This window comes from Nannobrachium achirus, assembly GCF_963921795.1.
Source record: "Nannobrachium achirus genome assembly, chromosome: 15".
Taxonomy (NCBI): Eukaryota; Metazoa; Chordata; class Actinopteri; order Myctophiformes; family Myctophidae; genus Nannobrachium; species Nannobrachium achirus.
The window spans coordinates 32,499,003-32,571,091 of NC_137822.1; the positions used below are offsets into that span (position 1 = coordinate 32,499,003).

General features: G+C 43.5%; 3 protein-coding genes across 3 annotated transcripts; all 3 read left to right on the plus strand.

Moving 5' to 3' along the window:
- Positions 1-7,931: 7,931 nt before the first annotated feature.
- Positions 7,932-8,612, plus strand: LOC308298781 (calcyclin-binding protein-like; the record flags this gene model as incomplete). The annotated part of the gene is made up of 1 exon (XM_080742454.1): positions 7,932-8,612. The coding sequence occupies one exon, from the start codon at positions 7,932-7,934 to the stop codon at positions 8,610-8,612; it is 681 nt and encodes a 226-aa protein (XP_080598580.1).
- A 6,215-nt stretch (positions 8,613-14,827) lies between these two features.
- Positions 14,828-15,700, plus strand: LOC308298780 (cilia- and flagella-associated protein 298-like; the record flags this gene model as incomplete). The annotated part of the gene is made up of 1 exon (XM_080742453.1): positions 14,828-15,700. One exon carries the CDS (start codon positions 14,828-14,830, stop codon positions 15,698-15,700), a length of 873 nt encoding a protein of 290 aa, XP_080598579.1.
- Positions 15,701-24,197: 8,497 nt separating this feature from the next.
- On the plus strand, positions 24,198-43,356 carry man1b1a (mannosidase, alpha, class 1B, member 1a). The gene is made up of 14 exons (XM_080743268.1): positions 24,198-24,535; positions 26,853-26,996; positions 29,769-29,877; positions 31,418-31,623; positions 32,279-32,430; positions 33,127-33,248; positions 34,018-34,209; positions 34,996-35,144; positions 35,405-35,593; positions 37,145-37,335; positions 37,846-37,966; positions 38,560-38,754; positions 39,695-39,826; positions 41,698-43,356. The coding sequence occupies exons 2-14, from the start codon at positions 26,895-26,897 to the stop codon at positions 41,905-41,907; spliced, it is 2,070 nt and encodes a 689-aa protein (XP_080599394.1). The 5' UTR covers positions 24,198-24,535; positions 26,853-26,894; the 3' UTR covers positions 41,908-43,356.
- The last annotated feature ends 28,733 nt before the right edge of the window (positions 43,357-72,089 follow it).

The following is a 72,089-nucleotide window of genomic DNA, read 5'->3' on the forward strand; positions in this document are numbered from 1 at the left end:
CATAATGTGTTGTGAGCTTGTAGATCTGCTGTTTTTGGTGAATGTTCCCCCAAAATAGGGACACTGGGGGTGGCTAAGTGGTTAAAGGCAATGCACTGCATATCATTGATGTGGCTAGCAGTCAGATCCTCTGTTTTAAGGTTCTGAATAAGAGAGAGAGAGCGGAAGATACTACTACTTTTTAAGATTGATATCTTATAAAGGTGGACATGCATAATATTCTTAGAGTGTGTTCCACCATGCAGTATATTTTAATCATAATGTATCTTGTGCAGGGCATTCAGGGGTCTGTTGGAATGCCAGGAGTGATTGGCCTTAAAGGAGAACAGGTACTCTTGACATTTCAAGTCTCAATCATAATTTGTGGGTTTTCAGTGAGCAGCTTGGATATGGGCAGTATTTGAATAGGTTTGCTAATAGGCCTTTTTCTTATAAGAGGTTTTGATATTGAGCTTGTGGTCTCTGTTTCATAACTGAACATTGTCTTTGTTTTATTTAGGGCCATATTGGTCCTTCTGGACCAAGGGGTTCAGCAGGAATGCCAGGCCTGCCTGTAAGTCTTGTTTTATTTCAAACATTTTCTATATCCTTTGGAGTTCAATAGCCATTCTGTTGCCACATTTTCAACTTAGCGATGGATTATGACTGTATTCAGTCCATCCTCTCTTTGGAGACAGCAGTTCCTTGGGCTCTTCAGACTCTGACACCGTGGCTAATGGGTACTTAGTTCAGTATATGGGAGTGCTAAAGGGCTGCCTTTGCTGTCGGAGTAGATCAACACATTTCAGAGTGTAGGCTACCGTTGTGGATATCGTTTCTGTCTGTTGGAAGCCTCATACTGTATGTCCAAAACCATTCCTTTTTTATTAGTTTAAAAACATTTTAAAATAGTGAAAATAGACAATCTACAAGCTTACAACATGTCGCATTGTGGTGTGTTGTGAGCTTGTAGATATGCTATTTTCACTACTTTAGTGCAACACTCTTGGTTGATGAAATAGGCCAGTAGGGCAATGGGCATTCATTTATTTAAAAAAATTAAATATGGAGATTTCTGCACGACAAGAACGATACGTACAGTGTATATATACAGTACTGTAGTGAGAATGTATTTTTATTCATCTGTTCTCTCATCTCTTGCAGGGTTTATTTGGATTAAAGGTATGTACTGTAATAAAGCTTGTTCCCTATGCTTAGTTCAGAGTGACTCACTGATGCTTATGTTCATCTTACTGTATGTCATAAGAAAATGCTACGGAGAGAGTGTGTGTTAGTATTACTCTGGGTTATGACTCCAAAAGTCATTTTAAACTGGATGCACTTTGGTGGTCCTGTAAGAGGATAATTGGCTTTTGTAAAATTGTATATTGACATATTTACACATGAGTGAATTGCTTAAATAATTCATACTATATAAGCTACTGTAGCACAGTGGTGGGCTGGGCAGCACTGGCTCAGGAGGTAGAGTAGCCGTCTTGGAATCGGAAGGTTCCCGGTCCAACACATTCTCCTCCTGGCTTCATGTTGAAGTGTCCTTGAAGTGTCCTTGAGCTCATGACGAGCGTATCTTGCATGGTTGCCTCTACCGGCGTCTGTGAGTGAATATGTTTGTGTGAATGTAATTCACATTTAGAACGGGTACACATATTGAGTATCATTATTTTATGCTTTAACTATTGAAAAATAGCAGATATACAAGCTCACAGCACGGCACTGAGTGCCGCGCTGCGAGCTTGTAGATCTGCTATTTTTGAAAAAACGCGAAAATTAGAATTTTGACACGATTCTATAAGTGTCTTTTGAATCCTTCTAATGTTTCTATGTCAGCAATCTGGCCAGCCATCGTCAAAGAAAAGGTCCTTTTCACTCAACTGGAGCTCGGTTTGTCTGTTCTTGAGAGACTACTATGTCTGTGGTTCTCAAACCTTTTCATGTGAAGGACCCCCAAACTGATATGTATTTGGCCACAGACCCCCGCATCTCAAAATATTTAGTTCCAGGGACCCCCCCAGAAGCAAAATTTGAGTTACAAACGTTCGCTTTGAAAATACATATATTCAAAGATTTGCACACATTTTCACGACTTTTCCAAAAATAACAAATCTACAAGCTCGCAGCGCGGCACGTATATCTGCTATTTTTCCACTGGTTAAAGCATTCAATAATTATAGGCCTAAAGCACTTTGGTTAAAGAGGCAACATAACATTTCTAACATAGAATACTGTACTGTCTTCCCTTTCTTAGGGTCTGAAAGGCTTCCCGGGTTTACCTGGTCAACAAGGGTTGAGGGGCTTACCGGTGAGTTGGACTGTGTGTGTGCGCGTGCGTGCGTGCATTAAGAGTTAAAGTGGTTACATACGTAGGACATTTTTGCAGAGTTGCAATTTTACCGAACTTCCTGGGTTTTAGGGACCACCAGGGACGGCCGGGCTCCCAGGGCCATCGTTGAACATCACGCTGACTCAGCTCAAGGTAACGTGATGTATTGTGTGAGCTTGTAGATTGGGTATTTGTTGAAAACGTTTGAATGGGGTGTTGTGGGGAATTACGAGTGATAACAACAAGCTAGACACGTTCAAATAACACTACACATTAGATTACATCGGACCGCAGCAAGATTGCATAATAATGAGTCATGTATTCGTGCCTTATAAGATTCCCTCATTGAGAGAAGCATGTGACTCTATTAACTAAGTGTGCCTTTTGGATTAGGTTGTGACTTAGGAAAGTAAGTACGGTACATTTCAGCCATTTGAAAATAGCCGATCTACATCGCGACGCATTGTGAGCTTGTACTGTAGATCTGCTATTTTCAAAAGATTTGTATAGACCTACATTAAATTAAATATTGAATGACTCAGTCAGCTCCCAGCCCCAGACGGTCTTTTATATTTTTCATTAAAGTCCCCCACCCTTCCCCCGCGCTTGTCCTATGACAAACCGTTTTTAATCAAGATTGACACAATAGGTCAAGAAAAGTAAAGAACATCCAGATTATGTAGTTGTAAATTGTCAATTGTGGTGAATTAAATGTCAGAAATGATGTATTAAACAGATGTTCATTTTAGAACAAACCGTATATTTAACAGGCAGACTAGTAGGTGTGAGACAGCTCTCTTGCAGTCTTCTGCCGCGTGTTATCATCTGTTCAAACTCTTAACCTGTTAACAATCCTGTATAATTAGCAAAAAAACGCCTATCAACAGCATACACAAAGTAAATTGATTGTTGTTTCTGAACCATTTGGAATAAAATGCATGGGCATGGTCTCAAGGTAACATTTTGAAGTTTTTCCCCAGCAAAAAGAATAAATGCTATGCCCTAATGGGTTTTCTGTTGTTTTGTTTTTTTTGTTATTTTTTATTATTTTTATTACATTTTAAACATTTCTTTCATACATGTTACAAAGTCTTGCTCTAAAATAATTACAACACATTTACAAACGTTTGGTTCTGTTGGTTTCTTGATGGAAAAACTAGAGTTAGGACTTTATATATCACCTAAGCACTCTCCCCCGAAGGAAGAACATCATTTTTGTGGAAATATTTCATATTGGTGGAGTCGAATTCAACTTTCAACAAGTCGCTGCAGAATGTTTGTTTGTGTATGTGTATGACGGACTTCGGCGTTGATTGTAGCGTGAGTTTTGATGCTATCTTGGAATAGTTTGCATCATTTTAACCAAGAGACCTGTACCTTTAAAATGGCATATACTGTAGCTACCCTAGGTACTGTACAGTAGGTGACACACACAATTGTGTACACTTGTTTGTTTGTCGGTAAAATGCTAAAACGCCGGCGGGGCCACGGAACAATCGAAGTCGAGTCTTCTGTATTCAACTGGTTCTCAGCCTAAGTGTACCCAGAGGCCCACCTCCCACCACAAGGGAGGAAGTGGTTAATTGGCGTGCTAATTGTAACTCTACCGCAGGGGTCGGCAACCTTTTTGACATGAAGTGCCATGTTTTCGTTTGCTTGATAGTCAGTGTGTTTAGTTATGACACCACATCGAAACAAAATATGTCATTCAGCTTTTGATTGTCCATATACATACCGATAACAACCTTTATTGTTTTTTCTTTTAAAATATTCTCTTTCACATCAGGATTAGAATAACCCTATCTATCTCCCAGACTCCCTTCCCGGGAAGAGTTCAGAGTTTTACGTAATAAATAAATCATTAAACAGGATGTAATTTGCATACAGATGTGAGGGAATTAAATGTAATTGACTAGACTAAATATTAATATTGTATTTTAAAATATAGTCCTCTCTCTCACACTTATGCCAGTGTGCCAGTGATCACCCTCGATCCCCTGTGCCAATTAGCCCTATTCACGACCCGCCCACCTACTTCCGTTTCTCAGTTTTCCCCGGGTGCTGACTTCAATTTAGAAGGGGAAACTATACTGGACTTAAAGCCAACAAATCGTTATTTCTAACGGTAAAGTAAATTATAATGCTTTGTGCCGTTTACTATCTTGTGTTCTTGATCATGCTAGCCGTATTTTATACTTTACTATTCGGAAATTGCATTAAATTTGCGATTTCTGTGCTAACTCTATAGGCTTATAGTAGGATTTACCCCTTCAAAACGGGACTTCAGCACCCGGGGGATGCTGAGTGGGCGGGTCGTGAATAGGGCTAATGCTGGCATCCGTGCCTAAGGTTGCCTACCCCTGATCTATCGTATGATGATTAAAAGGGTGTGTGTGTGTGTGTGTGTGTGTGTGTGTGTGTGTGTGTGTGTGTGTGTGTGTGTGTGTGTGTGTGTGTGTGTGTGTGTGTGTGTGTGTGTGTGTGTGTGTGTGTGTGTGTGTGTGTGTGTGTGTGTGTGTGTGTGTGTGTGTGTGTGTGTGTTGCTCTAGGACCTGATGTACGTGTCAGATAAGCCCAACTACCCGCTGATCCAGAGTCTGCTGGAGTCTCTGGAGCAGGACCTGAGGCTGCTGATCGACCCTCCCGATGGCACCAAGGAGCACCCTGCCGCCTCCTGCCTGGAGCTGTGGTTCTGCCACCCCAACTATTCCAGCGGTCAGTCTAAACTAAAGCAAGACTCTTCAACAGGGGGTCCGGGACCCCTAGGGGGTCCGCAGAGTTACTACTCTGACATCACGCTCTGGCCTTTTATGCCCATATATGTTATGCCCATATATAGTCGACAATGTGATGTCAGAACATGCCCATATATGGGCATTCCCAGATCACACTTGCAAATGAATTACGTCCTTGTCCGTTTTATGCCCATATATGGAGATCCCTGTCCAGATGTCATCAATATCAAAGACATCCATATATGGGCATGTTTGGACATAACATTGTTGACTATCATGCAGGCGTCTCCATATATGGGTAACTGGTCCGATATACATCACTGGCCAGATGGACAAGAATTGGCACAACCTTGCCCTTTAGGACGAAGTCGCATGTCCCCATGAGGCGTCTTACTAGTATTAACCACTTGAACCCTAGCGTCTGTATTCGGAGAACTTTAGCCAAAAATAGCAAATCTACAAGCTCACAAAGCCTGCAGCGTGAGGCTTGCCTGGCGTTGCCAGCCTCTATACCGCCAGGGGGTGGTGTTGTGTTCGGTCTGGTTTATTAACCAGGCAAGCGTGAGGCATTGTGAGCTGGTAAAACCGCTATTTTCGGCAAAGAGGTTTGGTGGAGAAAAAGAGCAGACTATGTACAGAGTGAAATGTCAAGTTTATTAAGTATTGACGGTTCAAGTGGTTAAATATCTGAAAACACAAATTGACATGATTCCAAAATACACTGATGATTGTGCCGTCAAACGATGAAACTATAGGGTATCTATGGGTTGTGGGGGTCCCTGCTTCATCTCTCCCTCAACTAAGGGGTCCTTCACTTAATTTAGGAGAGAATATCTCAACTGTTCTTAGCCAATATGACCCCAAGGAACAACCTAAGAACTGTGAGAAATTCTCCATCTGGGGCAAAATAGCCGAAAATGTCTCTATCTTCTAAACCAGAGATTTTTACAGTATTTTTACAGGGCAAGGTTGGAGGCAGAAAATGACATGAGACTCTGTCCCTGACCACACTATAGCCAAGAAAAGACAGGGATGGACAACCTGTAATCATGCCATGGACCATTAGTGGTCGATGAACCACTACTTGAGAAGTAGTGCATTAAATGACCCGGTGACCTAAAAAGATGAGTCAATGTGGTCAGTTACTGGAAGGTCTGAGGTCAAGCTATTTCACAGAAAAGGGAGTCAGAACCTCAAAAAGGGAGAAGGTGTCATCATTATTAGGACATGTGGCTGTTTAATGGCAGGTGTTTGCTCACTCATAAATTATGTTACACATTAGTATAGTATCAGTTAACATGAGTTTAATATGGAAGGTGGGATAAAGTAAGAGAAAATAGATCAGTGGTTGGTTCTCAACCTTTTGGGAGCTCTGGACCACTAACATATACTGGATAATAATAACTTGACCGTTTTTAGTGTTTCTTACTTGTTTTGTCATAGCATATCAAAATAGAAATGTTACACAATACAAGACAAAAAAAAACTAAGGGGTCCTTGGCCTGAAAACGTTGAAGACCCCTGGTCTAAAGCACTGCTTCCCCAGATGATTAACTTAATGTGCAACGTTGTTTTCTCTCTCAACACTAAACAAACCAACATAAAGTTTAAGTGTATATAGAGGGTGTCTAGTCTACACATTTCTAAAGTGACAATTTAAGGACTTTTTAATGCCTCTAAAATGACAAATTAAACTTTGGCCAAATTGTCAAATATTCAGAGGCATAAATTGTGAAAATTGCCGATCTACATGCTCACAAGCAGTGAGCATGTAGATCTGCTATTTTCACTTTAGAACCGTGTTATACAAGATGTAATGCCTCAACTCTTAGTGCTTGTCAGGGTGGGGGGTCTCCAGTTCAAATATGATTATTTTTGGTGGTCACGGCCTGAAAAGGTTGAGGACCACTGGTCTAAAGCACTGATCTCAGCCTTCTTCCTGTCAAGGACCCTCCATATAAGAATTGTGTTGTTAGAGTTTCAAAAATGATTGCAAATATTTAATTTTTCATTTTTTTTCTTTTTGTTGAAAATAGCCGATCTACAAGCTCTCAACACGTCATGCGTTAAGAGCTTGTAGATTGGCTATTTTCAATAGTTAAAATATTGAGAATGTTGAGAACCACAGAACAGGTAATGCATTTCACCTCTGGGGAATAGCTATGGATTTAAGGCCTTGGTCCCTGAATATCACAGTTGGTATTGTACTCTCTGCAGGCCTGTATTACATCTGAATATCACAGTTGACATTGTGCTTCCTCTCTGCAGGCCTGTATTACATCTGAATATCACAGTTGGTATTGTACTCTCTGCAGGCATGTATTACATGTGAATATCACAGTTGACATTGTGCTTCCTCTCTGCAGGCATGTATTACATCGACCCCAATCAGGGAAGTCCAGCTGATGCTCTACTGGCCTATTGCAGTTTTTCTGAAGCTTCAAAACAAACCTGCCTTCATCCTCGAGAGTCGCAGGTAAGCATGAACCACTGTCTGAAGTTTATATTCAAACATGTTTGGCCTACTGATCCAGGCGCATACCACGTAGGCATGGATGCCTGGCGGCGGCGCCGGTTCGATTCCTGATCCGGAAGACCTTTGCCGAGTGTCAAAGGAAATAATTGTGATATTGATTTGAAGTCATTCTCAGACAGGTCTAATAACGGTGTGATTTCCCTATGCAATGCCAGCCTGGAGACGGAGGAACTCCATATTTGGGCCACAGTGACGACATATCGACGTCATTTGGGCAAACATTTGTTCTTAAAACAGCGTGGTTCGACTATAGCCCGACACTGCTGTTAAACCTACCGTACCGTGTCCCGTTGACTAATTTAGCAAGTAAAGCCATTAACAATATACTGTATTTCACGCGATGGACCTAGCGGAACAGATCAAGCAGCTGGAGGAAGACCTGCAGGAGCTGGGCTCCCTGCTAGAGAAGGCAGAGAGGAGGAGAGCGCAGGAGCTGCTGAGATACGAGCAGAGTGCGGTGGAGAAGGAGATTGTTGCCAAAAGGCAGCAACAGGCCAGAAGAGAGGCCGACCAAACGACAAGAGCCGCATACACAGTAAAGATCACCAACTACGCCTGGAGCCAGACGGACAAATACGTTGAGATTTACGTCACGCTGAAGGGTGTGCACGAGATTCCCTCTGAAGACGTGGAGGTCAGCTTTACAGAGAGCTCCTTCTCTGTGCTGGTGAAGGGTCTGGAGGGGAAGAACCACCAGATGACGATAATGAATCTGCTGTGCCCCATCGAGCCAAAGGACAGCTTTAAAAAGATAAAGGCAGACAAGGTCATGGTCCTGTGCAAGAAGCTGGCGGTCAAGAAGAACTGGGACTGTCTCACGCAGCTTGAAAGGCAATCTAAAGAGAAGAAAGACGCTAAGCCTGCTATGGATGAGAACAACGCAGACCCGGGGTCTTCTATCATGAATATCATACAGAAAATGTACCATGAGGGAGATGACGAGATGAAGAGGACCATCAACAAGGCCATGGCAGAGTCCCAGGAGAAGAAACGCAGAGGAGAGAACATGATGGATTTCTGAGCTGCGCGATGACGAATTCTCTGGACGCGTGTCAAGTTACGATGAGGACAGAAAGAAATGGCCTGGACCGCTACGCCAGCGGTCTGGGCACTTGAGCTCAATGTATCCTGACAGTGTGCCGCAGGTTTGAGTCCCGATCCCGACGGCCTTTGCTCAAGGCTCTGACATCACGTATAATGGGGTTTGCATTAAAGGGTGGGGCATTCATTCCCTATTTATTTACATTGTTCCTGAGTAGCCCGGTCCCCGACTAGACGCTCGGCCACCCAACAGACAGATACAGAGATCTCCATATATGGGCATAAAATGGACGCAGACAAACAGATACGGATATCTCCATATATGGGCATAAATGGACACAGGACAAACAGATGGTCAAAACAGGTCCTATGACAACAGGTATAATGGGGTTTGCATTAAAGGGCGGGGCATTCATTCCCTATTTACATCGTTCCCGAGTTGGCCAGGTCGCCGACTAGACACTCGGCCGCGAGCTTCTAGCATTTGTAATGACACAAAAAGACAATAATATGGCCACTTTTACCGGATTCTCTCCTGTTTTCACTCCAATGGTTGCATAGGGTGAAGGGCGTGAATATGCGGATAACCGGGTGGTACCTCGCCTTGCAGCAAGCCAGGGAAGTCCAACCTGGTAGCTGACTTTGTTGTCCGGCTTCATGCATCCCCTTTTTTTTTTACACCTAGTATGATAAAAAAACATGATTCTTATCATAATAAAAGAGTAGTAGAGCTCTGTAGTGCTTGATTTATGTCCCGCATTGACAATAGCAGATCTACAAGCACAAAATACCTCAGGTGCAAGGTGTTGAGCTATTGGTTGGTGTGTGACCTTAATCTATTTATAAAGCAGGAGGTTATGTAGAACGTTGAGATGTTTCTCATACGACACGATTAAATGCAAAGTCAAAGCAAAGACGCAAATCGAGCGGCGCCAATGTCACGTCAAAACGTCAAAAAGAATCGTCACGTTGGACCTCCGCTGACTGTGCCATGTACCTGAAAAAATGTAATGTTGCAAATGCCTTCATAAAATGTTGCGTACTGTGATTGGCTGGGATGATGCTCGAGACTACATTAACTTCCTTGTTTACATTCTGTGGCAGCATTGTCGTGTGGGCGAGTCACAGACTCCAAAAGACATGTTGAGCAACATGCCGTTCGACACACGTCGCTCAAAGCATAGATTGGCCTTTACGTCGACAGGGCCTCCAAAGAACATATCGTCTCTGTTGGGTGGAAACCTCCGATGTCCAAAGCGGTTTTCTGTTTTCCCCCCCAAAAAAATCACTCCCGTGTGAACAGTGGTGGTGTGCTGTATGTAGATTTTTTAACTAGTGGAGTGGTCATGTGCGAGCGTGAGCGATCGCCCATTGAAATAAACTCTTTAACTCATTTACTGCCAGATTGATTGATTTATTTATCTCTCTTTCTGGCAGTCTATGCCGGGTTTTTCATTACCTTTTGAAAAATTATAGAATATAAAAAACTTCGATCCAATTTGGCCATCAACGTTGCAGGTGCACATTGATCAGGACAAAAAGTATGTCCAGTTTTGATAATTCCATGTAATGTTTGATCATGTTGAATGCAGACTGCTCCAGACAGTGTTTACAAAATGAGTCAATGAGAGCCAATGGTGTGTGTGTGTGTGTGTGTGTGTGTGTGTGTGTGTGTGTGTGTGTGTGTGTGTGTGTGTGTGTGTGTGTGTGTGTGTGTGTGTCACACACACACACACACACACACACACACACATGATAATGTCAATTTTGTGTGACGCTGTGGTTAATTTACAAAAAAGAACATACAAAAGGAGATAAGACAGCAAAATATTCAGATCCAGGGGTCTTCAACGGGGGGGGTCCGAGACCCCTAGGAGGTCCTCAGAGTTACTACAGGGGGTCCTTCAAGTCTTTGAGTGATTTTTCTCCTTTTTTATATTAATCACTTGAACCCTAACGTCCATATTCTGAGAACTTTAGCCAAAAACAGCCGATCTACAAGCTCACAACGCCTCACAGCGTTTTTGGTGTAGAGGTAGAGGGGAAAAAAGAGCAGAGTATGTACAGAGTGAAAGGTCAAGTTTAAGTATTGACGGTTCAAGTGGTCAAATATCTGAAAACAAATTGACATGAATCCAAAATACACTGATGATCGATGAAACTATAAGGAATCTATGAAAAGCTTGTGGGGGTCCCTGCTTCATCTCTCGCTCAACTAAGGGGTCCTTGGCCTGAAATCGTTGAAGACCCCTGTTCTGGTCAGTAACTCTTGGAGCCTTCTCTTGCTGTCTGGTGGGTTGACCTCTCTACCTACCATGACTCTGTAGCATTGTTCTTGCCTGAAGGAGAGCTCATTTTATCACAGTGATTCCCAACCTGTGGGGCGGGACCCACAGGTGGGCCGTGACTGAGCGTATTAAGAAATGATGACATGGTATATTTTGCCTTTTAATATTGATAAATAGGAACTTAAAGGGATATTTCACATTCAATGTTTGGCGTCATTTTAAAATCTCTGGCTTTTTGTGTTTCAAGTTGCTTGATTCAGTATTTAGATATTAATTGCCAGACCCATGAAATGGGTAGGCCTACATAAGCAAATGTCGGTCTGTCCGGGTTTTCTATATAAAGGGTATATATGATGATGACATGATGATGACATGCCTACAAAAGGCATGATGTCATAAATGATGATGACAGACAGGGGGTCTGGCACAACCAGGTTGACCTGGTCTAGTTTTTATCAGACATGCTCCATTCCTATAATAATAACCTAATGCATGAGGGAGCCGTGTTTTTCTTTTTAGCTTTTAGCTTTTCTTTACTTAAAAAAATTAAATGAATAAATACATAAATAAATAGATAAATCCATAAATAAATTAAAACGGAAATTGCAAAAACATGTCCCCCCCCCTCATTTATTAGATTAGAAGGATAATATCAGTCACCAGTCCAGAACCAGGGACGTGTGTTTTAAAGGAGTCTAACATGGTTAGAAGTTTGAAGTTACAAGGGTTTATAGGAAGGGGGCAGTGTTAGTACTCAATTGTTAATACTCTATAAAAGTAAAATTCCAGTATCCAAAATGTACCTGAGTAAATGTATAAAATATCAAAATATATTAAAATACCAAAAGTAAAATTGTGCAGAATGTCCACAGAATGCAGAATGTCCACAATTTCACACGTTTTTAAAATGTATAAAAATTGTTAGAAAATAGCAGATCTACAAGCGCACAACATGTCTTTGCTTTTACTTTATATACAGTAATCGCATCGAATGAAAACATATCTTAACCTCACATACAGTATAACCTCTTGATTTATGAGATAGTTAACGGCCGGTGTCACATACCAACAGCAACATGAGGTGTTGTGAGCTTGTAGATTAGCTACTCAAAAAGACAACGTTTTGTAATAATAATCAAAATCTGAAAAGTAACTATTAATTAACTGAAGCTTTCTAAATAATTAAGTGGAGTAAAATCAAAAGTACAATATTGTATTATGTCCTCTGAGAAGTAAAAGTACCGAAAACAATATTTTCCAAGTACAATATTACTTGTGGTTGTCTGATTAAATGAATATCAAATATCTAAATAGTGAATCAAGCTAAGCAACTTTAATTTAAAAACTGTCTGGGGTGAAACACAAAAGCCAGAGTAGACGTTAAAATGACCCCAAACATGTTTGAAAGTGAAGTATCCCTTTAATCACCAGCATCTGTAGTGTGGGGAAATCCTTTGCAGAAAATGGCAGATCGACAAGCTTACAACGTGTTGTGAGCTTGTCGGCCTGCACATTTTCAGCTAAAGCTTTCCCCACAATAACAGACACTAGTCTAGTATAGAGCCTTGAGGGACTCCGCTCGACCATGTGGGGGTTTAAGTGTTTAAAGTGTGTACTACGTTGGTTCCTTCGATCCAAGCCGGAACACGACTTGGCCGGTGGTGCGCATTTGGTGCGCAAGTGAGCCCGTGTCCACTGAAGGTCGGGAAGCGCTGCTCTGTCAGGCTGCCTCGTCCACCTCGTACACCTCCTCCTCGTCCTCCTCCTCATCGGGTAGGAAGGACTTTTGCCAGTTGAGCAGATCGGTGGTCTTCTTCTCCACCAGCTGCAGGTAAGTCATGAGGTTGTCGTCCATGATCCCTCCGGGGTTGGATTCGTCCAACGTCAACTTCTCCGAATCTGCGATGTTCATCAATATGCTGTTCACCAGTGTTTTGATCTGCTCCATGAGGCCATTGGTGCTGCCCAGCTTGAGCACAGCCTTTTTAATGAGAGCGTCCAAGTCCTTCTGGCTGGCCGCCGTCTCCCTCATCTTGGACAGGTGTAGGCGCTCCTCTCTTATATCTTCTTGTCTCATCCGCGCCATCTCGTCCTCCACCTCCTTTATGTGCTTCCTCAGTCTCTCAGTCTGGTCGATTTGATTCTTTATGACGGTATTGAGGTTCTCGTTTTTCTTCTTGCCTTGCACGTACCTGTTGACCACCATGTCCAGTTTCATGTCGAACTCTCCCGTCACCGCCTTGATTCTCAGAAACACTGCATGTAGCGTTTCCACGGATTCCCCCCCATCCTTGATCCACTGTTTCTCCTCCTCATCCGGGCTGATCCCCTGGAGGCACTTGGTGGTCGTGAACTCCTTGAGGCACTGCCGGCGTGCAAGAACCAGTCCCAGTTCCCTCTTCTCTACGTTGTGCTGGGCTAGCTCCCCGGCGTCCTTCTCCCTCATCGTGGCCATCTTCCGCTGAGCCTCCACCCTGCCGTCGTACGCCGTGTTGGTCACGTTGATCATGTCCATTACCTCCTTGCGGATCTCCCGCAGCTCCTGTTCTAGCCTGTGGTAAAATTCCTGGAAATGGAGGCGCTCCTTTTGCAAGAGTTCCAGCTCATTTCTCAGATGGCTGTTTTGGTGCATCTGCTCGTTGAAGTATGACAGGGCTACGTCCAGCCTGTCGTCTAGGGTCCGTATGCCTTTCTCAGTCTCCCAGGCTTGGGACTTCTGTTTCTCACTTGTGTGGGCTTTCTTTTTTAGAATCTTCGACATGTTGGCGATCTCCTTCTCCAGCGCTGTCTGGCACTGCTTCTCTCTCTCAAAATCGCTGTCTATTGCGGCCATCTCCAGTATGAGAGTGAGCCTCTGGGAGTGCTCCACGTCCTGCTCATTCTGAGCATCTAAAAGACATTGTTGAACATCATTCTGCTGTCTGTGCAGCTTGTCTATCTCCTGTCGTTGTTTGCGAATGGCCTCCTGGCCATGGGTGTTGTGCACTTGTCGCTTTCGCCGTTCTCTCGTCAGGTTCCTGAAATCCGTGTAGAGTTCATCCAGGATTCGTTCACTGTCGTCAGGCTGTGGCTGAGCTGTCACCTCAGCTGAGCTGTCACCATTCATGGTCTCATACATCTTCAGAATGTAAATAAATGTTTATATGTGTTTTAAATGTTTTTAAATGTGTGTTTAAATGTTTATATGTGTGTTTAAATGTTTATATGTGTGTTAATATTGTTGACTAAGACTAAAAGACTAAGATGTATTCCTAAGACTAAGACTAAAAAACTTCAGAAGACTAAGACTAAGACTAAAACTAAATGTCTGTTTTTCAAAAGACTAAGACTACATCAGATCAGTTATCAAAATTAACACTGGTCACAATATCCAATGAGCCTTTATATAAATATAAAATGTGGCATGGGGTGACGTCACCAGCCATGCTGACAATCCTGGCTGGGAGCATGTTGCCATGGCAATAGTTATTTTTTTGAGGAATTGTAACATTTACTATGTGCTCAATAAAGGAAAAGGGTTAGGGTTGGAATGGCAAGGATGCGGTGCCTAGCTCAAATGTAAATCATGCTGTTAAGATCAGCTCCAAAATACTATTTAACAAATTTAGTGGGCAAAGGGCCAATGGGAGATCTTAGGGCCCTAAAGTATGACCGCATGTTTTGTATGTATGGAACATATACCAGTTGGCGCTCTTTGCTGTGACACAATGGTACCTGAGTTGTGTATTTCTGTTGACAATGCCTCAGCCAATGACAATGCGAGGTTGGAACTAACTCTGACGTCACTGCTGCAAAAATAAGTTGAATATAAATGTAGGATTTATATTGTGTTAAACATATTTATTCTGTCATTCACTGGGAGAGGACCAGGGGGTTAAAGCGCTGTGTTCCTTCTGTTGACTGCAAAATGGTGCAATTGCATCTGAAACGGGAGGATGAAAGCCAATTTCTGTTCAACACCACGGTGGATGTCCCGCTGGAGACCCTGATCCAGCAGATCACATCCGTTTACAACGAGAGACTCAGAGTGGACAGGATATGCTCAGAGATCCCGGAGCTGGCGGCCCACGGCGTCACACTCCCTCCCAACATGCAGGGCTTGACCCACGACCAGATCGTGGACCTGAGACTGAAGGACGAATGGCAGGACAGGTGCGTCCCCAGTGGAGGTCCAGCGCTGAGCAGGGACAAGACGGGGCGGAGGAATGGACGCGGTCCAAACGAGAAGATGCAAGAGGTGCTGCTGAAAACGGTGGAGGCGGCGAAGGCGCTGGTCTCGAAGAACCACGCGCTGGCCAACGTTTGTGTCACCATGGAGATGGTGAAGGAAGCCTTGGACCAGCTGAGGGGCGCGGTCACCATCGTTTACCCCACGGGGCTGCCTCCCCACGACCCGATCAGGATGGAGCTCGAGAACCGGGAAGACCTTTCGGGGACCCAGGCCTCCCTGCAGGTGATCACGGAGGACGAGTGTGAGCTGTGGTGGGCCGGCAAGGAGATGCAGAGGGGGAAGAAGCTACGGGATTACATTGGCCAAAATGAGAAGTCCAAGATTGTCGTGAAAATCCAAAGGAGTGGCCGAGGAGCGCCGGCGAGAGAGCCCGTGATCACGGAAGAGCAGAAGAAAGAGTTAATCCTTCACAGCTACAGGAGACGGCAGGAGCTGACTAAACTGGAGGAGGCAGACGATGACAGCCATCTGGAGTCTGAGTGGTCCGACGTACAGGCTCTGAAAAGACAGTGCCAGGCTCTCACCAACATCAAATGGGGGCGTAGATAGAAGACATGTGCGTGCACATACACACACACAGACCACTGGAGAAGGACGTCTGACCTCAAAATTGGCAGAATCTTTTCTATCAAGTGTCGCACACAGCTTTGTCGGCTTCAGCCTCTATTATAGCCAATGCCAAACTTGAAATGTGCGTCTCTGGGGTGCCCGCTTTGCTGCGTGTCACTCCCCATCTCTCCCCCCATTTCCTGTCAGTCTACTGTCCTATCCAATAAAGGCATAAAAGCCCCCAAAAAATAATCTTTAAAGAAATGTGCGTCTCTACTTTCAGTTCCCAACAAGGAAATCGACACAAATTGCACCTCTCTCTCTCACTACTCAACTGTCTCACACAACAGATGAACATTCAAACATTTAAATTAAACCTGTCTGATTCTGTTCCCCCTACACACTGCATAATAATGGTCTCGGGCACCTGAGAGAGAATGCATTTCTAAGCAGGGAATCAAATGTATCTGGTTCAGGTTTGGGCTGCATGCTAATCAGAAGTTCCTATACTGCTTTCACTGTATCAGTGTCCTTTGGGATACAAAGGTCTCATAGCCCTAATTGGCATGTCTGACTTCCTTTCTGTCTCCAGATGCCAATGAGAAACTGGATGGAGGATTCCTTTACAGAGGGTTCTTTCGAGTGGCTCAGCAAGCTAGACCAGGGATTCCAGGTATGTGAACTTGCACATCCATGTTTGTAGACTCAATATGTAGGCCTACCTAAAAAAAAAGGCACACTGAAGTAGGCACTGAAGTGGAAGGGATGATTGGGATTGGAGCTGTCAACTCTATCGTCATTTCATAATGATTGAAATGTCTTGAAAATGTCAAATGAAAACAGAAAATATGACAAGCACTTGCTTTCTTTTGTCTGTCAAGGACATCTGTGTTTGCTACCTGTTTTGTCTGATGATGATGATGATGATGATGATGATGATGATGATGATGATGATGAATAGTAGTAGCATTTGAGATGTCATGCTGTAGATAATAATATATTATTATTAATGGGCCAAATCCCACTGCTTGTCAGTTTCACTACCCAGCTGCCACCGTGGTTCAGATGCGCTTCCTGAGGCTTCACAGTCACACGGCCATCCAGAAGATTACCTACTCCTGCCACCCAGGGCACAAACTAGGCCAGATGGACAGAGATGTCAAATTCCTGGCAGATACAAGGACGCAAAGCTACTTGGGAGCGCTTAAAGACTGTGTGGTACGTTTTGTTTTTGCACCATAGGCACCCCATTTTAGCTTAGTAACTCTAGGGGTCCTCAGAGTTACTACAGGGGGTCCTCCAAATCTTTCAATGCTTTTTATATTAACAGCTATTTTTGGCGCAGAGGTTTGGTGTATAGGGGGAAAAGAGCAGACTAAGTACAGAGCAAAAGGTCAAGTTTATTAGGTAATGACGGCTCAAGTGGTTAAATATCTGAAAACTCAAATTGACATGAATCGAAAATACACTGACGATTGTGCTGTCAAACAATGAAACTATATAGAATCTATGAAAAGGTTGTGGGGGTCCCTTCTTCGTCTCTCTCTCAGCTAAGGGGTCCTTGGCCTGAAAACGTTGAAGACCCCTGGCTTAATTGTTTTTCAAGTGGGCCATGGTCCAGAAAAGGCTGAAAACAACTGTACTGTATAGGGTGTGACGTCATTATATATCTACAAGAATATGGGCGTTGGGTTCAAGTGGTTAACTCCTTTTTGAGCGGTGCTCCTGGAAGGAGCTAAGCTCCAATATCTGGCTTTGTCTGTTCGTACACCCAGGGTCACATTAGTCTACATCTGGCCTACATCTTTGCACAAAGTGCTCAAAGATTGGGGAGGCTCTCTCCATTCCGACATGTCGCCACTCCGAAATTGACTTCTTATTGTCGGAGTGGCGACACTCCCATGGGGGTTCGGTTTAGGGTTAGGGTTAGAGATAGGGTTAGTGTCGGAATGGAGACATGTCGGAAAGGAGACATGTCGGAAAGGAGACATGTCGGAGTGGAGACATGTCGGAAAGGAGACATGTCGGAATGGAGACATGTCGGAAAGGAGACATGTCGGAAAGGAGACATGTCGGAGTGGAGAGATGCACTCCAAAGATTGTACACCCAGGGTCACATTGGCCAAGCTTCGCGGGACACTTAATGAAATTAACTATTATGTAGTGTGCTGTACTATTATGTAGTAATAATAACTGTTAATGATTATGATGAACTTAAAATCTAAACACAACACTCTGAATCATTGTGTTTCCTATGTGCCAGCCTGGAGAAGATACACTTCCTGGTCCCCGGGAGTCCGTGTTTGAGTTTGAGGATCTCTACCTGCTCCCTGTGAGAGACGTGGCGGTAATGGGAGGTGGAAACTTCACACACCAGTTTGGCTTCACCATCGGCCCAGTCTGTTTCAGCTAAGGAGCGGAGACAGTGCTGCCATGCTTAGATGCAGAATGTTGTTGCTGTCGGGCAGAAACCTCTTAGAAAACTTTTAATATTTTTTTGTAAATGAACGTCCTACTTGATCATACTACAGCGTCACACACAGCATCAAAAGTAGCAGATCCATAAGTTCAAAAGTTCCGCTACTTTTGCTATTTTTTTATTTGAATCCTGAAAAGTAATAGTTTTGGACTTATGAGGTCTCCACCCGACAGAGACGATATGAGCCTAGTATGTTCAGGAGACGCCTCCTAAAAAACAAAACTGGAGACTTGAGCCCGATTTATACTTAAATACCGAGAATATCCGATCTATATGCTCACAATCCGTTGAATCCATGACGGGTCATGAGCTTACGGATCGGTTATTTTCGGGCCCGCAGAGCATAAATTAGGCATGAGATAAAAGGAATCTGTCCTCATTTTGTGAGGGCATTGCTATTAATTTCCTCCTATTGTGGAGATCATATCTCTCCACTCGACTGACTAGACGCCAAACGATTCTTTCAGAATCACCAGTCTCCCACGAGTTCCCTTTTTTTTATGGACAATTGGTTTTGTTTACAGAGACCTTTAAATTGTACTGAATAATTTAAAAAAACAAATGTATGTTTTTTTCTTATCTTTTTGCCAGACCCATGAAATGGGTAGGCCTACATAAGCAAATGTCGGTCCGGGTTTTCTATATAAAGGGTATATATGATGATGACATGATGATGACATGCCTACAAAAGGCATGATGTCATAAATGATGATGACAGACAGGGGGTCTGGCACAACCAGGTTGACCTGGTCTAGTTATATAACAGTTTCTTTTCCATTTGTTTTTCATACCACAGTGGTTTATAACGCTATTTAGGCTACTGTTAATAGCCATGTAGGTTATAAAAGTCAAGTCGTACATTTTAAATCAAGTCTAAATGACCGTTTTGGCCTCTCAACAATGTGTTCCCTTTTAGGGTCACAGCTACAGTACAGAGTAAAATCATTAGTGTCCATTTTACTCTGTGAATGTAACGATTGACCCTTTTGGACGGATCCATTTATTATTCTCGCCGTAAAATCCTCAGGGTTAAAGGAGCTATAGTCAACTTTTTCTTGAAAAACGGATGCTAAAATAAAAATAATGTTTCGAAAATATTTTATAAAAAAATAAGCTTCATATATGTGTTTCTATTCAAAAATGACCACAAAAAGCATAAAATAATGATCAAATAATCATTTTGGCCATTGTCAGACCGACACTTTGTTTACATTCTAGTCTATAGACTAGGATGTAAACAAAGTGTCGGCCCTACAATGAAAAAGTTGACTATAGCTCCTTTAACTAACTGTAGGTTTTACTGTGTATTTCCCAATGGCCACCAGTAAACATCCTCTGAGGGGTTTATTTTAAGACCACTGCTTACTGTAAGTGAACCATGTTGGGTTTCTCTTTTGGTGCTGATTGAGTTTCACTGCAATCCTGAATCAATTCCACATTAAAGCAGTGAACGATGACAGCCATTTCATCTCATGCATACTTGAAGGCTGTTATTCTCACCATGTCTTCTGTTGTAGGCTAAAATTTGAGGCAAAAGTCACATTCGTTCAAATACATTTTTTCTTTTTTTTACAGTTTCTTGTATGTCCTTCATGTCTCAGGTATGGTATAATATACACATGGGCACTGATGCTGTTGTCTACACAGCGTGTTTTTTTTCATGTTTTTAGTTTTATTTAGAAGCATTTAAACAACCGCTTCTGGCATTTTATCAGTCAGGTTTCCACTTCAGGAATGAAAAAGGGCTTTTTTTCTTCCCTCACAAAAGAAATACATTTTTTATTTTGTATTACGTTGCGTTTTATGTTTTGTTAAAAGAAATAACTTGAATGTAACAGTACTGAGAAACAAAAACTAAATCTAAACCAAACAAAGGAGTGCTGAATCAACTTTCTATTACCACATTGAATATTTCTTACTTTTAATGTTTTAGTTAAAGTTTCCTAGTAAAACAGAGGCTGGTTCAGTCTCAGCCGACCATCCCGTTCTGTTTATGTTGCCCATTTCTCACTTCAAATGTTTTCAGATACATATTTAAGTTTAAAACAAAAATGTTTGTAATGCACCAGCTGGCCATCATCTTCAATTAGATTCTGAACAGAGTAGCAGCCCAACAGTGTCTCCATAATGATAATCAGCTGCATGCGGAGGAACATTGGGCTATTGTTGTAATCATGCAGGTGAATTAATTCATGATTCGTGATTATTCAACAGGGTTTGCGGATGTAATCACGCATTATACATTTTTCTTTGACGGGGAATAATAAAGATTGGACTTTTGGGGACTTTTGACAAAAATACACAAATTTAATTTATTTTTGGTATCTAGGCCTGCGGTATATCTCCATTATGACCACGGATATGCTCTAAAAACAGTGAAATAACATCAGACCTGAGACCCATTATACAAATGCCTTCTAAATCAGTTCTCACACTTTCAGGATTCTTCCAAAATATTCACAGATAGCAGATGTATAAGCTTGCAGCTTGCATATCTGCTATTTTTCAATAGCCAAAGCAAAAATCTAAAATGATGCAGACAGATGGTTTCCGGATTTTAATGGGTTAAGATCTCAGGGAGCCTTTTATCCATTGATAAAAAGTTACCCTGGTGTCGGGAAGGACACCTACTAGTTGACAACGTCAATAAAGTTATTTTGAAGCAGACGGCACACCGGACATCTTTATTGTAGCCTAGTTCGGACAACAGAGAGACAATGGACTTAAAACCAAGGGCTTGGAATCAAAATGATCTGATCCCTGGATGAATTGCCCCTTGTAAATAGTCAGCATGATGTTGATTTTGATCAGAACCCCTGGGGTCCCTGGACCCACTTTGAGAACCAATAGTGTAAAGGCACTTGCCCAGAGAGTCTGATTTCTTTCACAGGAAAAAAAAAGCTTCTCTTGCAGCAAAGAAGTGGCTGCAACAGACCGTGCAGTTCATCATATTTTCAGTTGAACAGTTAGATTCCTGCATTTTGTGTGTGTGTGTGTGTGTGTGTGTGTGTGTGTGTGTGTGTGTGTGTGTGTGTGTGTGTGTGTGTGTGTGTGTGTGTGTGTGTGTGTGTGTGTGTGTGTGTGTGTGTGTGTGTGTGTGTGTGTGTGTGTGTGTGTGGTGGGTCTATTAAGACACAGACTGTGAGGGATTGTATGCATGTGGCTGTCTCGCCTTTTCTTGTAATATGATGCCAGAATTGTTATGTATTACATTCTGACATGTCACACTAGGACTGTCTTTGATCGAAGTCGAGGTATCTCAAATCAACCATGGTAAATGCTGCAATTAATGATTCATTTTGGGTGCTATGTTTTAGAATTTTAATTTCTGATTATCATCATTCAATATGATTGCCTTAGCTGGCTGAGACTGATCATTGGTATTTAGTATTTTTTTTATAGGCCTACTGATGGTTTTCTTGTTTTGTACAAATAGCTTTTTGTGAAAATATGAAATATGCTGGCCATTTGCCCTGTATGTGATCAATCCATCAGCCCATTCAGAAACCATTATCAGTTGAATAAAAAAAATTAAAATGCACATATCAGAATGCTGAGTATTCATTTATTTGGTGGTCTTCAACCTATACAGTACAATATTAAAACATATAATATATATATAAGTTCAATTGTCAGTCTAAAAGCTCACAACTGCTATTTTGAACATGTTTGAAAAAATATTTTGAGGTGGAAGTAACTAAGTACTCAAGTAGCCTACTGTAGCCTACTTGAGTAAGCACTTTATATTGTGTGTGCGTGTGCGTGTGTGTGTGTGTGACCCCAGGGTCACATTGTCCAAGCTTTACAGCACCGCTCACTTTCACACTAGGTGTGATTCTTTTTGTGTATATTCTTGTTTCCCCCAGGTTTCTTTTTCCGCTGTTTATCCTTGCTAATTCCTCTCTTTTGTCGTCCGAGAAGGTCCTCCATGTTGCGAGTTGTAGCCGCCAGTTCCCACCTGATGTTGTGTGGGAGTCCAGACTGCTCCAGACCGTACTGAATAACTGATATCCTGCACAACGTCTTCAGACTAGGACTCAAGTCTAAGATAAACAGGTCATCAGGTGTGTTTTCTCCCCCGAAGAGGATGACACGATCTCCCAACATGCAACAGGACATGCTATACATTAGACCCGGTCCTCTCCCTTTGGGCTCAACCTTCTTCCAGCGGAAGGTCTCTGGACTGAATTTCCACAGATCATTGAAGTCCTGGTGTTCATCGTTCAGTCCACCAAATATGTACAGCGCTCCGTTGTAGGTAAAGGCTGAATGCTCACAAAGTTCTCCTTGATCATGTACAGAACGTCTTTTCATCCAGCGGTTGGTCTCTGTGTCAAACACACTAATGGTTTCGCCTCCTTCGCTTCCAAATACAAACATCTTTGTCCCGATGATGGTGGCACAGATATCGATTTCGATATCATATGGTGGAGTTCCTCTCTTAATTAAAGACCAGACCATTGTGGTGGTTTCCAACTTGTAGATGTCATTAGGGTGTCCTCCAGTAGGTTGTCCTCCATAAATATAAATTGCCTTCCCCAAGACACAGGCTGTGTGCTTATATCTCTTCCCTGGAAGGGACCCAGAAACCCTGGGTTTGAACCATCTGTGGGCGTCAACATCAAATGTATAAAGCCATTTGCAGTAAGGAAACCCTCCCCAGACATAGACAATATCTTCAATCAGCACAGCTGTGTGGCCCCTGCGCCTGGATGGAACCTCAAGGTGACGTTCTCTTCCTGTTGTCACCGGGGTGAGCTTCCTCCAGCGCAAAGACTCTATGTTGAAAACGTGCACATCAATCTGGTCGCCATCATAGGGCCCTCCGAAGCAGTACACCTCGTTCTCTACTGCTACGGTTGGAAAACCAAATGGTTGTTGTCCTCTCTTCACATGTACGGTCCAGCAGAACATCTCCCACGCTGGAATCCTCTAGATGCACTAAACCGTGCTCTGAGAAACCACTGAGTCCTGATTTGGGAGATATCGCTTATATTGGTTATTGGAGGCAAAGACGTCACACAAAGGGTTGGCCAATCATGGAGGACGGCAATGACTTGATCGTCCTTATATTAAGGCAAACCCTGATAAGGCAAACTGGGAAAATGTTGCCTTATAGGTACTACTATAAACCATGTTGGTACACTTGCATTTTGCATTAACGGGGCTTTGCCTTAACGGGTGTTGCCATTATGGGACACGCCCCCTTATATGGCAGGGGTCTTCAACGTTTTCAGGCCAATTAAGGACCTCTTAGTTGAGAGAGAGATGAAGCAGGGACCCCCACAATCTGTTCATAGATTCCATCGTTTGACTGCACAATCATCAGTGTATTTTGATTCATGTCAATTTGTGTTTTTAGATATTTAACAACTTGAACCATCTATACTTAATACACTTGACCTGTCACTCTGTACTTAGTCTCTTTTTCCTCTACAGTAAACCTCTTTGCTGAAAATGGAAGATCTACAAGCTCACAACCGACTTCAGCAGCTGATAACACCAATTTAGCTGTGTCTCAGAAAGGGTCATACCAAAATATAATCTACAGAGCTTTTCAAAAATGCATAGTAACCTTTGTCACCTTTCGGAGGCGACATCTTATGGCCCATGGACTAATGTCCCTAGTGCCCACCCAGAAGGCTAGCTGGGAATGAGGTCTTTAGTGCCCACTGCCCAGTGCCCACCTAACTAACAGAACTGGTAGGGGGCGTGGCCATATTTGCCTGTCATGATTTGAGCCTGTTGTCAGCACTTAGCCATAATTATAATATAATATAATGTATTATTAATATATTAATTATAATTATAACTCCTGTAGAGAACTTTTATTTTGAAGACGTTTTCTCTCTACAAGTTCTCTACAGGAGTCATTATGTATGGCTAGTCACTGTAGTAGTCAGTGCATCTGACTCAACTGGACTCCCCGCATCGTCTTCGCCACTAACGTGACAATTCGCAACGTTTGCACGATCTCTATTTGACTGCACCGTACTGCCGTATGATATAGGAGCTGGGAATTTGAATCTGTTGAACCGATCCAGTGCGGGTTGCGGGCTCTTTCAAACGCCGATTTATTGGACTGTTTATTTTTGGAAAACTAAGCAGCCTCGCGTCGCTATTTCCATTTAGTCTACTGCTCAGAGCTCTGATCCGGTCTAGAGCCCGCCCTACTGTATCCGGTGGCTTGTGGACTCACAACACGCATGCACCGTTTCCGTATCCGCCGCAGACCCAGACCCGGATCAGCAACCTGCAAAGTGAATAGATCCACAGCCACTGCCAGTCTTATTTGGAAACAAGTCGAAGCTGTGTGCATGCTAACAGCTGATTAGCCTTCTGGCTAATGTACAGAGGTAAGAAAGAATACAAAGCTTTTAATACTACTTAATTTTCCAGTGAGCCAACATGACTGTCTCTGACTTGAGTGGAACCTTAATTATTATGTTGGTAACACAGTGTTTAGCTATATTTCATGTCGAAATGGCTGCTGAGAAAAGGGTCTATTATTGTTTAATTGAATTATCCAGTACAGTATGGAAGCAAATAAAGGAGATCAGGGGGTTCATTCATTTGTCATCCGTCGGTATGTACCTACCGTGGTATTAAACACTGAATTAACAATATTATATTTCGGTGTGAAATAAGGTGAGTTATTATAAGTTATGGTAGTGAGTAGTGACTAAACCATGACACATCTTTGCAGCCAATATACATGTATACTGGGTGTGTAACGTTACAATCGCGACTAGTGAGGTGGTACAACAACGATGATAAATGTTTATAAATTAAGGTTAGCTCAACATGACATGAGGGCTAAACACTGTGTTACCAACATTCAGGTCAGATACAGTCATGTTGGCTCACTGAAAAAGCTCTGCTAGCTTCCTCTGCTACACTAAATGGAACAGAACCTAGTATCATTGGTAACACCTGTGTTTACTTATCTTATCTATCATGTGGCTTTTCAAGTTGAAACTCTACTAGAAAGATGCAATTGGCAATTGCAAGTGTGGTTGCCTTGAGGCGAGTCACACTTGCAAATATCTTTGTATATATCTGTCAGTCATTGTCCCTTTTATGCCCATATATGGAGATCCATGACGTCATCAATATTAAGCCCATATCTTGGAATGCCCATATGGACATACTGTGTAAGTCTCATGTGGTCTATGATGTCAGACATGATATGTCAGACATCAAATCCATATCTGGGAAAAGTTTGTTTTTAATTAAAGTCAATGGAGAAAATGAATTTCCAAATAAATATAAATTAAACTATATTACTCATCTCTTAGCAAAATAGCACGCGTAGGTGTCCCAATGAAGCCAGTCGATTTGACATATGGCCCAAGTGCGTGCCACCAAATCTGTGGGAGGAATTCCGCTGCAAAAAAAAATGTTTACTTGGAAGAATAACGTCGGACAAGTACTATATATAGTCTGGTTGCCTGCACTAATTATCATGCTGTCACTGTGACATGTATCAAAATGCTCAGCAGGCCCAGTTGACCTCGGTTTTGAAAAACTATTCAAGAAGAACCAGAGAGCTGTCATAGTACCAAGGTTGCAGTGGGTAAACCCCTTGTGGAAAGCCTTACCGAAGGCCATAAAGGACTGTGGATCCCTAGCATCCTTTAAAATTGCCCTGAAAAACCACTTACAGGCAGCAGCCGTTCGCAACTGGTAAAAAAAAAAAACCTAGCGCAGCCCTACTCTCCCCTGCCCCAGTTTGTATACTGTTTTCTTTTTTTGTTCTTTCATTTTATTTTATTTACATATCTACTGCATAGTACTGTGTTCTATTCGTCTGTCATTCAATGTTATATGAGATACTTAAATGGTTATTTCAAATCAATACTTTGAATGAAACACTTCTATCAATGAGCGGTTTGAGTATGAAACTGATGTGAATGCTTGTGCTATGGCTTTCGCAGTCACCAGATCTCAACCCAGTTGAACACAACAACAAAACAATAGTATTATATGCACCGACGTGCACGTGTTAGACTATAGCTCAATGGTTAGACAGTGCTCTTCACCATCATCATCATCACAACACCAAATGACGGACTATTTTCTTGGCATGGTTTTAGTAGTAATAATACAGCGTTTTACTCTATGTACCTGTACTACTCAAGATGTAACAATAAAGTCTACATTTAACCTTTAACCCTGCAAGACCCAAATTAATTTCTACTGGCCATAAATCATAAATCATGCTCTAATTTGCATTTTGGGGATATTTTTCACAATATTAAAATATGTACGTGTCTGTTCTAGACATTCTAATGATCACGAAAAAAAATATTACAGGCATTTTACTTATGTTTTAGTGAGGAGTAGCTTCAGTTAAAAAGTGAGATGTTGTTCGTCCAGACGCTGGAATTTCAACTTGGTGTGAATGTCAGTCTCTGTGGGGGGTATTTATATGCAAATATCGTGGGCAATGGCATTGCAATACTAAACAATAGGATTTAATGGTGATGTTAATGTGAAAAAAGAACAGGAAAACTAATTATACCATTTTTTTAAAAATGATTTAAAAAATGTTGCCAAAAAGCAACGCTGGGCCTTGCAGAGTTAATGGTGTTACTTCCCACAGGTCCATGGACTAGTACAATCAGCTGCTATCAGAGAAAAGACTGAGTTGATAATTTCTACTTCTCCCAGGCCTGCTTCTATGACCTATGACTGTCACCCACAACCAGAGAGATGTACCCCCCTTCAAGAAAGGACTTCATCTCTCTGACGCTCAGTGACCAGCACAGCCACGCTTACAACAATGGCAAGCATCGCAGACAGTCCTGCTGGAGGGTGAGTTGTTGTTATGCATGTCTCTCAATGGAGTCACAGTAAAATCCTGAGTGTTAATTTAACTGTCAGAAGGAGTGTACCGTGCAGAGGATGATGCTAATGTCATCACCATTGTTTGAGAATCCAACCAGCATCAATACATGTCATTGTCTATTCACAGCTTCGGACATTAGCGTAGTCCTGTAGACCAGGGGTCTTCAACAGGGGGTCCGGGACCCCTTGGGGGTCCTCAGAGTTACTATAGGGTAGGGTTCCCCAATCCCCAAGGGCCGAATTATGTCTAGGGTACCAAGCCGAGGGCCACAACATTGCAGGGGGCGACGGTGGCGTTCCCACTACTCCAGTGACAGTTTTCCTCGTTGTCGGGTGAAAATCTTGTATGTCCAAACCGTTCGTTTTGAATTTATCATTTTAAAAATGATTTAAACTAGTGAAAACATCCGATCTACAAGCACACAACGCCTCGCGGTGCGAGGCGTTGTGTGCTTGTAGATCTGCTGTTTTCACTACTTTTGTGAGACGGCCTTGTATGATTTGCGAAAGAACGTACACATTTGGAGATGCAAGATTTCCACCCGACAACGACGATATACTAGTGTTGTTGCTGCTCTTATACCACCATTATTACTGGGGTTGGTGTGGGCCAGACAGTAGCCCCCCGCGGGCCGCAAATGGCCCGCGGGCCGCCTATTGGGGAACCCTGCTATAGGGAGTCCTCCAAATGTCTGTGTGATAGAAACCTTTTTTCTCCTTTTTTATATTAACCACTTGAACCCTAGCATCCATATTCTGAGAACTTTAGCCATAAATAGCAGATCTACAAGCTCACAACGGCTTCCAGGCGTTGTGGAAACTGTGTGGAAACTGGAAAGTGAGATCCACATGATTCAGTGTCTTACATTTGCGTTGAGATTTCAGCTATTTATAATACTAGCCCTTACCCGTTCAAAGATATGAGCTCCGAAATGATGTGCAGTGTGTAGGTTATGGGATGTGCACTGTGCACGAAGTATATGAGGGATGAAAAGTAACTTTAACTGGTGCTTGCATGATGTAGGAGCATCAATGTAAGAAAACCGTTTCGTTTAATGGCTACAGAGATACTGTGATACCCCCCCAACCCGCCCGCCCGCCCGCCTGCACACACACCCGCCTGCCTGCACACACACACACACACACACACACACAGAGCTGGTTAAACATTTTGCCTCAAGCTAGATGCAGAATAGATGTGCCTCATGCTAGATGCAGAATAGATAGTAGATACAGCATAAAAATGCTAATATACAGCATACGATTTGTGAAAGTGACAAACGGGCTTCACAGTTATGTCAGGTGTGTTCATATGCTAATGGTGATGCGATTTCAGATCAATTGCTCCAGCCACTGAGGAGAAACGCTGTTTCAGACAGACAGACACTCACTCACTCAGACAGACATTCGCAAAATTATAGTATAGATTGTCATTCAGAGTGGGTAGGGATTCAGTATTTCACTGTTTCACATTCAAGGATACTTAATAGTCCATCCATAACAGTGTTATAGGGATCAAAACCTGTGACCATATATGTCTTCGGTAAGTGATGGTGTCACATTAAACATTAAACAACACTATCATCCAAGATGTATGCAAAGGCTGAAATCTATACCGTCCTCATTGTCATGCTATAGCCCGTGATACAACATGTGACTGGTAGGTTTCAGTCTTTTCTGCATTCTCCCCTTTGTCTCTTCCTTCCTATCTCTCACCTCCAGCTGAAAATGTTCCTCCACCTGTCATATCATAGCTTAATCTTTTGTTTACTGGTGCCTGTTCATTGTGGCTGAAAAATGCCAATGACTCTTCCTTAGACAGCATGAACATACTGGCACAACCAGTCTGGCAGTCTTCTCTATGTACATTAAAGGTTTCCTTGAGATGACATAGTTCTTGCTTCTTCAGTATGAGATTGCAAAACTGGTAGAAGAATACCTCTGTACTTGAAGTCTGACCAATATTGGATTTTGGGAGGCGTTATTAGGGAGCAAATAAATATGGATATAGATATATCGGCCAATATTTGTTAATATACACCGTCTAAATTACCCCTAGCTATATTTCTGCATTATGTTGAGTAAAAAAGTTCCATATCGGCGGATTCGGCGCATATCTATCTACACAGTATCTGTGATAAGCCAATATCGTCTGATAAAATTGGCTAACGGTAACCGATAGATTGGTTGGGCTCTAAAATGTGTACAATATAATTACAATAAACATGTATATTTTACCTACATTTGTATCTAAAATTCAAATGAATCGGAATAAAATCAGGGAGGTAAAATGTCTCAAGGGGCAGTTATGTTTTGTTTACCAATTACCAGCAAGGTTCAGCGCCAGTGATTGCACAGACATTGCACAGACAGACACTTTGTGGTGTTGCACAGGTGTTAATTAGTCTAGGTAGCCTAGAGAGCCTTGAACCCTGCTTGCGTCTTTCTGTTTGCTCTCTTGGGGGACCCTGCCTCTGTACCTCCCTTTCTGTTGCTGGCTTGTGCTGATCAAATGGCTCATTTGTGAGCAAGTCGGTGTGGATGACAGCATCAAGCACAGCAAGACAATGGGGTTATACAGGGTAAGCACAGCACAGCACTTTTTGTTGTCATTCATTAAGCCTGTTTAAAGTAAGGGGAGGGAGATTCTTCTGTCTTGTTTGCCAAGACCACTTGGATGAATGCCATTGGACGTGGCCGTTTGTTTTGCAAAAGTTGTGTTTGTTTGTCTTCCTGCAGAAATGGAAGCAGCTGTCCCGGCTGCAGCGGAGTCTCATCCTTTTCCTGCTAGCCATACTACTCATCATTGGACTACTTTCATATCCCAGCCTCACGGAGAAGTGGAGAGGTGAGTAGGGCTGCAGCAGTTCATCAACCATGTCTGTTGAATCAATTATATTTATATATAAAAAAAGCTCATAACGCATTGTGATGCGACGAGTTAGAATTTTGTATATTCAATGTATTTGCATGGGGAAAAAGGTATAAAATAAGTTGTGGTTAATCAGACCAATCGATATAGCCAATTATAAAAAGAATCTATAAAAATGTGATTCAAAACATAAATTCATTGGTATATACAGGTAGTTGTATGTACATTGTACTTGATTATTTGATTAATCGAAAAGGTTATCAATAGAATAATTGCTAATGCTTAGAGTAAAGATCAGACCCTGATGCTCAAACACAGATAGAAAGATGTTATCCACACCATTCACAGCCTCTAGTGGCACCAATGCTTCAAAGTTTCCATTGTTGCCATGGTAATCACTGACTTAATCAGTAGGGTCTAATCCAATGTTTTTCCCCTTCTCTGGAGTCAGACTGTAGCAAGGTACACACACACACACACACACACACACACACACACACACACACACACACACACACACACACACACACACACACACACACCCGCAGAGGGAGTTATCAAACCGGAAATAAAGTGGTAAACAAACGGCTCCAGCGAGTACTGCCTCACTGCAAGGCTAAACATTATTCAACGTTAAAATTAACATTGTAGAAAGTGTCACAAGGGTTAATTGGATTAGATGGGTAAGATTATTGAATCTAAATCTACCACACTTTCTGGGGTGTGATAAGATTGGATTTTAACATTATTATTCAAAAGCGTGCTAAAAATGGTCTGTTATTCGGAAATAAAAGAAAAATCGTGTGTATGAAATAAATGAATAATAAGGGAGAGTATAAAGACTGTATATACATATTATGGTGGACAATTTTAGTGATGATGAGAAGAGCGACAGGAACAATTAATTCTGTGGTATTGTCTATATAGGTTTGCGTGCGCGTGTGTGTGTGTGTGTGTGTTTTGGCTGTACACACACTTGTGTGATGTGCGTGTTCACATACACCAGTGGTTCTCAACCTTTTCAGGCCGCGACCCCCAAAATAATCATATTTTAACCGGGGACCCCCACCCCACCCTACAAGCACTAAGAGTTGAGGCATTACATTTTGTATAACACGATTCTATTGTGAAAATAGACGAGGCGTTGTGAGCATGTAGATCGGCTATTTTCTCAATTTCTGCCTCTAAGCCTCTATTTTCACAATTTCTGCCTCTAATATTTGACAATTTGGCCAATGTTTAATTTGTCATCTAGAGGTAGAAAGTCCTTAAATCTTCACTTTAGAAATGTGCAGATACCCTCTATACACTTTAACTTTATGATGGTTTGTTTACTGTTGAGTGAGAAAACAATGTTTCACATTAAGTCAATCGTCTGGGGACCCCTCCATTATAATTTGGGGACCCCCCTGGGGGTCCCAACCCACAGGTTGAGAACCACTGACACGTCTGTGTGTTTGAGCAGTGAGCACACATTCATGCTTGTTTCTTCTTTTTCTTTTTCTTCTCGCTGTAGGTGTGTCGGATACGGAGGACTGGCTGCAGCTGGATGACAGACAGATAAAGGTCATGCCTTCGGGCAAGTCTCTGGAGGCCGGACCGCTCCTAGGCCTCGCTGCAGTACCGGAGCTGAGGCCGGCCGTGAAGCCAACGCTCATTCCTGAGGTCATCCCAGAGCCTCAGAGACTGAAAGCCCCCATTCTGCCCAAACCCCCCGTTAAGGTAAACGTGAAGGCGTTTCCAGCCACTGTACATCACAGGGTTCCCACGATCATGAAATTCCTGGAAATATTTTGAAATTAGAAAAATATTTTTCCAGTACTGGAAAAGTTTGGGAATTGATCGATGGTCCTGGAAAAAATAGCTATGCAGTGTTTTTGGTTATTGATTTGTTAACTCATTTACTGCCACCATAAATCGACTTTGAGGGTTCCCTGCCACTACTTTCTTACCTTTTGACGCGGGACTTGTCCATTGTGCACGATTGGCATGCACGCCACGGTCTTTTCGCAGCGTGCACGCTTTATCTATGCTACACTGCCTGTCTTTGGGCATTTCACATAGGAGTAAGCGACTTGTTATTGCGCTGAATTATTGTATTGTCCTGGGAATTTGGTTAAATATTCTGGAAAGGTTTTGGAAATTCATTGGTAAAAATGTGTGGGAACCCTGATATCGGTGCGATAGTTGATCGGGCATGTCAATTTTAATCGATTATTTAATCAAAACAATACATTATCAATTTTAATTAAAAGATTTTAATAAAGAAGATTTTGAAGGAAACATTTTTAAATTTAGCTTTTTTCTTTCCAAACCAGAATGGGATGCACTATTTACTTGCAATGACTCATTTGTTTGTGATTGTTGATACCGCCAGAAAAGAGCATTCCAGAGCAAGAGAGGACCACCAAGCCTGCAGAAAGCAGCCAATGTCAGCCAATCGGAATCCATCGTCAAGGAGAAGCAAGAGCAAGATGCAGTTAAAGTTGAAGAGGAAGAAGAGGAGAACGGACATAAGAAGATTGTAAGGTATTGTGAAGAGTTGTTTTCTTTTTTTTCTTCTTATATGGTGACAATTTCCCCCCATGTGTGTTGTCCCTGTCACTGCTGACTACTGTTTGCTCTTGGAGAGGGTGTAGAACAGTGGTTCTCACTCGAATTGGGGTCTGTGGACCCCCAGGGGTGGGGGGGAGGGTTCTAAAGAGGCCCCAGCTAAAATGAGGAACAGTTACCATTTATGCCCTATTTCCAAACTAGCTATACTGGCCTTGCTACAAGCTCAGCCTCAGGCAGCTCACCAATCACGATTGCAGAGGTCCTATTCTCATTAAAAAACAGTTGCCTGTCCAAACAAACTGGTGAAAGTGGCTAATGAAATTGCAAGCCACTGAAACGTTCTTAAGATTGAATGAAAGCTCACAACGCGTCACTGTGTGAGCTTGTAGATCTCTTGCCTAGGGACGCCAGGTTGAAAGTAGAGCTTAAGATTCCAGCCCGTTCCCGAGGGGACCCGACGGGTTGGGCCGGGCGATTGGTCACGTACTGACCCTGGGCGTGCAACAAACGTTGAGCACTTCTGCACTTGTGCCAAGATGTAGGCCAGATGTGGGCCTAGCTTCGCATCCCGGGCAAAGCCAAATGTTGGAGCTTAGCTCCTTCCAGGAGCACCGCTCAAACACTATTTAACAACAATCCAGGCATTTAAGATGGATTTTGTTTTTTCAGCTGGCGCGGGGCTTTGATCGAAGCTGATCAGGCGGCAGAGCCAATACCGTCGGTCAGTGAGAGAGAGACTGCAGAGCCTCCGGCGCCGGCCAACCCCGATGACGCCCGTTCGCTGGCACCAGGTCTGTGTACGCCGTTAACATTTTACGCCTTTTGTTGATGAAGAGTGGCCTCCAGTAAGTGAGGAGCTGGGGATTTAGTGTTTTGGTGGGTGGCCACTGTGCCTGTAACATTTCAGCCTCTACAATAGATGTGCTACACCCCCCCCCCCCCCCCTCCACATCGCAGCACCTCTGTTCCTTAGTTCCCCTGAGCCGTGTCTGCAGTGTAAGGTAGCAGTCATGAAGTGTGCATCGTTGTAACATGATGTCAGGTTGCCTCCAGGCTTCTCTTCAGGGAAAAAATGGCACATTCCCCGATGAATAGATAAGCAATATGAATAAAGGCCACCATCAACTTACATGGATAAACATGCCTGTAGTGCCCTGAGCCGTCAACCCCTGTCAAAACTATCAAATAAATGTATGATTTCATTCAGTCACAATATCTTTCACAGGGAAAAGTGATCTTTCTTTCTTTCTTTCTTTCTTTCTTTCTTTCTACCCCCTATGTCCCCATATTTGTTAGCTCCCATGTGCCCTCTCATCCCAGTGCAGAGCTCACACGAACACATACACATGTACATGCAAACATGACACACACACTTTATTTTTTTTTCTTTCTTTCTTTCTTTCTTTCTTTCTTTCTTTCTTTCTTTCACCTCTCTTGTCAGCAGCAGAAAAATGCAGCATGGCAATGTCACGAGGTATATTACAAAGCGCTTTGGTTTGTAATGCACTCTGGGGTTAATGTCCCGCTTCGGCACATCTTTATGTCCTTGTGTCCGTTTAGTTGCAATTACCTCTGAGGACAGGCTGGAGGCCGTACGCCAGACCTTCAGACATGCCTGGAAGGGGTATAAGGACAGTGCTTGGGGTCACGACGAGCTCAAGCCCATCTCCAAATCCTTTGGCGAGTGGTTTGGCCTGGGGCTGACACTTGTTGATGCACTGGACACTATGTGGATCCTCGGGCTGAAAGAAGGTAATGTGTGACAAATCAGCAACAGTTTCTCTGTTACTGTCTGCACCAATGGGTTACATAAAATGTGTAATGCAATATGTGATGCCTGGTATATGCAAACTATATCTGGTAGCCTATTCTAAACTCCTCACAAAAAGTTATGAAACTTAACATTGTCGTTTATTTCTCTTCAGGAATACCGATAGATAGATGGATAGATAGATAGATAGATACCTTTATTATCCCAAGGGGGAAATTCAGTTGTCCAGTTGTAGCATAGCAGTATACAGTTATTTGCAATACCAATTGGTATTGTATTTTATATAATTTTTATTGTTGATTAGTCACCTTTAGAAAGAGAGATAACTTGTAAGGATCATGCAATTGTGCAATGAGCAACACAGCTAAACGCCCACCCAAATCAGCCAAAATCTCCCTAAATGCTTCTGTTGGTATTCGGTATTCACTCTCGTTTTGAATGACCTGCCAGGGCACAGTATGTCAGTCACGGGTGTGGGATCAATGTATTGTGTGATCTGTCTTCTGTGTATTGTATTTATGTCTTGTGATTTTTGTGTCCTTATGGCTGCTTGGCGCAAAATGAATTTCCACAAAACAAGGACAAATAAAGCATCTATCCATCTAAAGTTGTTTTCAATTTCAATTTGTCACCTCTTGGAAAAATTGGAATGGTGCGCACTGCATGGTTTGTCACTCAAGGTAAACTATTTTCATCTCTGTCCATAGGTTTTTCTGCGGAAAAATAATCCCTTCGTCTCCCATGTCATGCTCCGTCTCTCCTAACAGAATTTGAGGAAGCCAGGCACTGGGTGGAGACAGAGCTGTCCTTCACCAAGAATGTGGACGTGAACCTTTTTGAGAGCACCATCCGTATCCTGGGAAGCTTGCTGAGCACCTACCACTTAACGGGAGACGAGCTGTTCTTGGAGAAAGCGGTTAGTCTGAGCTCCTCACTGTCAAACATTAAATACAAAAAAAAGAAAAGAAATGGATCTGCATGGATTGTGCCACTCAAAATGAACCACTCATATGTTCTTCTACGAATTGGATTATTTATGAAAATGGTATAGTAGAATAAATGTTTGGTGGTGAAAAGTAATTTTGGAAATAAGGAAATGAATTACTTGGGCCTGTCTGAAAGGCGCTTTAGCAGGGGAAACTTTATAATTCTGCATTTTCCTCACTCCGCCTACAGAAAGACATAGGTTCAAGGTTGATGCCTGCCTTCAAAACGCCCTCCAAGATCCCTTACTCGGACGTCAACATCGGTAAGGGCACGGCCCACCCTCCTCGATGGACGGCAGATAGCACGCTGGCAGAGGTCACCAGCATCCAGCTGGAGTTCCGAGAGCTCAGCCGTCTCACCCAGGAGCCTCAGTACCAGGTGTGGGCACATGCAGGGGTGTCACAAGGGGGGGGGGGGGGTAAAGTGGGACTGAGTTACTAGGGCCCAAGGTGGGGGAGCCTTAATTATTTTATACTTTAGCTATTGAGAAATAGCAGATATACAAGCTCACAGCGCGGCACCGAGTGCCACGCTGCGAGCTTGTAAATCTGCTATTTTCCTTCACATGCTAGTCCTTCACATGAAAAGGTTTGAACACCGCTGACATAGAAACAGTTTTTTTCAAAAAACCTTAGAAGGATTTGAAATATTCAAACACTTTTTTCATCTACAAGCTCGCAGCGTGGCACTCGGTGCTGCGCTGTGAGCTTGTATATCTGCTGTTTTTTTTATAGTTAAAGCACAAAATAATGCGTTCCCAGTCTAAATGGGTTAAACCCCCTCCCCCTATGAAGAACATTCATGGGGGGCCCGCATTGAATCCTTGTACCCAGGGCCCAGAATTTGGTGTGACACACCTGAGCACATGGAGAGTGTTATGAATTACTATACATTCTCAGTGTCTTTGTCTGTCATTGGCACCCTGGGCCATCACACAGTGTGAGGAGATAGCCAGTGTCTGGAGTCTATATCTTTAATGTCTTTGTTGATTTTCTTTACTTTCTTTCTTTACTTTTGTTCTTGGGGGGGGGGGGGGGGTTCTTACAGTAAGTGAACCTTGGATTGTTCATGAGTCCATCCATCTTCCTGTCAGTGTTCACTGAATCCAGGCTTGATATGAACCAGAGGATTTTCTTTCCAAACAAAAAAACAATCTTCTTTTTGGGAGAACTCATAAAAGATGGATTGCTTCACCATTATTGCTCCCAAAAGAAACGAAAGCTAGTGAAACAAATGTGACGTCATCACTGTGTTTACGTGCCCTGGTAGGTCAGAGCTGAACACCTGCCACCTGTCAAATGTGTGTAAATTGATGTCCGTGGCAGGTAAAATTGTCAAGTTACTTACCTGTCCCAGACAGTGGCCTAGATCAGGGGTTTTCAAAGTGGGTGACTGACGGCAGTCGCAAGATCATTTGATAATATTTGGACATGTGGATTTTTGGATATTTATTTGGACACTTGAAAAAATATTTAGTATATTTTTTTACCTGAAGTACAAAGTTATTTTCAGTCAGTTCTAACCAAAATGGTGATTATCTCAACATTTTCCTCTCAACATAATCACTAAAATATTGTCACTGTCGCACAACGTTGTGTGCTTGTAGATCTGCTGTTTTCACTAGTTTTGTACATTTTATAGATGCTAAATACGAAACGAACGGTTTTGGACATACAAGGTTTCCACCCGACAACGACAATATGCTATAAATATAAGGTGCTGGGAGTGAAAATTATAATGTAGGGTTGCCTCGGATTAAAAAAATATTTATAGGGGTGCCCTGAGACAAAAAGGTTTGGGAACCCCTGGCCTAGATCCTAGATGAGAATATTCACTATCATATTCACTATCATATCTACAGAATCTGTACAGAATGCTACACTGCAAACTGCACTGAAATCAGTGTGTTTGTCCCTTCCCTGTCCCCAGGAGGTTGTGAATGAGGTGATGAGGCAGGTTCACAAGTTGCCGGGGAAACACGACGGCCTGGTGCCCATGTTCATCAACACCAACACCGGCCAGTTCACCCACAAAGGAGTCTTCACCCTGGGGGCCCGAGCAGACAGCTACTATGAGTACCTGCTCAAACAGTGGATCCAGGGAGGCAAGGTTGAAGACGAGTAATTACATTTGTTTCATTTTTCAACTAATGTACGATACATTTTTATAACATGATATAGGGATGAAGCCTTTTTGGAGGTATGGAGGCATGGAATTTTCCCATTTGTGTTGGGTGAATTAAGATAATGTTTTATTTCAAAAGTTAATCTCCAAAAATCAACACACCTTTTACAGTAATTGATGTCTTCAAACTTTGAGCTATTACAAGATTTAATTTGCGTTGTAGGATAAAATGTTAACCACAGACCTGTTTCTCTGCATAGATTCCTATGGGACAAAAAGCATTGACAATCTTGCAGCAACATACAAACTATTACTTTATTCCATGGGTAAGCTGGGAAATAAGACTACAACATAGTCAGGAATACCTATGTGAAGCCATAAAAAACTGAATCACTGACTCACTGTCATCACACCCAATCAAATACAGGAATTTGTCTTAGTGATATTTGTGAAGAGGTGATAACATCCCACTATTTAACTAGCTAATTATGTTTTGTCATTTCCAGCCTGTTGGAGGACTACCTACAAGCTATTGAAGGAGTTAAAAAGCACCTTGTGAGACAGTCAGGACCCAACGGACTAACCTTTGTTGGGGAATTGTCCCACAAAAGGTTCAACCCCAAGATGGTAAGACACAATTGAGCAAACTCTAAACTGCTTTCTAGCACCATTGTTTTAATAATTGCTTTAATAAAAGCTATATATCTATCTATCGATTGATCCATCTAGATAGTTAACCAAATAGATATCTAGTATGTCACAGCTTGTCCTTTGTCCACACATTTTTATGGGTTTCTAATATGGGTTTGCTGCTCTGACATCACAGAATCCCTTTATGCCCATATATGGGGTTCCCTGATGTCATCAATATTAATGATGTTAGAAAGATCCTGTGATGCCAGGGGGAACAAATCCCCTTTATGCCCATATATGGAGATCCCTGATGTCCACAAACCCTGATGTCCATGTCACTGTGGTGCGACCTCACCCTTTAGGGCGAGGTCGCTTGTCGCCCTGAGGCGTCTTACTAGTTGTAGATTTGTACGTACAGTATGTACCGGTATGTTGTGTAGTATACATACTGTATCTGCGTAATGTTGCATTGTCAAAACGTTCACAAAACTGCAAAAAAAACAGCAAATCTAAAAGCTCACAAAGCGTCTCATTGCAACACACTCACTGTGAGCCTGTAGATCAGCTGTTTTTTTATCACCCCTCAGGACCACTTGGTGTGCTTCCTGCCGGGCACCTTGGCACTGGGTGCTCACAACGGCCTCCCTGAGGACCACATGGCCTTGGCGCTGCAGCTCATAGAGACCTGTCACCAGATGTACGCTCAGATGGAGACCGGCCTGAGCCCTGAGATCGCCTACTTCAACGACCACGGGACGGACGGGCGGGACATCGACGTCAAGGTGAGGTCGATAGTCACATTCCACAACGGTGTTTGTCTTTTAGACCCGTTTTTAGACCTGGAAAGCATACTGTATGTGTCACTTTAGACTTTAACCACTTTAACCATCATTTTATACTTTAGCTATTGAAAAATAGCAGATCTACAAGCTCATAGCGCGGCACCGAGTGCCGCGCTATGAGTTTGTAGATCTGCTATTTTTGAAAAAACTTGAAAATGTGCAAATATTTTAATATACAGTGTTTATATATTTTTAAAGCAAACATTTGGAACTCAAATCATTGCTTCTGGGGGTCCCTGGAACAAAATAGTTTGAGATGGGGGTCAGCTAGCCACGTAAACCACCCCTCTTCAGCGATTTCCAGAAGGGGTGTGGTTTACAAGCCTAGGGGTCGGAAGCCAAGTACATATCATTTTGGGGGTCCTTGACATGAAAGTTCGAGAACCACTGACATTCTAAATCCTTCTAAGGTTTTTGAACCTTAGAAGGATTTAGAAGACATTTAATCGGCCTCAGGTCTAAATGGGTTCAAGTGTTTCTGTTTTACCGTTTAGACCTGAGGCCGATTCTAAAAACGCCATCTAAATTAGGAGTAACAGTACATTTATTTCAGAATTCTCAGAAAGACGTGACCTGGGTGTACTCAGTAGTACGATATCTTAAGGGCATGTCTGTTCCCTTTTCAGTGCTCATACATTGGATTTTGTCAAACCACTTAAAGTTTCCTGTTCTGGTTGAATTTCCCATAGCTTTTTTCCCCCCCATAACTTTGTTCAATTGGCTCCGTAGAAGATTTCATAGTTTTATCACTTCAAATCTGCTGTGGAGCCAATCAAACGAAGCAATACGAAACTGAATACGGGTTTGGTACATTCGGGAACCCGAGACTTCAGATAGCCATAATGTGTTTTTCATTGAATCCCTCCTCTCCACGCCTCAGTCTGCAGATCGACACAACTTGCTGCGGCCGGAGACTGTGGAAAGTCTCTTCTACATGTATAGGTTCACTAAGGACACCAAGTACAGAGACTGGGGCTGGGACATACTGCAGAGCTTCAACAAGTACACAAAGGTACAGAATAAAGCCTATACACTCTCCACGAATCCACAGAGCGCTGCACTTAGTTGCGGTGTCGCGGTTTCAAGCGCTGCCGCTTGACTGCAGTTATGATTGACGCTCTGTGGATTTATCTACAGTATAGATGACTGCCCACTTTATTTATACAGAAAAAAATCAGATCCACAAGCTTACAACGCATGCCGTTGAGCTTGTAGATGTGCTATATTAGGCGTGTGACACTGGTGTGCAACGAAGTATAAATCAAGCCTATGGTTTTGCCATACACTGGCAAAACTCATTAAATGTGTGAAATGGCCATGTAATGTTCTCTAAAGGAAATATACTGCACTCCAGTAGTCACGAATATTACTGTAAGACGTTCATTTTCATATACCGTACAGTAGCACAGACATTGAGCAGCCTCAAAGCTGAATTTGTCCTAAAACTACCATGGTCTACTTTATAACTTATGCATTGTTGTTGTTGTTGTTGTTGTACCATTAATATCTACAGCAGACCAGTGCTACTTTCTTTGACTATGACTGGGTTTGATGTTAACTTCCTGTTTTCTACTGAGACCCAGGCTGTTCTGTACCAAGAACACAAAGAACGGACTTGCGTCCTTGTGAAGAACGTTCTGGTTAACGTGGAGAACATTCTTTCAAGTTTGAGACCAGAGTAAAATATTTCAAATTTGAGACAGTAGGTACATGTGTTTCACTCCAATTATTAAGACATAAACAGCAAATAAAGCAAAGTAACATTAAATATTATTTACCAAATTTCCAAATAATCAACATTGGGAATTAAGATCTCTACACACAGCAAGCATGACAAATACACAATCTGATCCAATTCATCCATAAACTATTCATGCCTCAAGTCATTCATACAGGGTGATGATTTTGTACTCATTCGGGCGGAAAAAGGTCCACCGTGTGGAAGCCCTGGTGACACGAGTTAAATCTGTACGTCCCTCACACTGCTCCCTCTCCCAGTCCCTACAGCTGTCTGCTCTGTATACCGCTGTGCCGCTGTTATGCCCGGCAGCTTGTTGTGTCTACTTAAGAAAATAATAGACTGTCATTGATGTTAGTTTACCCACCGTGCCTTGTGCCACTCCAGTCAACTCACCAGTCTGTTGGAACTATCCCAGAGCGATCAGTTCCCCATCTTTGCAGTCGCTCATGGGAATAATTACAGCATGGACAGGTACTGACCAGGGCAGACTAGAGGAATCTCAGTGTAATACTGAACAGGTCGATTATGAGCAGTTTCCACAACAGCTTGAATAGAATCAAAGCAGTACAGAAGTGCTATGCAATGCACATTACCACGAATAATACCTTTGTTGGTTCAAATAGTAAAATGGCACTACTACACTACACAGCCAACTGTTATTATAGATAGTGTACAGGTGATTAGAGAAGACTTTTATTGTGTCTCAGTTAGGGCTGTCACGATATGACATTTTACATGACGATTAATTGTCACTCAAATAATTGGCGATTAACGATTTAATTGTGTATTTGTCGTTGATAATTACATTTCTGTTTGGCTTTTAGGCTTTGAAGTTGCATATGGTAGATATGACACATAACCTAAATATACAAATACATTACTGACATATTTGACAACTTACTACTTAAAAAATAACATTGATAGTGGAAATAGCCGATCTACAAGCTCACAACGCGTCGCGATGCGATGCGTTGTGAGCTTGTAGATCTGCTGTTTCCACTATTTCTGACATTTTTCAACATTCACGATTATGACAAAATAATTGCGATAATGTCAAACAATCACGATTAGACGATTATGTAATAATTGTGACAGCCCTAGTCTCAGTTAATCGCCATATCCAATACTCCCTCCACACCAAGGTGCCTGGCGGTGGCTACACGTCCATCAACAACGTCCGAGACCCAGCCAACCCGGGCCCGAGGGACAAGATGGAGAGCTTTTTCCTAGGTGAGACGCTGAAGTACTTCTATCTGCTCTTTTCTGACGACATGGAGTTGCTCAGTCTGGACAAGTATGTCTTCAACACAGAGGCACACCCTTTTCCCATCTGGCCGTCGCCACCCAAGTGACGCAGTTGCCATAGAGCAGGCGACCCCAGGTGGCCACGCCACAGGGCTCCAGGGACGTGCAGAGAATGTTAGAGGGGCAGGGGCTGACATTTCTAAAAGGGCTTTGGGGAGAAAATTTTGAAAATAGCAGACCTCCAAGCTCACAACGCGTTGTGAGATTGGAGGTCGGCTATTTTCGGTGCTTGAAACCACAGTGAACTAAGCATATACAAGTGAATACCGGAGATGTGGCGGCATGGATTTCTACACAGAGAGGGCAATTCTTTCAACATAAGGTGCTGCATTCAAGTTCGGGAGAGTTTGGACAAGACGATTCTCTTGAATGCTGCCTTCAGGTATGGTGTGGAAAGAGGGCATTTGCATTTCTTTCACCATGGTAAAAACTGCATTCATGTTCTGGAGAGGGCACTTTTTACAGAGGGATAAAAGGGATGTCTATGTGTGCACGTGCCTGCAGTGCTCTGAATCCGTTCCTCTCTTAACGGTCACAAGAATTCCTCTTGCAAGTGTCCATGTTGGATTGGGGTATTGGAGCACTACAGGAATATCACTAAACTGTCCACATGTACATGCTGATCCATGTAGATATATTCTTTAATATATGTTTTCCCTAAGGGGAAAATATAGAGCTGGTCTCTATTATAAAAAAGAAAAGTGTAACCACTTTTCTCTGATGTAGCCTGACGGCGAGTCTCGGGTTCGATTCCTGAGCCCCGGCGGACCTTTCCTGCGCGTCACTCCCTGACTCTCTCCCCTGTTTCCTGTCAATCTTCACTGTACTATCGAAATGAAGGCAGAAAAGCCCCCAGAAATATCTTAAACCAAAATAACTTTTTGGGGGAATGCTGTGCACAGGTTTGTCTAGATGGAGAAACTGTTTGCTGCTAAAAAAAACTAAACAAGAAGAGGGCATCTCCTTTTGCACTGCCGTGACAGAGCGAGAATGAGTATTTGTCGCATTACAGATGGACTATTTTCTCACCGTGAGTTGACATGAGACGGGTCAGATTTAGTGATCACTGTCTTGATTGAAATGGGAAACTGAAATAGGAAAATATGCGGAATATAAGCAGTTTGTTTATTGTTGTTCCATTAGTTTGTGTTTTTGTCACTGATCTGTTAACCATTGATTGAGGTCTATGAAAGGAGTTCAGCTATAAACAGCCAGTTAGACTGCTCAGCACAGGGAATAAGACAGTCTACCTTTTGTTTTTGGAGTGCCTGGCCAGTGGCCACATCCGTTCTGACTCGGGTACTAAATAGGGGTGGGCGATATGGTGATAATTATCGTCTCCATGATATGCCTTTTCAAAGGTATCGTATATATCGTGATACAATTGAGGGAGCCTTGTAAAAGATCCTGTTTAATCGTTAATACAGAGATTCATTGCAGAATTCAATTTAAACCTGCATTTTGGTTAAAATCATCAGTTCTCAAACTTTAAAATGTCAAGGTCTCCACTTAACTCTGACAGTATACTAATGAAACCAAATGGACCCATAAGGGTCCATTTGGTTTCATTTGTATACTGTCAGAGTTACATACTTGTAAAGTTCAATTTAGACCTACCAAAAGGAACTTGAAGTAACTTGAAAAATAACCATAAAAACCAACGTGAAAAAGACCATCGTGAAAACCATTGTGATACAACTTGGGAAAATATTGTGATATTGTATTTTTCCATATCGCCCACCCCAAGTACTAAATACTCCTCTCGCATAGATCAGTCTCTCAATGGTTGGGCATGACTCTTATCATTTTAGTAGAGCCAATGTCATATTGCCACATATACAAATACGATAAACAAACATACCAAAGAACAATCACAACACAAGAAACAAGATTAGTTTGTCTTGTTTCTTATGATTGACCTTTGGATTAAAGTTTGTTTAGTTATTGCATTTCAATATTTCTAATAACCCCTCCCATCAACTACAGAATCATTGCGTTCATGATCAGTTTACTGAAGAGGAAAGAAATGAAACAAAATAACATTGCAAAGTTATTTTAGTCAAACTTTTCTTAAAGATTCGGAATCTTCAAAATACTTGTCTCTCATTCATCTATAAGTAAAAATTGCTGTAAATATTAAACGAAATATCCATTCACATAATTCCATTGTTTACAGCATGCCTTTGTTCATCTGTCTTGTCAAGTCTAAAGAAAAAAATGTTAGGCAGGAAATCAAGTAAAAATAAATGTTACATTTAAAAAGTAGCGATATTCAAATGCTAATCACGTGTCATTAGTGCTCACAAAAGAGAGTGAATTATTGTCTTTCAAGGCATTTCTTTTATATGATATTTAAAAAATATTTTCCCACAAATATGTGGTAACATTGATTTAATTAATTAATTGATTAATTAATATCTTTATTGATAAAATGCGTATGCAATATGCATAAACATGTATTTGTACATATCTGTCAAAATGATAAAGCTCAAGAGCTTATTTCCATTGTGGTCCTTTAAAAATATGACAACGGTTGTACTGAAATGGCATGTTGGTTATGCCGGACATATGAGAGACTGTCATCTATGTGGGAGGAATATTTAAATCTGTCATTCAAGCCTTGTCTTTTAATGACTCTGATGAAACCTGTTGTCGAAACGTCAGCCTAGTCTTTTTGGACCATAACAGATTGCAAAATTGAACCTTTTTTTTCAATGGAAATCAGATAAAATTCGGAGGATTTAATACTACACACTACCACTGACTTTGTCGCACAACTGTCCCTCAACAAAAATAGCTGATTCTTAAACTGATTTTTTTTTCTTGAGCGCTTTGCATCACGTTTTCAGTTGAATAATCGATTTCCGTCGAGCTGTATGTTTAACTTGAATTAAATATCATGTTCAGATCTTTTTGTTTTCATTTTAATTTTTTCGCAGTGTGCCGAGGGAATTGTGTAGTCGCAACCAATTGCAGTCTTTGGTATCAGATTCACTCTTTAACTGTTCTAGTGCAGTTGAACGATTACACTGTGAAGGCAAAAAAATATTTGCACTTTGACATCCAAATCAGTTTGTTGATTGATGCGGTACTACTGGCACACAATCCTGGTGATTCTGTGTGCAGTGTCTCCTCTGTGATTACTGTATATATAAAATATGGTTATGGGTAGAGTTATAAAAATGCCGTCCTTTGAACACTATCATACAAGCATTAACATATCATTGTATGATTAAAGTATGTGGGTGGGTTGTTGTAGTGTGCCTTAATGAAGAGCGCTTACTATATGGTGTAATCTATTGAATGGTTGGAAATCCAGAAATGTTCTTAATGAATCTACATGCTACAATGTCAGTTATTTCATGTATTCTTAGATTTTTTTGTATGTCATTAATTTCTTAAATATTATTGTATGAAGTTGAATTTATTAAGGCTGCCGTGCGGTCTTGATGAGGTTACTGTACTGTACAGCTAAGAAACAATACAAGTCCATTTAATGTTGGACTGCAGAGAATTCATTCATAATGTAGCAGGTAAATTCCCACGTTTCATACACATCGCCTGATATAGCCAATTTACTACGTTCATCAATCATATGTCCTCCATACTAGACCATTTCAAACTGGAAAGGTACTGTAACCCATAATAATAGTAGGGATGTATGCAGTTAAATGTCTACACATACATACTGTACATACATATACATACAGCCATCTTCTTCATTGTCTGCCTCCCGGAATATCATGATCATGATCACCCAAAACATGTTATTTTCAAATCCACTTGTGGTGCTCTAAACTCTGTAAAAGTGTCTAGAGACTGGCTGAAGACGGTGCGGACTGAGTTGAATGTGTGAAGAATATACACCTGAGTACAATTCAGCACCGCGTTCAACGTCATTTTGCGATGTCAATATATTCACAGTGAAATACGCCTAAGACGCCTAAGACATAGGATTATTTATTTATTTTATTTTTTACATCAGAACGATATGATTAAGGTTGAAAGGCACAGATAAGACTCTTTAATTTTAGGGTTTCGCGGCATTTCGTCACATAGATGAATCTACAGTATGTACTGTAAGGATTACAATGGAAATAAGTCTGACTTGCCATCCTTGATGATTTTAAAATGCCTGTATTTTTTACTGGACAAGTAATGTAAAAATGCTCAAATAAAACTAAATCACTGTATATATGTGTAAATCTAATGCACAAGGCTTGTATGTGAACTTGCATGTCTGCGAATGACTAGTTCTCGTGCAAAAATGAAATAAAATGACTTTTCATTGACCGATTTCAAAAGAATATTGATGGATTGAGGTCCTTGGTCTACTACTGTCAGTATACACAAGATTTCTGAACTACCTTTGTTTATTACCATCCAGCAACCTTTGACTAACCATTAGTTTTGGCAACCACAATTAGCCAGTAGCTATGCCCCTCCCCTAAAAGCTTTTGTCCAATGCTAGCTTAGCAACCGGCAGCTTGCCAAGGCTGTTGCCAAGGCAAACCTTGGCAAGCAGGAAGTTATTCTAATCTAGCATTGGACAAAAGCTTTTTGGGAGGGGCATAGCTACTGGCCAATTGAAATCTCTAATTGCGTCTTTCTAGTTTATTCATTTGTATTCTGTCTGAAATCATTCTGATCAGAAATGGATCTTCATGGACTACACCAGTGGTTCTCAAACTTGGGGTCGGGACCCCAAGTGGGGTCCCCAAATTATTTTGTGGGGTCCCCAGATGATAAGCTTAATCTAAAAAAAATGTCTCACTCAACGGTAAACAAACCAACATAAGTGTATACAGGGTATCTGCACATTTATGATGTGTCAATTTAAGGATTTTCGAGACTGTTTTAATACCAAACTGGCCAAACTGTCAAATATTAAGTAAGCAAGAGGCGAACATAGCGAAAATAGCAGCGAAAATAGCAGATCTACATGCTCACAACACCTTGCACTGCGAGGCGTTGTGAGCATGTAGATCTGCTATTTTATTTTCACAATATTTATCTGTGGAACCGAGTCACATTAAATGCAATACCTACAATTCCAAGTGCTTGACAAGGCCCCCACCCTGACAAGTCCCCAGTTCATATATGTTTATTTTGGGCGTCATGGCCTGAAAACGTTTGACAACCCCTGGACTACACAGTATGTAGGCTACGTAGCGCTCAGATTATGGGTCATGTTCTGTCAACGGTGGCCAGTGGTGTGAGTTGTAACAAATCTCTTAAAAATGTACCGCTGTCCAACTGATGAACAAGTGTCCATTGGTCATTTTGATGGTTATGTGTCATTTGCCAGTGCTCTGCTGTGCCCATTGAAATGCATATTGTGTTATTGGTGGGTGGAGGTGGTTCATTGCCATGCTGAACCATTACACTTAGGGGTGTAACGATATAGTAACTGTATCGAAATATCGTTTTTAACTTAAAAAATCGAAGTAGATCGAAATGAAAACAGCTAAAATCGAATCGTATCGTTTTATTTTGTATCGTATCGAATTGGCAGTGCAAAGAATCGATTATATCGATACTACCTACTTGTGCATTGTATTTAGCATTTTTAAGAAGAAAAAATGAAAAGGAGGGGTTTAATTACTTTTCCTTTCCAAATAGCTACACTGGTCTATCGATAAATGTGTGTAATCTCTGGGTTCATGTCAAGGTGCAGGTGTGTCAATATACAATGTCCATGTATTTGGCAGATAATCATTGTGTTTACTTATTTATATCCATAATAAGACACGTTTCCCTTAAAAACCTGCACTATCCACACCTTTCACACAGATTTAATTGCTTTGCTATAATAGTTACTATATCGATTTTAAATAATTAAATCGAATCGTATCGTATCGCCATGAATGAACCAATATCGTCCATGTATCGTATCGTCAACCATGTATCGTGATATGTATCGAATCGCTATTAAAATGTATCGTTACACCCCTAATTACACTACATCACAGTTGACATATTTGTGCAGCATTTTGAGTGAGTGAGTGCGTTTCTCTGCACAGCCTGCTTTCTACTTGGGGGCGGTGGGTAGACTAGACCAGGGGTTTTCAAACTTTTTTGACTCAGGGCACCCCTGTAAATAACTTTTACAGGGGTGCAGGCACACAACGCCTCGCACCGCGAGGCGTTGTGTGCTTGTAGATCTGCTGTTTTCACTACTTTTGTGCGTCAGTCTTGTATGATGAAGCAGGGCTTTACTTTGCGAGAAAAAAAAACATACAAATTTGAAACTTGACGATAAAAAAATTGTTAAAACAAAAAATATTTTTCCCCCCCCATCTTTTTCCATTTTCATAAATTTTTTAAAAAGCTCCAGGGAGCCACTAGGGCGGCGCTAAAGAGCCGCATGCGGCTCGCTGACCCCCGCACTAGACTGTCGCACAAAACCAGTGAAAAAAGATGCGAGGCGTTGTGTGCTTGTAGATCGGCTATTTTCACGAATTTAGATCATTTTTAAAATGGTGAATTTGGACCTATTGTACAAGGTTTCCACACGACAACAAACCAATGCATAAAAGTCTTTTGTTTGAATGATCAGATTCATAGGAATCTGACTAAATCTTACAAAAGCCCTTTTGGAGAATCTGTGGAGAGCAGTACGGTAGTTTTCAAAGTGGGGTTCAAGGATCCTCAGGATTCCTTGAAGGGGTTCCAAATGTACTCTCTGACCATTTTGGACGCTCTCAGAGTTATGGGGATCCTTGAAATTAAAAAGTTTGAACCACTGGTCAAGAGGATGAATTATTTATTTTCATCTCTTTTGTTTTCTTTTTGCACAGCCAGCACTATAGCCAAGGCTGTAATATTACAGAAGCTTGCCTTTCATGCTCTAGTGAAGAAACCACACTGAATCACTACCTTTCCTGACATGCATTGTTAGCAAGAAACAAAGTACAAATTACCTTTACTAAAGTACTGTACCTAAGTGAAACATTTTTGTGCCTTTACCTTACTTGAATATTTAATTTTAATAGGCTACTTTATACTTCTACTCCACTTTCACTGGTAAAGTTTTACTTTTTACTCCACTACAAATATTTATAAACTTTGTAGATTTAGATTATTATTAGCCGTTTTGACTTAGAATAGAGTGTTTAAGTGGTTAAGAGTCTATCATGACATTGAACCTGTGAAAAAGGTGTCTTCTCTGGTTGCCCCCATGTTTTGAACCCTCTAGGTCAGGGGTCTTCAACGTTTTCAGGCCAAGGACCCCTTAGCTAAGAGGGAGATAAAGCAGGGAGCCCCTCTACAGTAAATGTGTGATGGAGATAGATAGATTCATAGACTTGTTTGACAGCACTGTCATCAGTCTATGTTGGATTCATGTTAATGTGTATTTTCAAACATTTAACCACTTAAATTGTCGATATTTTGTAAACTTGACCTTTCACTATGTACTTGGTCTGTTGTTTTTACCTGTACACCAAACCTATTTGCCGAAGATAGCCGATCTACAAGCTCTCAACGCCTCGCAGCGCGAGGTGTTGAGAGCTTGTAGATCGGCTATTTTTGGCTAAAGTTCTCCTTTGAATAGGGATGCGAGGGTTCAAGTTGTTAATTTAAAAGAATTATTGTATCACACAAGGATTTGGCGGCCCCCCTGTAGTAAATCTAAGGACCACCTAGGGGTCCCGGACCCCCTGTTGAAGACCCCTGCTCTAGGTAAAATTGCTTGATGTATGAAGTGTTAATGATGGGGAAAAAAACTAAACATAATGACTCAATTTGTTGTAAAGCGGTTGAATTGCTCTCACATTTAATCTTTGCAAACGACAGGTCCATCGGACCCTTACTAGCTCTCTGGTGAAACCATTTAATTGCCTCTGTTAGCTTCAGCTGCACTCAGACGTTGAACTTGATGAAATATTCATGATGTCCATTTTACGCTTGAGTCTGTCGAATAGGAACAGAGATTAAATAGGCCAGAAGTTAGAATTGTATATGTGCGATGAACACCTAGATGTTCGATTAAGTTTGTGTTTAATACTATTAGTGGAGTGGTTCACAAGTTTAGTACTGCAGGTTTTCCTATCTTGCCTGTAAGATACTGTACTTTTCTTCTTCTCCTCAATTGATCTTATGACATGTTTCTCCAAACCTGCCTCGTCCATGCTGTCATAACCGCACAGCTAGTTTGCCAAACAGCCCAATTCCACTGTTAAATCGAGTGTCTTCCATCTTAATTCCACCAGTTCATTATATGTGAGTTTTTGGCAGTTTTCTGTTTGGCCAGAGGTACTGTGTGGCTGTCTAATGGAGTAGCTGAGGGGTGTTTTGAAGGGAGTGTGAAGGGTACTTGACAATGGAAGCTGCCTTTCTTAATATTGCAACTGACATTGCTTTTCATTGCTGTCAGGCCTGCGTATTTATTCAGTACCTCTAAAAGTATTGCTCTTCTCTGACTCTCCTCAACGTTTTTTCCTCCTGACCTCCCCCTCCTCTTCCACTACCCGCTGTTCCCCATCCACTCTACCTCCTCTTAATCTACACTTTCACCTTCTTATTTCAACTCTTTCTCAACGCTGCATCATTGTTTGTTCAAGGCTTCAAGGCTTTCACAGATGACTTCTTTTATACAAAGTGAAGTATTTCAGCATGGCTCTATAGTAGGCGGAGCTGTCTAGAAGATGGCCTGTCTGTGTGTACTGGCTGTCTCGGGCAAATCCATGGACCGATAGTTGCCAGACTATCTGCCAGATTTCCATGTGGGAGTGTTCTGGGGAAATGTTTTTGTTCTCCCTCGCACCCTGTTCTTTTTTCTTTCTTCTTTTCCTTTTTTGGCTGTTCTTTATTTTTGCTTGAAGGCAGGGACATGCAGAGCATGTTAGAGAGGCAGGGGCTGACATTTGTAAAAGGGCCTTTTGGTGGAAATCTCGAAAATAACAGACCTCCAAGCTCACAATGCATCGCACTGTGACACGTTGTGAGCTTGGAGGTCGGCTATTTTCCGTGCCTGATACCACATTGAACAAGTATAATCAAGTCAATACTGGAGATGTGGCGTAACAGCATGGATTTCTACATGGAAAGGGCAATTCTTTCAACATAAGATGCTGTATTCAAGTTCAGGAGAGTTTGGACAAGGCAATTCTCTTGAATGCTGCCTTCAGGTATAGCATGGAAAGAGGGCATTTGCGTTTCTTTCACCATAGTAAAAACTGCATTGGAGAGGGCACTTTTTACAGACTGGTAAAAGGGCAGGGGCTCAAGCACCCATTCATGTCTGTGTGCACGTGGCTGTCTGAAGGAAACCCAGTGTGTACGGCTTGAAAGACTGACCCAGTGTCAAAACCAAAGACATGGATCAATGACGTTTTCTGTTGCTGATTAATTGGACTACGTGGGGAACAAAACCCATCTTGATGGGGAGGGTCAGTTTGCCAATGAACTGTCCAAGCTCAGTGATTTTACAACGACAGTAAAGAGTCAAGCGGTTCCCGCTGCTTGAGTCATTACATCAGGTCGTCTGTCTCCTTGTTTGTGAAAGACACTCAGGACTCAGGACGGTTACTTTTTGGAGAGCCAACCCCTCCTCCTACGAATGACAATGACACAGCGTCCCTATTCTGGGGGCGGATATTCAGCAGAAATATCCGATCTACAAGTTCACAATGCCAAGATATTTTGAGTAGAGAGAGAAAGAACGCTGGGAGAAATGTGCCCCTCATTTCACAAAGCGAGGCAAAAACCTTCACGTTGTGTTGTTGTGTTCTTTGCATTAGGCTACTGTACTATATCGTTGTCGGGTAGAAACCTTGTATGTCCAAAACCGTTCATTTTGTATTTATCGTTTAAAAAATTATGAAAATAGCTGATCTACAAGCAGAGGCGAGGCATTGTGTGCTCGCAGATCTGCTATTTTCACTAGTTTGTGTGACAGTCTTGTATGATGAAGCAGGGCTTTACTTTACGAAATAAACATCCAAATTTGAAACTTGGAGATACAAGGTTTCTTCCCGACAGTGATGATATACCGTATATATGAACAAGCTTGACTTGAGTGATTCCTCACTATTATCAGAATACTTTTGTTATTGAACAAGTCTACTCAGAATTAAAACATTGTCCCCTGCCATGTGAATAAAAGCAAATGGAAATATTTTGCTGGGTTTATGCGACAATATCTTTTATTGCATCATTTTCATTAGAGAAGCTTGAAAAACAGTTTGCATAACTGCATGTCTTATTATCCTTAGCATAGACAGAGCACATTGGTTAATGACGTGTGGGAGATTATTTTAATCAAACCATTACCTGGCTGTTGATGCCAGAAATTGGCAATAATGCAACACCAGGGGGCAACAAAGTCCATCACGAAGTGCCACAGATGTGAACGCATAACATGGTCACTGTCCTCCCTGTTGTATGTAAAGTACTGTATAAACCATACAGTATGTTTGGGATTCATGATTTATTCATTGTGTGCGTGCACACGCATGAGCGTCTCTGTCTCTGTCTCTCTCTCTCTCTCTCTCTCTCTCTCTCTCTGTCTGTCTCTGTGTGAGAGAGATAGAGTATTAAGGGAACATTCCACTGGCAGAGTGATATATTGATGTCTAGCCCAGTCACTTGCAACAAGCTAAATCATACACACTGGTCATGTCTATACTCTATATGCATGCGTGTTATCTGTGCATGCATCGGGCTTGTGTTTGTGCATTCACACTAGCCTACATGGTTTGACTGACACACCATAGGATCAGATATTCAAGTCCCATGGGTTTTGCAGTGCACAATGAGACTGACAAGACATTGGTGCTTGTCCAAAGGATTGGCAGCTTGCTCATCTGTAGAGTAACATGCACGTCATGTCTGAAGACAGAGGTTAGCAACCTGAGGTCCAGGGCTTCTTGGACTTACTGTAGGTAGCCTTAGGTGGTTGGAGGTAAGATTTTATTATGCACTATGTGTGCTGTGTGTGTGTGTGTGTGTGCGCGTGCGTGCGTGCGTGTGTTGCATCAAGATCTTTAGTGGCTCATTATATATAGTTTTTTTTTTCTTTTTTTATCCCACAATTTTGTAACCCATTTTTCACCCGGTGATAATTATCTAATGTAATCCTGGGCGCTACACTCCCTCTGGCAACCTGGGGAGACAACGGACTGACCTCATGCTTCCTTCTATGCATAGAAGTCCAAGTTGGTTCTTTTCACCTGACAGAGGGGTGTTTCTCTGGCTGGACGTAGCGCGTGGAAGGAACACGTTATTCCAACCAAGTCCTTTCCCCTCCATCATGTGTTTGTGTGGTTACCTACCCTAGGAGACATGGGGAGAACATGCAAACTCCACACAGAAAGGCCCTTTTGCCAAAACCCACCTATGGTATGGGCACTGATGACGCGGAGGAGAGAACACGCCCACAGCGTCCCCGGCGGGAATCGAACCCAGGACCTTTTAGCTGTGAGGCGACAGCTCTACTGTGCCACCGTGCCACCTATATTGTAAGGTATTTCAAAGTACAGTGTCACAAATTGTGAATATAGCAAATCTAAACGTGTCTCATCGCATAGATTGTATGAATGAATGGACCATTGTAAAGCGCTTTGAGTTAGCAACTTTCTTAGAAGAGCGCTATAAAAATGCAATCCATTATTAGATTGTCTATTTTTGCTATTTGTCATAAGAGTAGTATATACAAGTGGTTCCCAAACCTTTTAGGTTAAGACCCAAAAGAGAAATTAGACATTTGCCTTGTGATCAGAGCAGTCCATTGGCTCAAACTGCTGTATAATGGAAAACAATGGAAGGTCTCTTCTTTCATAATATATCCTGTACTCGGGACATTTCACTGTGAAGATGAATTCACTGCACTATAAAACAATCCTGAAGCCTCAGCCACAACATTTTGGCAGAGACATCATTGTTTCCCCATCGTTTTGACAGCCTTTTTGGAGAATAACGAATAAATACATAATTTAGCAGTTTTGTGAGTGTGGTGGATTGCTTTTGGTTTGCTTTTTTGTTGTTTTTTCTACCACTTAATCCCCATATACTTAGTGCTTGACACTGTCCCAGAGCAGCTTGTAGTGCGGCTTTTTTGATGTTCGCCCTAGATAGGGAAGCTGAGGTTCATGTGTGGTAAATTAAAGTGTTTTCTGAAGAAGAAACTGGCTGAATTAAAAATAAATGACCAATTTCTCTACTTCATTCTGTTTGAAGTAATACTCCTATAGGGCTTTATAACACTTGGCACGCAAACCAAAGACTATAAAGGCGGTACCTAATGCCTCCCTGCTTGGTACTCAGCTTCAAGGGTTGCGTTGGAGGCAAGTCCCCAGCTGTGGCATACAGGCATTATGTCCATGGTCGTACTGGTACATCAAGCTGCCTCACGCTAAAGATAGAGGAGAGAAATTGCATAAATTGGTTAGGTTGATCTTTAAACTCCATCCTGCAGAACACATCTCTCTGCTCATGTTATTAGCCTCGAGTGGCTCGGAGTGATGGAGAGTGTATTAAAACTAGCCCTTACCCGTTCAAAGATATGAGCTCCAAAATGATGTGCAGTGTGTGGGTTATGGGATGTGCACTGTGCATACAGTATATGAGGGATGGAAAGTAACTTTAACTGGTGCTTGCATGATAATATGTAGGAGCATCAATGTAAGAAATACCCGTTTCGTTTAATGGCTACCCCCCCATCCCCCCACCCAGCCGCCTGCGCACACACCCGCCTGCGCACACACCCGCCTGCCTGCACACACACACACACACACACACACACACACACAGAGAGAGCTGGTTAAACATGTTGCCTCATGCTAGATGCAGAATAGATGTGCCTCATGCTAGATGCAGAATAGATAGTAGATACACCATAAAAATGCTAATATACAGTATATGATTTGTGAAAGTGACAAACGGGCTTCACAGTTATGTTAGGTGTGTTCATATACTAATGGTGATGCGATTTCAGAACAATTGCTCCAGCCACTGAGGAGAAACGCTGTTTCAGACAGACAGACAGACACTCACTCACTCACTCACTCACTCACTCACTCACTCACTCACTCACTCACTCGCTCAGACATTCGCAAAAAATGTGCGCCACAGGACTGTAAACAGGGGTGGTACCCAAATATCTGTCCAATTACCTTTTATGAGGTTAACAGTGTACACGGATATTCCACCAAGAGCTTGCTGAATAGCAAGCAGCTAGACCTAATCATCACATTTTTCTACACGAGCAGCGGCACGGCCCGCTCGTGTAGAGCAAGGCACCCCTGTAAATAACTCGGCACCCCTGAATAAACTTAACTTAAACCCCAGCATCCCTATTCTGGGGGAACGTTCACCAAAAATAGCAGATCTACAAGCTCACAACGCGTCAGATCTGCTATTTTTGGTGAGGAGAGTTGGCCATAGTTGGAAAAGTAAATCCAGTACAGTGCAAATCAGGTCTGTTTTTTTTACTAAGCATAGTGAAGTGATATTGATGTAGTGATATTGATGAATTCGAAATGGTATCAGATTATTCTGCAGCACCCCTGGACTGGCATCACGGCACCCACTTTGGGGAAACCCTGGTGTAGAGACCAGATGTCGGCCCGTTCACTCCTGCAATAAGCCTCCACTTCCGGGGGTGCGTCTTTTATTTACATTCCTATACTAACTACAAATCTACACGTTGTACGTTGCCGACAGATTCCGCTGCAGATCTCTGAATGTCTTGAGAGATTAGTTGAGTTGTAACAGGTTGTCAGGATCTGTGTTTCACTTTGTAGTGTCATTGTTGGTTCCTGTTTTTTTATTTTGTACTTTAGTTTTACTTAGCGGTTGTGTACTTTTATTTTGTATATGTTCTTAGTGTTTCCTGCCTGCCCTAGTTGTTGCTACATGTGTTGCCTCGCCAGTCTGTGATTTGCTAATTGTTCTCCACCTGTGTCCTGTCTGTGTGCCCCAGCCAATCCCTGTGTTGATTGTCTTTGAGTTCACCTTTCTCTATTTAGTCCTGTCTATTTAAACATTCCTGTGACAGCTGTCTCTTGCCAGTTAGGCATGTATATGTGTGTGAGTATGTACTGTGTACACCTGTATGTTTCTCTGATCCCCTGTATTAGCTTGAGTGTTTTCAAAGCATGGATAAGTTTCCTTGTGCCTTCCTAGTCTGCTTCCTCGTGTTAAATGGTGTTCATCTTAATAAATACATCTTGAATTTGGACTGCTCTGCTCCTGCCTCATCGTTCCTGCCCTTGGGTCCTACACTCCTTCCTGTCTTACACCGTGACACAGGTTCCATTTACAGCAACCTTGCTATCCTTTGCCCTTTCTCCTTGTCTAGTATGTTAAAACTGCATGAATGTCCTTCAGTTTACACAGCTCAAAGGACCACAATGGAAATGCGTTCTCAAGCGCTTTTTTTTATCCTTTTGATATAATTTGAAAGATATACACTCAAGTATGGTCATGTATATAAACATTTTGTTAGTAAACTTAAAACCAATAGACTCTGGACTCTCACTGTCAAACATAGCCGCAAATTGCAACACTAGATTTATTTTTTTATCTGATGAATCTAGGGTTGCAATACCTCCCATATAGGGATTCAATGCATCAAAACTTTTGTTTATTGTCAAACCTCCAGACAGGGTCCCCCTAAGGGATAACAGCGCCATCTGGTGGCGCAACAGAGTAAAACTCATAAGCTCCCGAACGTCAAATACAAAATGTCGGGAGGGCTGTCAATCACAAACGAGGGCACCGCCCCCCGAGTGTATAAAAGCCCCCTGGGCCAGCATAGCTTCCTCTTTCCGCACCTCTGCTTACCGCAACTAGAGTACTGCGAACTCAGCCATTATTATTTTAAAGTTTAAGCTTAAAGCGACGGCTAGGAAGTCGGCCACAGGCCTCTTTAGAATATTCTCCCACTTTAACGTCTAATTTCTTCAGTTATTCTCCTTGTTTTCACTTGTTTCCTCTGTTTCTCCTTCACGCTTCTTCTCTCGACGGTCTATTGTGCGTTAGCCTTGCTTAGCTTAGCTTAGCTTAAGCTAGCACGCTAGCATGTCTGCGCCACGACCCAGAGGACCGAGCCCTAGCCACTTGCTGGCTATGGTGCCCAAGAAGTGTGGGAACCCTGCTTGCAGAGGACTCATCGCAAGGGAGGACACTCACCCTTTTTGCATCGTCTGCGAGGGGGTAGGACATGCCCTGGCTGCTCTGTCTCCGCCAGCTCCAGCCTTGGGGGTGAACTGCGTGGACTGCCTCCGCTACAACGAGGTAGCCCTCCGGGCCCGGTACGAGATCGCGTCCGCTGGCTTCGGCCTAGCCACCGCTCTCGTCGCTGGACCTTCCCCCTCTACCCCTCCTAGTGTGCCGGTCAGCGCTGTACGCCACAGCGCTGCTACTCGCCACGAGGTTGGGCCTCCGGCGGATGCGGCCCTTTCTAGCACCGGTAGCCCCGGCGCTAGCGGACCTGTTTCCACTCCCGCTCCACCGGAGGTCCCTTCCACTGTTGCTCATGTCTCTCCTGGCACTGGGGCCGTGCCCAAGAAGAGGACATGCAAGGCCGCCTTCGGAGTGGTTTCACCGCCAGTTCCCGCCACGAAGGCCGCCTTCCAGGAGTTCCACCCTGGTGCTTCTGGCCACTTCACCGTCGGTGATTTTCCTCAGTCATTCTCCGTCCCCCAGCAGCGCGCCATGCAGTCCTCCTGGCACGACAGCGATGGAGATGAGGCGGAGGACGACTACGACCCTGGGATGTCGGAGGAAGGGTCCGAGGGTGAGTATGAGGAGGAAGACCCTCAGCTCCCCTCCGGACAGGGCGGAGACGCAGCCAAGGAGGTCCCTCATGCCGAGGTTCCTTCCTCCGCTGTGCTCTCCCCGGCCCATACTGCTCCCATCCCCCCTACTACGCCAGTAGGGGGGAGCGGAGCAACAGCACCCGACCCAGACTCGATCCCGCTGGACGAGCTGTCGGTGTTGGAGCGCGCCGCCATCAGATGTGACTTGGAGCTGCCGCTCGAAGCCCCAGCGCTTGGACCCCGGGACAGAGTCCCCATCCTAGGCCAGGACGTGGAGCCTTCCCCACCGCCACGCATGGCGAAGATCCCTGTGGTGCCTGGGTTTGCGGAGCCCCTGCATTCCACCTGGTCCACTCACAAGGACCCCCCGAAGCTCCCTTTCCTTGTTGACTGCCTCAACGCGGAGAGCATAGGGATCCCCCTGTGTCCCCCCATGGATAAGCTGCTCGCTCAGTCCTTTGCGGGGAACATCAAGCCAGAGCACGAGCGGACAGGACCGGGCGGTCGCTGTCCTTTCAAGCTGGCTGTCGGGAACAAGGCGCCTGGATTCGCCATTGATTTTGACGACAAACAGTCTGCCTTGGTGAGGAACTGTTACAGATCCTCTGCGCTGGCCGCCAGAGGACTGAACGTTACACAGCTGTTGCTCACCTCTACCAGGCGCCTCCTCGGTGAGCTAGAGGGGGTCCCTGAAGACACAGCAGCCGAGTTGGACAAGACCCTCCGCATGCTGGTGGACCTGAATGTCCATGCCATCGAATGGCTTGGACATGGCATGGACTATTCGATGCAGGCGGAGAGGCAAAGGTGGCTCAACAAAGTCAAGCTACCTGGTTCCTCGGGGGTGGAGACCGCGAAGGTCATGCAGGACCTACCCGGACACCCTACCACCTTGATGGGCGGTGGACTGGATCTCCTCCGCCAGGAGGTGGAGGCCAAGAGGATCACCCTGGAGCTCCTGGAGGCTACCACCGAGCCCAAACAGGAGCCTAAACCTGACAGGCAGGGACGAGGGAAGGCCCAAGGTCAAGCTGACAGAGGGCGTTCTTCCTCCAGCAGGGGAAAACCCCATCCCCCCAGGACCCCCTCCTCCTCTGCGGGGCCCACCCGCGGAGAGGTGAGGTCTCCTGCCCGTTCACAGCCTCGCCCCCCTCACAGGGGCGGGAAACCGAGCGGCTCCTACAGGGCCCGTGGGAAGCCGTCTCGGAAGTGACATTGGACCTTGGCGGGGCCCCCTTGAATTTTCAGGGGACCCCCCCTATCAAACGCAGGCGGGTGGACAATATAATTATTTCTCATGCCAAGAAAATAATATGTGTGCCTCCTCCTCTGTGTCCAGTGCCAATAAAAATAAAGAGTATGTTGATGAAACAATGCCTGTTTATTTCGACTCCTCCTGCATTAGCACAGACGACTCCATTTTGCATGAATACAGCCAGTATAGAGAAGTCCAGTTTGGATTTTCTATCAGCTCAGAAAGCACCGCTTTATCCAGTCAGGCAGACGGGGTACAAGCCAGGGGTTTCTCTTTGCAAAATGCTTCCTCTTACGTTAGATCCTATTCACAGCATTTCAACTCCTCTTCTATGCAATACTCCTCTGTCTCCACTGAGCGGCACTGCAGTGCCGAGTTTAGTACAGGACAGGGGTTTGGTGCTAACGATAGGGAAGAAGTCAGCTTTTCACAACAACCAGGGTCGGCCTCGTCTTCCCGTAAGGAAGAAAATAAAGGCCTTAGAAAAGGTATTAAACGTAAACACACTTCCCCAAGCCGGGGATTGTGTTTCTTATGTAATAAAACCTGTCCCCCGGGTTCCACGTTGTGTTCCCCCTGCATCTTTAACGAGCGAGGCCAGGAGGGCGTTACGTTTCTGGTCTCTACCGGATACGGAAACGAACCTACCGGATACGGGGGTCACGCGCCTTCCGGTGCGATGGCAACCGGATACGGAAATGAAAGTGCCGGACACGGAGACCCCTCGCTGCGCAGCGAGGTGGCCACCGGATACGGAAACTTCTCTTCTGGGAACGGAACCTCTTCCTCGCGACCCTTTAGTCACGCGGACTCTGTACAACCCCAAGGCTTCTCCTTTGCTCAACAACACGCTGGCTCGGTGTGCGGAGCATTGGAAATGTTGCAATCCGAATCAATGGGTGTTTCGGACGGTGACACGGGGGTACAGGCTACAGTTCGCGGAAGTACCCTTTCTCTCCAGCAAGGTTATTTACACTCGAGCCCGTGGCTTGAAGGCAGAGGCCTTGAGAGAGGAGATAAGCTCGCTATTGCGCAAGGGCGCTATAGTGGAGCTATCTCGGGATCAGAGCCGTCTAGGTTTCTGGAGCCGTTATTTTCTGGTCCCCAAAAAAGGGGGGGGGCTACGTCCGATTATGGATTTACGTGCTCTGAACAAGCACTTGAAAAAATTCAAATTCAGGATGTTGACGTCAGAGGCTCTGATGAGATCAATGAGGCAGGGGGATTTCCACTGTTCAGTGGATCTAAAGGACGCTTATCAGCACGTCCTTATTTATCCCCCCCACAGGAAGTTCCTGCGGTTTGCCTTCGAGGGGCGCCTGTACGAATACACGGTCCTCCCTTTCGGCCTTTCCCTGAGCCCGCGGGTTTTCGTGAAAGTGACCGAAGCGGCCATAGCTCCACTGAGGCGACAGGGGGTCAGACTCGCAAACTACATAGACGATTGGATGATTTCAGCCGCCTCCTGCTCAGAAGCGGCGCGTCATACCAATCTGGTGTTATCACACCTGAAGTCTCTGGGTTTCAACGTCAATTTTGGCAAAAGCATGTTGACACCCTGTCAGCAGATTTCCTTCATAGGGATATCTCTGGACTCGGTGGAGATGTCTGCCCGCCTCTCACCAGAGAGGGTGGACAGATTTCTGGTTTGTCTCCGCTCCTTTCAGCTGAACCAGGTGGTCAGATACAAGGAGTGTATGAAGTTAGCAGGGCTGATGGCCTCAGCGGTGCAACTTCTGCGCTTGGGCAGGTTTCATATGAGACCTTTCCAGCGGTGGACACTGGCACTCAGGATTTCCTCCCGGCAGGGCTACAGGAAAGTGGTTGTCAGCCAGGTCTGCTTGGACGCTCTGGTTCCTTGGAGGGATCAGGCGTTGTTGACAACTGGAGTCTCCATGGGCGAGGTGGTGTCACGCAAGGTGATTACCACGGACGCCAGCCGCTCGGGGTGGGGTGCCACCCACGAGGGGCGTTCAGCCAGGGGTCTGTGGACTCCGGCTATGTTGGAGTTTCACATCAATTATCTGGAATTGATGGCGATCTACTTGGCGCTCAAGTACTTCGAACCGTTTCTCCAGGGTTGCCATGTCCTAGTCAGGACGGACAACACGGCGGCCATGTATTATCTCAACAAACAGGGCGGCCTATCCTCGCGCACGCTGGATCAGCTGGCTCGGGAGATGGCTCTATGGTGCGTGCCGCGTCTCAGGTCCATCAGGGCCTCCCATGTTCCGGGACTTCAGAACGGCGGCGCCGATCTGTTGTCCAGGGGGGAGCCTCGCTACGAGGAGTGGTCACTCCATCCGGCAGTAGTGAGGCAGATCTTCTCCAGGTTCGGGCAGCCTCGGATCGATCTCTTTGCCTCCCAGGAGAACTCGAAGTGTCCCCTTTACTTCTCAGTAAGGGGGCCTTCTCCCTTGGGGACGGATGCGTTCGCTTACGAGTGGCCGGTGGGCCTTCTCTACGCGTTTCCGCCCCTGCAGCTGATCCTTCCCACGTTGGAGAGGATCAGGTGTGCCAACCTGGAGGTTCTTCTGGTGGCACCATCCTGGGGAGTGTGGAGGTCCTTGATCACCCCACTGCTCTATCGGTCCCCTTGGCAGCTCCCATTGCACAGGGATCTGCTACGCCAGGCAGGGGACGAGATCTTCCATCCAGACCCGCGGGTCCTAGACCTGTGGGTTTGGCCCGTGAGAGGGAGAATCTGCTGGCAGCAGGCTTCTCACCAGCGGTTGTAGCTACTATTCAGAGTGCTAGAACCTCCTCTACTAGGGCTTTGTATGATGGAAAATGGAATGCCTTCTTGGACTGGTGTGAGCTTCAGGATCCTCCTGTGGTGGCTCACTTGGCTCCAGCCCAGAGGGTGTTGGATTTCTTGCAGAACCGCCTGGACCTGGGTCTGGCGTTTTTCTACCTTGAGGGGTTATTTAGCGGCCTTGGATGCCTGTCACCTGGGGGTGGCAGGCAAAGGCTTGTCTAAAATCCCTGAGGTGGTCAAGTTCATGCATGGTGTCGACCATTTGAGACCTGTGACTAGAGTGTTGTTCCCTTCTTGGGATCTACAGGTGGTTCTTGTGGGCCTATGCAAGGCACCGTTTGAACCTATTGAGAGTTCCTCCTTGAAGCATTTGAGTTTCAAGACGGCTCTTTTGCTGGCTTTGTCTACGGCAAAGCGAGTGAGCGACCTTCATGCGCTCTCAGTGAGTCATGATTGTATGAGGTTTCTCAGTAATGACTCTAGGGTTCTTCTTAAACCTCATTTGGGTTTTGTTCCGAAGAACCGGGTGGTCCCGAAGGACCCTGTTGTTCTGACGGCTTTTCATCCTCCTCCGTTTGCTTCGGAGGAGGATAGGCGTCTTCATTGTCTATGTCCTGTTAGGGCCTTGAAGGCCTATTGTGACAGGACGGCGGACAGCAGGTCTACTTCTCAGCTTTTTGTTGTCCTGAATGCTCTGCAACGAAAAGCGGTGTCCACACCGACTTTGTCAAGTTGGATTGTGGACGCTATTAAGTTGGCTTACGCCCGTGCGGGGTCTGAAGTGCCGGCGGCATTTAAGGCCCATAGCACTAGGGGTGTGGTGACCTCTTGGGCTTTGTCCAAGGGGGTCTCCATTAATGAGATTTGTGCTGCGGCGAATTGGTCTTCGCCCTCCACATTTGCGACCTACTATCACTTGGACCTTGCGCTTTCTGCTTTGGCGCATTCGGTCCTGGGTGCTGCTGCCCCATCTACTGTGTAGTGGGACGGCTCTCTTCTCTCCCTTTCCTGGGACAGCGTGCCGCTGTTCCTGGGTGGCTTGGGGGGGACCCTGACTGTTTCCTTATCTTACTGTAGTATTATAAGGCAGACCTATGTCTGCTATTAGTGCATAAGGCAGATCTCGGTCTGTCAGGGTCTTTTTACTGTCTGGACACGCCCAGGCCCTGTGGGTCTGGGTCGGCCGGTTCCTGGGAGGGGTCACGTCGGTTGACGGTGACTCTTTCAGGTTGTGGTCTGGGTTCACGACAGTTCTGTCGGTGCATGGCTTCTCGGGGTGTTTATGAGTCCCTTAGGGGGACCCTGTCTGGAGGTTTGACAATAAACTATTAGGTTCCGAACGGAACCCTGTTTATTTAAAACCGGAGGACAGGGTCCCCCGATTTAAGCCCCTCGGTTCGCTTGTTGCGGGCAGAGGTGCGGCTTTAGAGGAAGCTATGCTGGCCCAGGGGGCTTTTATACACTCGGGGGGCGGTGCCCTCGTTTGTGATTGACAGCCCTCCCGACATTTTGTATTTGACGTTCGGGAGCTTATGAGTTTTACTCTGTTGCGCCACCAGATGGCGCTGTTATCCCTTAGGGGGACCCTGTCCTCCGGTTTTAAATAAACAGGGTTCCGTTCGGAACCTAATAGTTTGCTATCTGATTGTATTAAACAACTTCAAACTCACCAATATTGCGACTCTATGGAAATTATGTGTGACATTTAGAACCAGGTACGTGGTACACAGGACTGTTGACTGATTTCCCACGAGCGCTTCCAAACTCCAATACTACTTAACTGAATTTCTTGACAGAAAGTAGCTCATAACATGTTTACGGTGGATTTTCTTTTTCTGAAATAAACACTTTGCAGATAGAAAGAGGATAATTCAAGCTCTCCATAGAGTACAATACAATATTGGTGAGTTTACGTTGTTTAATACAATCAGATAGCAAACAAAAAGTTTTGATGCATTGGATCCCTATGGAAGGTATTGCAACCCTAGATTCATCAGATTTATAACAAAATCTAGTGTCGCAATTTGCGGCTATGTCAAACAAGTAAAGTAAGGAGGCTGCCCCTCTGCAGCCTGCTGCAAGTCCAGACCTAATTGTGTTTTCTTATCACTGCGAGCAAATAGATCTTTTATCTCAATGTTGTGCCAGAGAGATGGGGATGTGCTGGGCCCCTGATTCAGCCCGGGAAAAATAGTTGGAGAGGCCCTCATTGCGCGCTATAGAGAGAGATCTCTCTATAGCGCTGCTGCTACTCAAAGATTTGCCGTTTCAGATCATGACAAGTGACAAGCCAGTGGGCCAATTACTGTACATGAGTTATATTTTGTCGTTTTCAGGTGGAAACCTTGTATGTCCAAAACCGTTTGTTTTGTATTTATCATTTTAAAAATGATTTAAACGAGTGAAAACAGCTGATCTACAAGCACACAACGGTGTGCTTGTAGATCTGCTGTTTTCACTACTTTTGTGCAACGGCCTTGTATGGTGAAGCAGGGCTTTGCTTTGCGAAAGAGATACAAGGTTTCTGCCCGACAGTGACGATTTACTTTGTTGGCCGCCCAGCCCCCAAAATGGAACGAAGGCCGACATTTTATTTCGATTTTTTTCCTGGTCCAGGCCGGGAATGAACCGGCCGTTCGGGAGTTGTCCCGCTTTTCCCAATGGCCAGCACGTCCCTGGCAGTACCCCTACCCCCTTGGTAAGATACAATAACACTGCATGTCTGCCTACTTCAGAACAGTGCGTCCATAGTATACTCACTACTCCACTTTAATGCTGTAAAGTTTAATGCACCATAGCCCTCTATTGTGATGAGATGGATTTGTGTCTTTGGGCCTTGTTGCCAGAGACAATCCAGACTGTTCTGTCCCCGACCGTACCAGCCTCACTTTGTGGATCGCTGTGACATGTTTGACAGCTTTTATAGCCGGCCTCGCCTTGTACAGTAGACTGACTCTATACACTGTTTGTTCCAGTGATTTCCCTCCCTTATTGGATTTATTGTTTGCCGTCTCCTGACAATGCCTCCTAGTTAGAAACTATAGCACTGTTAGTCAGCTGTGAAAAAAGATCCATTAACTCAATTATCATAATTAAGTGTTTGTCATCTTCGCGTTGATGTGAGCTGCAAGTTTGCATATTGCCATATTTACATTGTTATTATAGAGCTTTATATAGTTACATACTGTACCTGATGTGACACATTATTCATTCATTTTAGCAGTTCAGCTCATATAGAAATAAGCTATTTTGTATCTGGCATACAGTATGTGAGTTGACTTCATATTTCCTACCATCAAGTTGCCACGGCACGTGTCATGCTTATAAATGTACCGGTAGATTGAACATGGGTCTGAAAGTTCTCAAGCTTGTTATAGCATGGTAATAACTGTAACTGTAGATTGAAACTGGTTAAAAACAAGAAAGTCGTCACATGTGTCCACATGTTATACACGGCTTGGGCGAATGCTCAATCGTGATTGGTCACTCACAGCATTCAGTGGTATGTTATTTCTCCATATAGCAGGCTGCTCGGGGTCTAATCGTTTCTGTTTCTGCATAACATTGCTGTCAGATGGAAACCTCAGTATGTCCTTAACACGTTTAACCGCGATTGCTCTCGTTTTAATTGAGCTGTTTTGTTTTTGTTTGATTTGTTTGCTCTGCTTAAGTTCTTCTTTGTGATTTACTAATTTTAAAATGTAATGGATGTAATGGATTTAGATTGTCTATTTTGTAAGCTTGGCTACACTGGAAATGAGTATAAATAAAGGTGGTGGTGGTGATGATTATGTCCAAAACTGTTTCTTTTCAGGATTTAAATAAATAAATTGTTAGCAAGCTTGTAGATATGACAAAGGATCACATTAATTAAACTAAAACCTTTTAACATTTCAGATATGGAGATGAGAGGTTTCTACCCGACAGCAAGTACATTGCAAGCAAGTACGTTGAAAAACAATAAATTTAGACAATGTTGACTTGAGTCGTAATATTATATTGCACTATTGCGATCAACTATGCTGTAGTGTACCAGGGCGCGCCAAACTCAGCTGGGCAGGACTTCCCAGAATGCTTTGGGGTGCGCACACTTATCATTTTACTGTTCCTTGTGCTGCTACTGTTATATAATCAGATAATTCATACAAAGGTAGTAAAACACATTTGCAATAATTAAAATGTGTCTTCATAAGAAGTTATTATTGTTGACAAAATACTATACATTAATAAACAAGACAGGCAGGGAGACAGACGGACCGAGAAGGAGACAGAAACAGACAGACAGACAGACAGAGAGGGAAACAGACAGACAGACAGACAGACAGACAGAGAGGTACAGAGAGAGTTTTATTTGGCAATATTGTAACATTCATGCCAATAAAGCTATCGAATTTGGAGAGCGGGAGCCTGGGACTGGGGAGACCATCTGTTTGGTCAGATTCTAGATTTCTGAAGTGTAAGAGGGTGAAATTGTGTTTTTTTCCCCCCCTATTCAGAGATACTGGTATTATAGTAGAACTAGAAGTCAAGAGCTTTCCAAATCAGCTGACCCCATGTCTCTAGCACATGGGTCTTCAACAGGGGGTCCAGGACCCCTAGGGGGTCCTCAGAGTTACTACAGGGGGTCCTCCAAATCTTTGAGTGATAGAAACTCCATACTCTGAGCACTTTAGCCAAAAATAGCAGATCTACAAGCTCGGCTATTTTCGGCAAAGAGCTTTGGTGTAGAGGAGAAAAAGAGCAGACTGAGTACAGAGTGAAATGTCAACTTTATTAAATATTGACAGATCAAGTGGTTAAATATCTGAAAACACAAATTGACATGAATCCAACATACACTGATGATTGTGCTGTCAAACAATGAAACTATATGGAATCTATGATAAGGTTGTGGGGGTCCCTGCTTCATTTCTGGCTTGAAAACATTGAAGACCCCTGCTCTAGCATGTTGTTGCGACCGTAAGGTCGCAGTTTAGTATCAAAACCTCCACCGGCCGTCCGTCCCTGAGTCACACGTCACACGTCACACGTCACACCTTTGCCCTGCTCATATCTCCGCATCAGTATGACATCACACTGCTGACATCAGTATGACATCACACCGTACACAAATGACCCCTATATAAGACCGGCATTGTCTGTCGTACATTTCGGTCAATTCCAGTGGGGATGCCATTGAAAAGTTAATCTAGTTGTACAAAGTAATCAAAGAATGGGTTGACTGGTAGGCTGGTTGACTGCTTTATCTGTGGAGAGTGTATGTCACAGAGTCCTTTTATAGCGATTGAAATCATGATGAGGTCACGATGAGTCATCTATGCCCAAATATAATGCAAGCACGACCACCGCTCACTTCACACTGGGTGTGATTTTCTTTTCTTTCTCGATCTAGTGACAACAGCTCCACTCCATTTGGTCTCGTAGTCAGCTTTCTTTTTTACTATTTCAATATTTTTTGGTCCACTTTTTTGTCCTCTTTGTCCAGTAAATGTCTTAAATGACGAGAGGAAACTGCAATGGACCCTTTCCCTTTCCAAAAGTAGCTACCCAAGCTGTAGTCGTAGCTACCCGTACCCATACCAATGACCTCACCGTCCATGTTAATCAGAGGACGTCCGCTGCAGCCCGGCTCGGAGGGAGCGGTGTAGTCGATGTAATCCGTGATGGAGTTGTTGGCGAGGCCGAGCTCCTCGCCGGTCACCCGCACCTGGACGAGGACCCCGGACGCGACGGTGTGATATATACACGGCGTGCCGATGGCGATCACAAACTCCCCTCGCTGGTCGTCGGCGGACCGCCGAACGGCGAGGGCGGGCAGGGGACGCTCGGCGTCGATCTTGAGCGTGGCGACGTCCGCCTCTCGGTCCACGTCTCGCACGGTGGCGTCGTACGTGCGTCCGTCGGCCAGCTGCACGCGTGGCTTCTCGTTCAGGCCATGGGCACAGGTGGCGACGAGGCCGTCGCTGCTGACAATGAACCCAGAGCACCAGCCTTCTCCCTCCGTCGTCTTTGAAAAAACGACGACGACAGCAGGATCGGACCGCTCCACCACCTCGACGATCCGGCTTATATCCGTCTCGTTCCTGAACGGAAGGGCTCCGAACAAGAACCCCTTGGCTCTGAACAAGAACCCCTTGGCTCCGAACAAGAACCAACCCCAGCCAACCAACCCCAACCACAACAACCCCAGCTGCACGGCCTCCCAAGAAGCTCCACCCCGGCCACTTCCCGATGATGATGCTGGCGATGCAAGGCCAGGACCAGCAGTGTTTCCATTGCTCCGTGAGATCTTCTGGATGCGGTGCCCGGTGGGAACGGAGGGACCGGTCCTTTGGATCAACGTCGTGTTGAAGGTTCTCTTCTGGATGCGGTGCCCGGTGGGAACGGAGAGACCGGTCCGTTGGATCAACGTCGTGTTGAAGGTTCTCTTCCCGCGACAGTCTTTAAGTCGTTGCCTCCCGAGGATCCAGAACAAACCGCGGCCGAGAACGTGGGACGCCATGAGCGCTGCGGATTTCTCGTTCAGCCAGCGTCACCGCTTCCAAAAAGAACTGCTAGCTGAGTATCTTAAGATGGTTGGATGTGATGATAAGCTATAAGCTTAGTTGATCCTGGCGATAAGGTCTGAGTCGAGGAATGCTCTCTTCCCTGGTGAGAATTATTGCCCCTTTATATAGGGCTTGTTTGTGTATTGTACTGTATGACATCACGCCACATCATCAGCTGTGGACTCTGTGATGTCAGAGTGATGTCAGCAGTGTGATGTCATACTGATGCGGAGATATGAGCAGGGCAAAGGTGTGACGTGTGACCGACGGACGGACGGACGGACGGACGGACGGACGGACGGCCGGTGGAGGTTTTGATACTAAACTGCGACCTGACGGTCGCAATAAGTGACCGTTGGTCGCTTATCTCCACAAATATCACAGCCTCCACCTCTCACGTCATACGGGCAGCCATAGTTACACCTGGAATGTTGAATCTCCATATATGGAGATAACCTACGCATCACACAAAGTCTGACCTCACCAGCCCATACTTGGGCATGGACGACTTATATCTCCATATACGGAGATGGCCATATATGGAGATACGATGACATCACAGAGTCCACAGCTGATGATGTGGTGTGATGTCACAAACAAGCCCTATACCAGTAAGACTCCCTAATCGGGAGATAAGCGACCGTTGTGGATCTCCACAAATAGGCCAAAAGTTTGTTTTACCAATTATTACACTCTATGTGAACATTTACATCAACAAATCCCAAGTACTATGCAGAACGACCCATTTCAAGTTTTTAATGTACAACAATATTTAGAAAATAGATCTACAAGCTCACAATGCTACGCATTGTCCTCGTCCCTTATATTCCCATAGGTTATATGGAGATCTCAGTGTTTGTCAGTCCTTGTTTATGTATGCCCATATATGGACATCTCTATATCTACTGTAACAGTCCTTGTCCCTTTATGCCCATAGATGGAGATCTCTTAACTGTAAGTCCTTGTCCCTTTTATGCCCATATATGGATATTCCTGATGTCATCAGTATATGAACATATATGGGCTTTCTGATATGCCCATATATGGAGATCTCTTAACTGTAAGCCCTTGTCCCTTTTATGCCCATATATGGATATCCCTGATGTCATCCGTATATGCCCATATATGGGCTTTCTAATATGCCCATATATGGAGATCTCTGTATCTCCATATATGGGTATAAAAGGATACTTCAGGTCTGACATCAGGTTTGTTTATATTGGGTTGCTGGTTTGACATCACAAACTCCATGGGCCATCTGACCTAGAAATCTATATTTGGGCATAGATGACTCATCGTGACCTCATCATGATTTCAATCGCTATAAAAGGACTCTCAGTGACATACACTCTCCACAGATAAAGCAGTCAACCAGCCTACCAGTCAACCCATTCTTTGATTACTTTGTACAACTAGATTAACTTTTCAATGGCATCCCCACTGGAATTGACCGAAATGTACGACAGACAATGCCGGTCTTATATAGGGGTCATTTGTGTACGGTGTGATTGCGACCGTAAGGTCGCAGTTTAGTATCAAAACCTCCACCGGCCGTCCGTCCCTGAGTCACACGTCACACGTCACACCTTTGCCCTGCTCATATCTCCGCATCAGTATGACATCACACTGCTGACATCAGTATGACATCACACCGTACACAAATGACCCCTATATAAGACCGGCATTGTCTGTCGTACATTTCGGTCAATTCCAGTGGGGATGCCATTGAAAAGTTAATCTAGTTGTACAAAGTAATCAAAGAATGGGTTGACTGGTAGGCTGGTTGACTGCTTTATCTGTGGAGAGTGTATGTCACTGAGAGTCCTTTTATAGCGATTGAAATCATGATGAGGTCACGATGAGTCATCTATGCCCAAATATAGATTTTTAGGTCAGATGCCCCCTGGAGTTTGTGATGTCAAACCTAGCAACCCAATATAAACAAACCTGATGTCAGACCTGAAGTATCCTTTTATACCCATATATGGAGATACAGAGATCTCCATATATGGGCATATTAGAAAGCCCATATATGGGCATATACGGATGACATCAGGGATATCCATATATGGGCATAAAAGGGACAAGGGCTTACAGTTAAGAGATCTCCATATATGGGCATATCAGAAAGCCCATATATGTTCATATACTGATGACATCAGGAATATCCATATATGGGCATAAAAGGGACAAGGACTTACAGTTAAGAGATCTCCATCTATGGGCATAAAGGGACAAGGACTGTTACAGTAGATATAGAGATGTCCATATATGGGCATACATGAACAAGGACTGACAAACACTGAGATCTCCATATAACCTATGGGAATATAAGGGACGAGGACAATGCGTAGCATTGTGAGCTTGTAGATCTATTTTCTAAATATTGTTGTACATTAAAAACTTGAAATGGGTCGTTCTGCATAGTACTTGGGATTTGTTGATGTAAATGTTCACATAGAGTGTAATAATTGGTAAAACAAACTTTTGGCCTATTTGTGGAGATAAGCGACCAACGGTCGCTTATCTCCCGATTAGGGAGTCTTACTGGTGTTACCTACCTGTCCGGTGTCTCAGCTTCAGGGTCACTGTTCAAAGGTCAACCTCCATGAACATGAACCACCCACAACATTGACACTTACATTATGTTACTGTATAGGTCAAGTCCTTTCAAATGATGTCTCCACTGTTGTCTTTTGTGCTTTCCTTTACTGTGTCTGTCTTTTTGTGTGTGCTATACTCCTCTGCACTCTAAACTACAACATCTGATTAGAGTATTTTGGTCAAAAGATATCAGAATAACGTTCAGGTACATTTTAGCAGTGGTGGGCAGACTGATTCTTCCCACAGTATCGGTTGCTTCGAATTGATACTGTACGTATAAATGTAAATATGGCATCCTGGATGCAACCCTTTGTGACCTTGTGGCGGTAGAGGTTCAGGTGGCAGAGGTTTGCACACTTCTGGAAACTTGTAATCCTTGCCCGAGGGAAATTTTGTGGTGAGTTCAACCAGGACTTACCAGCTGTCAACAAATCCTTTGCCAACATATTGGATTGAAGAAATCATAAGAAGCCTGACTTGCCCTTCTGTTGTCTTTAGAAGGTCTTGGATCATGTTATATTTTTCAGTTTTCTTGTAATTAATTCAGTTTGGGATGAATTTGGACATAAATGTTGTGGAATAAATAAATAACTGACGACAGAGGGTCCTCTTCAAGCCACCTAAATTAATTTCTCTAACATTGAAACTTTCTTTTAGGCTTTCAGGAATAAGATGTACTTCTCAAAAGATTATTCACTAACATCATCATATTACACTTGAATGTCACTAGGAAAAAGCCCACAAAAGAAGACATTTGTCACCTTCTTATACGTGTATGAGTAGTGATATTCTTCATGTGGCAGACTGATATCTTTTGTTATCTTTATTGATCATGCAGACTCTGGCAGACAGTGCCAACAATATCCAATATACTGTAATAAAAGTTGAATACAGCTCTGGCGATGAAAGGACATGCAGTGAATTAATATCAAGACATCCAATTTACACGTCAGATAGTTCAACGCTATTTGTTCAGTGGTTTTAAATGAGCTCTCCAACACCCATGATTCAGCGAAGAAGAAACATTGTGTTACGTGAATCCGAAGTTATAAGCAGTTTCGTGAAAAGCGACTCTCAAAGCCACGCGGCCTTTGGCCAGTTCGTTTTAAAAAGTTAATGGGTTTTTCCTCTCCCATGACCAAACCTTCTTGCAAATCAATCATAACTTACTTACATACAATACATCCATGGCAGAAATATTTCAATGCCTTTCCAAATAGTCATTTCCTACCATCATTCCTCCACCAAGTCAAATATTAACAAAGTATTCTGCGGCACCCCTGGACTTCCATCACCCACC

Excerpts from the sequence above, each read along its gene's own strand:
- man1b1a (XM_080743268.1), top strand. The coding sequence starts at position 26,895 with ATGTACCCCCCTTCAAGAAAGGACTTCATCTCTCTGACGCTCAGTGAC. Across the intron at positions 31,624-32,278 it reads TGCCCAAACCCCCCGTTAAG|AAAAGAGCATTCCAGAGCAA; the intron begins GTAAACGTGAAG and ends TGATACCGCCAG. Across the intron at positions 34,210-34,995 it reads GATCCTCGGGCTGAAAGAAG|AATTTGAGGAAGCCAGGCAC; the intron begins GTAATGTGTGAC and ends CTCTCCTAACAG.